The sequence below is a fragment of the Dendrobates tinctorius genome, unplaced genomic scaffold (assembly GCF_039654945.1).
Source record: "Dendrobates tinctorius isolate UK_male_01 unplaced genomic scaffold, ASM3965494v1 ptg000028l, whole genome shotgun sequence".
In the NCBI taxonomy this organism is placed as follows: Eukaryota; Metazoa; Chordata; class Amphibia; order Anura; family Dendrobatidae; genus Dendrobates; species Dendrobates tinctorius.
Window position 1 is genome coordinate 35296645 of NW_027361696.1, and position 72089 is coordinate 35368733.

A 72089-nucleotide genomic window follows, 5' to 3' on the forward strand; every position below is an offset into this window, starting at 1 on the left:
TCTTTTAGTTTTTGTTCCATGTTTTAGGACAGCTACGGGCCTGCTAGATAACTGCTGCTGCGATGTCACTGCCTGCTGCGGATCCTTCTCCTTATCTGAGCTATTGCCAGCGCCACCCTCCTCCCCCAATGGATGCCAATCCGGGTCCAGAACTGGGTCATCCATCACCTCCTCTTCAAAGTCATCTGTACCTTCCTCTTTACCTTCCTCTGTGTCACTGTGTAAGGTGGTATGGTACCTGGGTTTCATCAGTGTCGGACTCTCGCTCAATAGACTGCGAGAGCAATGTAGTGCTGTGGGTCAATGTACCAGCAGAATTATCTAGCAGTGGCTGTGCATCAGTGCACTCTATGTAAGATTCATCTTGGACTGGGGAATTCAGGATTTGACTGGATAACCCAGGCATGGTATGTGAAAAGAGCTCCATAGAGTAATCTGAAGTGTGGGCTGCCGCATCCGTAACTTTTGGTGGGGGTGAAGGATACAAGGAAAGGGGTTTTTTATGACCTGAACCCTGCACTGACGACTCCGTGCTTGCAGTTTTCGACTGTTCAGAAGAGGAGGCAATAGAGCTGCTGGCTGTTTTGGCAATGTACGCCAAAACCTGTTCCTGATGCTCCGGCTTTAAAAGCGGTTTTCCGACTCCAAGAAAAGGCAACCTTACAGGCCTTCTTGGCCCAGAGGAGGACGCAGGCTCAACACCTCCTGCCTTAGCTGCTATTGTGCTTTTGCCTGAACCAGCTGATGCTCCTCCACCATCAGTACCAGCTGCGCCCCCCTGCCCACGTCCGCGGACTCTTCCACCATACTTCCTCATGTTTGGGAAAAAGTACCAAAAATACCAGCAGAGAGATGGTACTGTATGAGGAGCATCCAGCTGTGTAAGGTGTATTAAACAAATTAAATCAACGTATATATTATGGTAGTCACAGACGCTCTCACAGTATGTATTGGACCATAATCCAACAAGCAGATATACGAAACTGTTTGAAAAACGGACATGACTCTAAGGTGTAGGTGTGGAAAAACGGACAAACTCCTCATTTTTTTTTCCAGAGTTACACACAGGTAGCTTCTATTTGTCCGTCATACCACCCGGAATACACGGTAGTGTGTGAGGAGCGTACACCGCTGTACGGTGTGTGTATGTAAAATTGTCAAGCTCCGTGTACAGTATTTGTATACGGACTGACACACGCTGTCTCTGTCTAGTTTTGACTGTAATCAAACAGCAGATATACGAAACTGTTTGAAAAACGGACTCGACTCTAAGGTGTAGGTGTGGAAAAACGGACAAACTCCTCCTTTTTTTTTTCCAGAGTCACACACAGGTAGCTTCTATTTGTCTGTGATACTAGCCGGAATACACGGTAGTGTGTGAGGAGCGTACACCGCTGTACGGTGTGTGTATGTAAAATTGTCAACCTCCGTGTATTTGTATACGGACTGACACATGCTGTCTCTGTCTAGTTTTGACTGTAATCAAACAGCAGATATACGAAACTGTTTGAAAAATGGACACAACTCTAAGGCGTAGGTCTGGATAAACGGACAAACCCCTCGGTTTTTTTTTCCAGAGTCACACACAGGTAACTTCTATTTGTCCGTGCTAGAAGGCGGTACACGGTAGTGTGTGAGGAGCGTACACCGCTGTACCGTGCGTGTATGTAAAATTGTCGAGCTATGTGCATTTGTATACGGACTGAGACACGCTGTCTCTGTCTAGTTTTGACTGTAATCAAACAGCAGATATACGAAACTGCTTGAAAAACGGACTCGACTCTAAGGAGTAGGTCTGGAAAAACAGACAAACTCCTCAGCTTTTTCTTCCAGAGTCACACCCAGATAGCTTCTATTTGTCCGTGATACCAGCCGGTAAACGGTAGAGTGTGAGGAGCGTACACCGCTAGACGATGTGTGAAAAAATGAACGCTCAGTAACTCAAAAGGATAAAATTTGGAGTGCTTTGAAAAAAGCAGTTTGAACAGCAGTGTGCACACAGCAATGCAGCTAACAGGTAGCCTTAAAAGGCAGCCTAATCACCACCAGCGCTGCTGCACACAACAAAAATCCTCCCCTTTCACTGCACACTAACTGTACAGTGAAATCCGCTATCAGCAGAAGCAGTTTTTTTTTCTTCTTCCCTGCCTAACACTCTCCCTGTTCAGAATCAGCAGCAGCAACCTCTCCCTATTGCAAGATCTGCAGAAGTAAGATGGCGGTCGGCGTTCACAGCCTTTTATACCCCCTGTGATGCCACACAAAGCCAGCCAATCACTTCAATGCCCTTCATTAAGATGGTGCTGGCCGCTGCCCATGTCATTGCGTTGTCCACAGTGTACGTCTTCTATCATTGTCTGAAAAAAGGCGCTGAAAGCATCATTTGAAACGTGACTTTGGCGCTCAGGTCGCCGACATCATGGCCGACCTCACGCTATGGTTTGGTTTCGTTTCATGAAATCCGACTTTGGCGAAAGTCAGCGATTTTTGAAATTGACCATCCTGTTTCGCTCAAAACTATTCAACACTCTCCTGTTCCTGTAAAACAGGGGTGGGGAACGTCCGGCCCGCAGGCCGTATACGGCCCGCCATATCATCTTGTGCGGCCCGCAGCCACTTTCTCCATTTTTTTGCCGCGGGCGCTTTAAGAGGTGCACGCGGTATTGTGCCACGTTTTTCCCATCAGTGCTCAGTGGTGAGACTCCAGCGGTGCGGATCCAGTTGAAGGACAAGTTATAATCCGGGTGGATACTGCGGCAATAGACATGGGGGCTGGAGTTTTGGCAGCATATTGTGAGGATGCATCTCCTGCTGCATTATCAGCGAGCTTGCACCAGGGAGACACCGTGTTATAATAATTGTAATAAAGTCCTTTCTTTTGTGTGCATGGGTGTATGTGTATATATATATATGTGTATATATATACCCATGCGTGTATGTATGTATGAGTGTGTGTATATGTATATATATATGTATGTATATATGTATCTATGCACATGACTGCATATATGCCATTTATTTTTGCTTAAGACTTTGAAACTCTTTTCAGCTGATGTAATACATGGGTGTTACTTTTGGGTGTTACTTTTTGTGAACGTTAGCAGGTTTCCTTGTCTTACATGACTTCTCTGGTAACTGTAGATAAGGATTTCTAACAAGCTCAGCATATTGTATGTACTCTTTTTTGCAAACGCAATGTTTCAACACCCTTTGGCTTTGCTATTTAAACTCTTGGGAATATGTATTGAGTTAGACAGAGGACTCCTCACCTCTTGTGTGGTCGTCATTCTCTCTCCATGCCGGCATGTCCAATAAAGAAGAATCTTACTTATTCAGGTCTGGACGATTTCTAATTGGAAGACTGAAACTCCCATGACATTTTGGTGCGTTGGCCGGGAATCCAACACCTTTCCCTCACCGGTGAGTACTGTAAACCGTGCACGGGGGAGTCTGGGACTCCTTAAGTAAGTCCTCCGCCTTGACATTAGGCGTCACCAGGGGCATTAATCAGTTATCCCGGTCTGAGGGAAAGTGACGGATTTCGTATAGTCAAAGGATCTCTGGGAATCGTCTGTATCTGAATACAGGTAAGAACATTTAATAATTTTCATTATATTATGAATGTTATTTTAGGAATTGAATAGGGAACTGGTAGACTTTTCCAATTGGGGTTTGTGAGAGGCTCTTGTAAATTGGAAGTTTACATGCAATTGGCGTTATAATAACTCCTGTAAGTTGCGAAGCTCCATAGATTTGGGGTTTGTTTGTTCTTTTAAGATATTCCGCTAAATAACAATAATCTCTATTTATTTTATTTTTTATTTTTTGAATGGGTACAAAGCCAGTGTGAGAAGGCTACTGTGGAATAAAAAACTCCGTGTGCATGTTAAATTGATCTAGATGGGAGAATCGAGGGAGATTCTCGTTAGATTAACCCCTTAATGACAGCCAATATATCTTTTTTCTGACCTGAGATATAAGAGAATATCATCCCCACACAGGTGACGATCCAGCAGCTGTCGGCTGTCTACTATAGCTGACAACTTGCTGTATCCTGCTATACCACTTTGCATTAATTCCTGTAAATCACCTGAAGGGTTAATAAACTATCTGACAGAAGTTTTCAATATGTCAGGGGGTGCTGTTTTTAAAAAGGGCTACTAAGTGGTTAAGGAATCCGGTATAAGATTAATTTTTGCCGGTTTTCTGTTTTGTCTTCTGTACTTTGTTGAATGTTGTTTCCTGTTAAGTGTGCTGTTTTGTCTGTCTTTTGAAACTACATAGAACTAAAACGCCATAAATATATGTTTTATGTTACACATGAGACTCCTTGAATGTTATCTTGAGTGAATGTATGAGGATTGAAATAAAATCCTGACTGTATAAGGGAGTCCAGTAGGCGTGGTCAACAGTCATCTGTGGACTGGAGACAAATCATAGGTTATTATAGTGGTATAAATCACCTAGGTACATGTCACCTGATCCCCATAGAGAATATTCTATGTTGTTTTGTTATATGTTTTTATTTTTAATAACACAGCGTGACTGAACCCTCCTCATTTCACTGAGGAGAGTCTGCACCTGTGGTGCTCTGAATACCTGATATTAAGAACGGGAACGTCTTTGTATATAAAGAGGCGGTGTCATTAGACTTTATCTCAGCACTTCAGGAATAGGAGTACGAGGGAACTTTACTCTCTTGTCTTATGTCTCTGTGCACGTGTGTCTGTCCATTCTCTAACTGTGGAAGCTGTTGTATGTTGTGTGTTTGTACTGTTACACTGGTCAGAAGTCCCTGTGAGCATATTTATCTTGTTCAGATCAGTGACCACATTTATCATCGTGACCCCATTCCTTGGGGACCGTTCACGTTTGTCACACTGTGTTGTCATACTAGGCCCTTACAGGCCTTCATTGGACGGAGGTGGCAAGATATAGAGATACAAGCAGGTAAATATCTGGGACATAGTGTAATCAGTGAGGATTATTTAGATCCTGGATATTAGGAGCAGTAATTGAATTGTTGTTGTTGGTTTTTTATCTTCTTGTTGACATATTAATTTCACTGATATTTGTCAAACTTCTTAAAAGTGGGTAGAAATCCATTGTGCTCCAGGGTTTATATTGTGTATAGTCCTTATCTTGTTGTTTGTCTTTTTCTTGTGTATAAGAATTTTACGTAACATCCTTACAGGACGTAGACCCACAGATATATTTTAATATCTTGTCCTCATTGTAAGGCAGAATTGTTATTGACCATTTCATCTGATGGCTGGAAAGTTATTAAGATTGTACCAAGAAGGTATCCCTGGAATGAGACTGGATATGGTCCTTTTTCATCAGGTACCCAGAGAGAACAGTCTTCAGATCAAATGTGTAATGTGTCCTTATTGGTAACTAAAGGCCCTTTTACATTTAGCGATGCACCAGCGATCCAACCAGCGATCCGACCCGGTCAGGATCGCTGGTGCATCGCTAAATGATCGCTAGTGAGCTTTCATACAGAAAGACCTCACAGCGATTCAGCAGCGACGCAGCGCACGATACTTACCATTCACACACAGCGATCCAGACGTCCTCCCGCCCGCGTCCAGCGTCGCTCGTCTCACACAGCAGGAAGCCCAGCAGGAAGCAGACGACGAGAAATGGAGCCGGACATTCTCGCGCGATCAGCGATGGACAGCGGGGGAGCCGGTCGGAGGTAAGTATCACACATAGCGATATCGCTAGCAATATCGCTATAACGTCACAAAACCAGTGACGTTTTAGCGATATTGCTAGCGATATTGCTTAGTGTAAAACCCCCTTTATAGGCCTAACTCTTATATATTGTAACAAATAGAGAGTAAACATTGTAGATCCCTGACAATGTCTTTTTAGTCTTGACAAACTAGGAGTAGGCACCACCCAGAGCACACAGTCCTGAGGTGGGAGATAAGCTGTTAACATGAGGATTGTTGTGGAATGTGTTTGTGGTTTGGAGATAAGAAGGGGCCACTAGGAGACCCTGAATGTGTCTCTTGACAGATGGGTTGCATTTGATGATAAACTTAGTTTAAAATTTGGTACAAGAAATGTGTAATGAGAGGAAATATTTAATTTGGCTGAAGTAGAAATTTATAAAAAAAAAACACTGTATTTCCAGAAGTAACGTCCTTGTGGGAAGCCATGAGGTCACATTTCTTGTTGATTCAGGAGCCACTAGAACCTTAGTCCATCCAGAAGAGATACCGACTATTGGACTGTCTGCTGCCTGCTTAGTGGTAAAAGGAGCAAGTGGTAAGACACAGAGAGCCATTGTCTACGCCTGTGGAGACACCGGTCTCTCGGCACAGGTAAAAGTGCAATTGCACAAATTATATTATCAGCTGTGTGGGAGGGATATGATGCAAGCCCTGAGCCTGGGAATAATTCCTATTGCTGCAGGACTATAGGTGAAATCCATGGCTGAGACAATGGTGCTCCAGAGGTATGGAGAATCTAGATATTATTACAGTCTAGATCTAATAACTGCAGGACCATCCCTTATTACTGAGTCCTTCATCAAGGAAGCAATAGATAAAGGTATACAAATGTAGATTTTCACACACCTGAAGAACTACACTGCTCCATGTACTACAGGTATTTCAGGGGTCCTGATGTAAAATATGAGAATTTCCATGCTCTAGATTGTTCTTTGCACACCATATACTGGAATTATAAAGGTAACTGTGCCATCAGGTGTAAACTGTCAGAACAAATTAAATTGTTGTTTTTGCTTTTTAGAGGTACTGTGCCACATATTTCCCTCTCCAGATGTAAAGGTAGATCATGGAAATTCCTTGGTGATTTTGTTGAAGAGTGTAAGGAAAGTAACAATGGGAGGATTTGGGTGATGGCTTATTTTACAATGCCAGACTGCAGGCATATTCACAAGTACTAAAGTGGAACACCATTTCTAAACCCAGTGTCCACCTGCAGCGAGGCAGGGGAATGAGTGAGAAATGCTGATCCTTTCCAAGAATTAGAGGAAGAATTGACCACATACCTAGAATCTTTGTGGTCCTCATGACCTGCAGATGTGGGATTGATAAAAGGGGTGATTATACCCTGTCCAGCTCACCTTGTAAAACAGCCTTGTTTCCAGTAGGGAGGGCGCCCCCATCTGTAAGCAAGGCGGTGATAACAAGAGTCCCCACAGTGCCGGACCCCCATACTCTGCTGAATGACTGGAGGCCGGAACATAAGGTATTTACAGTGATATCAGTAATGTCTTCTTCAGCATCCTGGTACATCCAGATAGCCAGGTTTGGTTTGTATTCACATATAAGGGGAGCAGGTATACATTCACCGGAATCCCACAAGGGTACTGTGAATCACCTACTATTGTTTTCCAGGTAAAATCGGCTAACCTAGCTCAATGTGAGTCACCAGAAGGTAGCCCGATACTCTTATATGTGGATAACATGCTATCGGCATTAAAAGAAAAAAAAAAAAAAATTGGTAACAAAAGGGGTTATTTCTTTATAGATGACCTATATGTATAAACTGCACAGTAACCTCCTCAGATATGTCACAGTATTGAGCCATGGCATAAGCTATGTCTCAACAGGGGGGATGGTAGAGGTCATATCTTACGTATTTATGATGTATGGCTTTACTAACTATTACATTTTTTGTTTAATCTGCATTACTTGTGCAAAAATAATTCCTACAGGAATCTGAGACCAGAGAGAAGACAATGTCCTCACCATGAAAACTTATTCCAGCACATTTGTATGGATTTTATTGAACAAGTGTGAGGGAAAAAGTCCGGCCTTGTTATTATGGATGCTTTCAGCAGGTGGATTGAAGCTGTCCACCCTGATGCATTAATGGTACCGAAGGCCCTTCTAAAGGAAGTCATACCCAGATTTGGGGTTCCAGAAAATATATAGTAAACTAAGTAATGTTATTATTACCAAAAACATTGTCAATTGAGTTGGGAAACCGCTGTGCCTGTCATCCTCAGTCAGCCGGACTGGTTGGGAGACACAGTGGGAGCTTGAAAAACAGGTTGACAAAGACCATGCAGGAAACAGGAAAGATTGGTTGCACTGTCTCCTATTGGTTGTACTAAATATGTATGTCACACGGACATCTGTAGTGCTGACAGCCTTTGAAATCATATACGGGAGATCTTTTCTGTTACCTCAGCTAAAATCCTTTAAAAGGATAGATGAGGAAGTTGGTTGTACATTAGCAGAATATATGGCTAAGATATTAACTCACAAAGAAGTTTCTACTCGTAGTTTTGTTCCAGGAAACCCACTAACAAAACCTGAGATCATGAAACCTGCAGACTGGGTCCTTGTGAAGATGATAAAGAAGAGACATCAGCACCATCCTAAGTGGGAAGGTCCTTACCAAGTCCTGTGGACTTCTACTGCGGTCAAGATTCTTGGGTCCATCGCTCACACTATAAACTTGTCAGACAGGTAGGGACAGACTAGGATCTGACTTGCTTGTCAAAGTCCAGCTACAAAGGGAGGTTTTCCACAAGGGAAAGCTTGTCTCAAACTGGTGAAGTCTCCCATTCATCCCCCTACCCGGACAAGACGGTCAGATCTAGGATGTGTACATCAGGGTTAGTCACAGGTATATTCTTTGTGACCATAGTGATGGGAGAGTGGAGAGTAATAGACCCAGCAGGAGAGGAAAGTCCAGGGTGGTAGAATGGTTTCAGATTTAAGACTTTCAATCTTACTTTTGAAATTGGGCAGGAGGCCGCCATATTAGTGGATTTCTGTCTGTTGTATAAATGATACAGAGACAGGGAACAAGCTGTGAAACTAGCAGTCTGATAAGTATGCTTGTGTTATGAGCTCTAATAGCAGAGGGGATGTATGTGTGTGACTGGAGTAAAGCAGCATGGACAATTGTAGCCCGAGACTATAGGTATAAGCCTTATGGCTACATAGATTTAAAGCCTGATTCCTCAGTAGGAAAAAGGAGATCCCCTTACACAAATAAGAATAATTGTAATCAGCTACTGAGAATTTTTAAAAAAACCCTAAGATGAGGGATCAAAGGTTAGAAGAGCTGATATGTCAGGATTAGAGCCAATAGGACATTTCTACATAGAAGTTCAGAATAATAGCATACATAGACCCAAGGAAGGTATGCCAGAGAGAATCCATAACAGAGTCCATAGGGTTCATAGTTAGATTGTCTAACCTAACTTATGAAGATAAACTAGCTTTAGAGAGAGGCTGTGAGGAGAAGAATGAATGGATAGAATGGCTTAACTACATTGCAAAAAGCTTAAAAAAAATTAAGTTGTATAGTAAAACTTATGTCTCCTCAGAAAGGGAAGGAAAATGTAAAATGTTATCATTTTTATATCCTCCACTTGAGAAACCGGATGTCCCACCACAGGTGATTGCTAATCCTGGTAACTATACTTGTTTTAGTCTTCCAGGGCATGGGCACGACTTCGGAGAGCTCCAAGGCGATTCTTGTAGAGAATGGATCATTGTCTCCCACAGGGCCAAGTACTCAGCCATATGGTCAGACCACACTACCCTGAGAGCGGATATATGGTGGTTATGCGGTGATAAAAGCATAAGAGCCAGACTACCACATGGTTCCCGAGGGGATTGTGCGGTGGTCCAGCCAATCATGCTGTTCCACCTGTTGTCAACAGGGATATGGCCAAAGGTACGTAGTGGAAGAGACAGAAGCGTGAAACTCTGCAAGGATCCTTCAATTCTAGTATCTACATAGATGACATTGGAGTTCCCAGGGGAGTGACCACCAAGTACAAGGCTAGGAACCAGGTAGCAGCCGGGTGGGAATCCATAATTTGGTGGGCGATTATAAAAATGAATGTAGATTGGATAAACTACTTATACTATAACCAGCAGAGATTTGTTAATTATACCTGAGATGCAGTTAAAGGGATAGCTGAGCAATTAGGACCATCTCCTCTCATGGCTTGGTAGAATAGGATGGCATTAGACAAGTTAGTAGCAGAAAAGGGAGGTGTATATAAAATGTTTGGAGGATTTTTGTTGCACCTTTTATCCCTAATTCAGATCCTGATGGAAGTATCTCCAAAGCTCTTGATGGACTGACTGCCCTGACTAATGAATTAGCAGACTCTGGATATGACGACATATTCCTGGACTGAAGGATGGTTTGGGAAATGGTCCGGATTATTCATTTCTGTGTTGACATCTCTTACCATCGTGGCCGGAGTGCTGACTGTTTGTGGATGCTGCGCTATTCTATGTATTAGAGGACTTGTTCAAAGACTGATTGACTCTGCCATAACAAAAACCTATGTATCAAGGAATGGAGACCTTGGAATCCAACGAAAGAATGAAAATTTTTGGACTTAATGATAAATATACTGAACGTATTACTCTCCCTCTAGATTATATGAAGATCTTCTGTGAAATCTGACAAAAAGATATCTGTCCCCAATGTGTACAGATAGATGATTTTATTACAAGATGAGGGAATGTTATAATAATTGTAATAAAGTCCTTTCTTTTGTGTGCATGGGTGTATGTGTATATATATATATATGTGTATATATATACCCATGCGTGTATGTATGTATGAGTGTGTGTATATGTATATATATATATGTATATATATATGTATCTATGCACATGACTGCATATATGCCATTTATTTTTGCTTAAGACTTTGAAACTCTTTTCAGCTGATGTAATACATGGGTGTTACTTTTGGGTGTTACTTTTTGTGAACGTTAGCAGGTTTCCTTGTCTTACATGACTTCTCTGGTAACTGTAGATAAGGATTTCTAACAAGCTCAGCATATTGTATGTACTCTTTTTTGCAAACGCAATGTTTCAACACCCTTTGGCTTTGCTATTTAAACTCTTGGGAATATGTATTGAGTTAGACAGAGGACTCCTCACATCTTGTGTGGTTGTCATTCTCTCTCCATGCCGGCATGTCCAATAATGAAGCATCTTACTTATTCAGGTCTGGACGATTTCTAATTGGAAGACTGAAACTCCCATGACACACCGGACTCCGTGCACAGGAACCACCTCCGACCGGAGTCACTGCCCTTTCACCCCTCCATCCACTGCTGAGCGAGATAGCAGAGCTGAAAGTGTCACGTGCTCCTTTGCGGCTGCAGTGTGCAGGGTAATCACGGTACCTGAGGCCCCATGTACCCCCCATGTGCTGTATACCTCAAGCCCCATGTACCCCCCATGTGCTGTATACCTCATACTCCATGTACCCCCCATGTGCTATATATACCTCAGACTCCATGTAACCCCCATGTGCTATATACCTCAGACTCCATGTACCCTCCATGTGCTGTATACCTCATACTCCATGTACCCCCATGTGCTATATACCTCAGACTCCATGTACCCCCATGTGCTGTATACCTCATACTCCATGTACCCCCATGTGCTTTATACCTCAGACTCCATGTACCCCCATGTGCTTTATACCTCAGACTCCATGTACCCCCATGTGCTTTATACTGTACCTCAGACTCCATGTACCCCTCATGTGCTGTATACCTCAGACTCCATGTACCCCCCATGTGCTTTATACCTCAGACTCCATGTACCCCCATGTGCTCTATACCTCAGACTCCATGTATCACCCATATGCTGTATACCTCAGACCATGTACCAGCCATGTGCTATATACCTCAGACTCCATATGCCAACCATGTGCTGTATACCTCAGACTCCATATGCCACCCATGTGCTGTATACCTCAGACTCCATGTACCCCCCATGTGCTGTATACCTCAGACTCCATGTACCCCCCATGTGCTGTATAACTCAGACTCCATATGCCACCCATGTTTTGCATACCTCAGACTCCATGCACCCCCATGTGCTTTATACCTCAGACTCCATATACCCCATGTGCTATATACATCAGACTCCATGTACCACACATGTGCTGTATACCTCAGACTCCATATACCACCCATGTGCTATATACTTCAGACACCATGTTCTATATCCTCATCCTGGATCTGCCCCATCCACCTTTCCAACAGCCCCTACCCAACATCCCTACAGTCCCTATCCGCATTCCCTTCTGTACACTTGCTTTGGCAAAACTAATGTGTATTTAGTCCTGCCGATAAAGCTTCTTTGAATCTTGAATCTTGAATCTACCCCCCATGTGCTGTATACCTCAGACTCCATATATCACCCATATGCTGCATAACTCAGTCTCCATGTACCACCCATGTGCTATATACCTCAGACTCCATGTATACCCATTTGCTGTATACCTCAGACTCCATGTACCCCCCATGTGCTGTATACCTCAGGCTCCATGTACCACCCATGTGCTATATACCTCAGACTCCATGTACCCCCCATGTGCTGTATACCTCATACTCCATGTACCCCCCATGTGCTATATACCTCAGATTCCATGTAACCCCCATGTGCTGTATACCTCAGACTCCATGTACCCCCCATGTGCTGTATACCTCCGACTCCATATACCACCCATGTGCTATATACCTCAGACTCCATGTACCCCCCATGTGCTGTATACCTCCGACTCCATATACCACCCATGAGCTATATACCTCAGACTCCATGTAACTCCCATGTGCTATATACCTCAGACTCCATGTACCCCCCATGTGCTGTATACCTCATACTCCATGTACCCCCATGTGCTATATACCTCAGACTCCATGTACCCCCATGTGCTGTATACCTCATACTCCATGTACCCCCCCATGTGCTATATACCTCAGACTCCATGTACCCCCATGTGCTTTATGCCTCAGACTCCATGTTCCCCCCATGTGCTATATACCTCAGACTCCATGTACCCCCTGTGTGCTGTATACCTCATACCCCATGTACCCCGTGTGCTATATACCTCAGACTCCATGTACCACCCTTGTGCTATATATCTCAGACTCCATGTACCAGCCATGTGCTGTATACCTCAGACTCCATGTACCAGCCATGTGCTATATACCTCAGACTCCATGTACCCCCCATGTGCTGTATACCTCAGACTCCATATGCCACCCATGTGCTGTATACCTCAGACTCCATATACCTCCCATGTGCTTTATACCTCAGACTCCATGTACCACCCATATGCTATATACCTCTGACTCCATGTACCACCCATGTGTTATATACCTCAGACTCCATGTACCAGCCATGTGCTGTATACCTCAGACTCCATGTACCACCCATGTGCTATATACCTCAGACTCCATGTACCCCCCATGTGCTGCATACCTCAGACTCCATATGCCACCCATGTGTTGTATACCTCAGACTCCATGTACTCCCCATGTGCTTTATACCTCAGACTCCATGTACCCCCATGTGCTTTATACCTCAGACTCCATGTACCCCCCATGTGCTTTATACCTCAGACTCCATGTACCCCTCATGTGCTGTATACCTCAGACTCCATGTACCCCCCATGTGCTTTATACCACAGACTCCATGTACCCCCATGTGCTCTATACCTCAGACTCCATGTACCACCCTTGTGCTGTATACCTCAGACTTCATGTACCAGCCATGTGCTATATACCTCAGACTCCATGTACCCCCCATGTGCTGTATACCTCAGACTCCATATGCCACCCATGTGTTGTATACCTCAGACTCCATGTACTCCCCATGTGCTTTATACCTCAGACTCCATGTACCCCCATGTGCTTTATACCTCAGACTCCATGTACCCCCCATGTGCTTTATACCTCAGACTCCATGTACCCCTCATGTGCTGTATACCTCAGACTCCATGTACCCCCCATGTGCTTTATACCTCAGACTCCATGTACCCCCATGTGCTCTATACCTCAGACTCCATGTACCACCCTTGTGCTGTATACCTCAGACTTCATGTACCAGCCATGTGCTATATACCTCAGACTCCATATGCCAACCATGTGCTGTATACCTCAGACTCCATATGCCACCCATGTGCTGTATACCTCAGACTCCATGTACCCCCCATGTGCTGTATACCTCAGACTCCATGTACCCCCCATGTGCTGTATAACTCAGACTCCATATGCCACCCATGTTTTGCATACCTCAGACTCCATGTACCCCCATGTGCTTTATACCTCAGACTTCATATACCCCATGTGCTATATACATCAGACTCCATGTACCACACATGTGCTGTATACCTCAGACTCCATATACCACCCATGTGCTATATACTTCAGACACCATGTTCTATAGCCTCATCCTGGATCTGCCCCATCCACCTTTCCTACAGCCCCTACCCAACATCCCTACAGTCCCTATCCGCATTCCCTTCTGTACACTTGCTTTGGCAAAACTAATGTGTATTTAGTCCTGCCGATAAAGCTTCTTTGAATCTTGAATCTTGAATCTACCCCCCATGTGATGTATACCTCAGACTCCATATATCACCCATATGCTGCATAACTCAGACTCCATGTACCACCCATGTGCTATATACCTCAGACTCCATGTATACCCATTTGCTGTATACCTCAGACTCCATGTACCCCCCATGTGCTGTATACCTCAGGCTCCATGTACCACCCATGTGCTATATACCTCAGACTCCATGTACCCCCCATGTGCTGTATACCTCCGACTCCATATACCACCCATGTGCTATATACCTCAGACTCCATGTACCCCCCATGTGCTGTATACCTCAGACTCCATGTACCACCCATGTGTTGTATACCTCAGGCCCCAGAAATGGGGTTAATCTGCAGGTTAGTGGCATTCTGAACCTGCCTGGCTCCTGCATATAAAACCCCACTGCCCTCCCGGAGGTGTTCAGTCACGGCTTTGTAAATCTAGAGCAGCTGCTGTAACTGCACCTCCCCCTTCATGGTTTCCAATGCAGAGCAGCTGTCTGTCAGTGCGGAAGGCTGAGGTTAAAGCTTCTGCACTCAATGCACAGAGCGGTGACTGAACCCACACTGGCGCCACCTCCATGACGGAAACCATAACGCTGCTGGGAGAATTAAAGTTCAGCAGGGCAGCGGGGTTCAATCTGCAGGCGCCAAGCAGGATTCAAACGCTATTAACCTATATCTATACCTATATATATATAAGTTCCCTTAAAATTATTTTGCTCAGTCATGCTTTTCATTTTTCAAATAGGTTCAGGCAGTTCTTTTCCAAACTTTCCACCGCAAAGTGTTGACTTTGCTCAAGATTGACTGATGCAAACTTAGAAAACCAGTTGCAAGTAGCAACATCATCAATACCTCCAAATATCAAACGCCTCACCAAAGAGAAGTCATTTCAGCCATCACATTAGGTAGGAGTTATTTAAGTGTTTGAATAAATATAGTTGGCTAATGTTTAAGTTATTAATTAGTGATGAGCGCGTATACGCGTTGCTCGGGTTTTCCTGAGCATGCTCAGGTGTCCTCCGAGTACTTTGGCGTGCTCGGACATTTAGTTTTCATCGCCTCAGCTGCATGATTTATGGCTGCAGGACAGCCTGAATACATGTGAGGAATGCCTGTTTGTTAAGGAATCCCCACATGTATTCAGGCTGTCCAGCAGCCGCAAATCATGCAAATGAGTCGACAGAAACTAAATCTCCAAGCACGCCAAAATACTCGGAGGACACTCGAGCATGCTCGGGAAAACCCTAGCAACGAGTATACTCGCTCATCATAGTTAATAATTTTATACGGCCCCCGAATGCTATTATAAAATTCCAAATGATTCTTTATCAGAAAAAAGGTTCCTCACCCATGCTGTAAAAGAAGATAAAAAAATGGAACCACGTGTTTGAGCAGAGAACATGCTGCACTTCTGCTCTTGCAGACAAATATATGCGCTGACAGCATGTTCAGCCTTAAACATAAACAGTTGAGCACAGAGGGTGCGGACTCCAGCTGATAAAGTGAAACAAAAGAAAATTTATAACATGTTTCAACTTTGCACTGATGAGGGGCAGTGCCCCAAAACACAGTGTCTGCATATTGAGAATTTGCTTTTGACTTTTATCCTAAATCATGTGGCAAGGCTCTTCAGAGGATCGATATTGACTTGCAGGATTGCTACTTCCAATAGGTAGCGCTAGAATTCTAGAATTATAGTCTTCTTCCTCTCTGAAGAGACAATTTGCATATTTCGCAGAGAAGCAGTGCAAGGCTTAAAAGTCTCCTCAAATCGTCAAGTCAGGCTTGACATGTCACTCTCCGCAAGGAGGAACTCTCTTTTTTCACTATTTTGAGTGCCAAGTTCATTATTATTCATACTTGGAAAATCACGTCGGACTTTCCAGCTTCAAAAGGATCTAAATAATGTATTCTCAATAATTCATAGTTTTTAGAATTTCCAACAATTTGTAGAATTTAGTCACTCCAAATTTTGGAAAATATTATTTGGGCAAATCTGGAAAATGGCAGCCAGCGTTAGCGTTTTGGATGATTCATGTTGTCAAGACATCAGAAGTTACATCAAGGTTTGGTCAACGCTGACAGAGAATGAAAAGGAGACCAATGGCAGAGTGGAGGCCTTACAAAGCTAGCGGGAGAACAGGTGAAGAACTATGTGATTATCATTTACTGTTATTTCACCCCTTTCCAGCCCCATCTAGTTTTTATACCACAGAGTTGGGAGATCTCAGAGCATAATAAATGACTGTTTTTGTTTTCTTTTTGTTTCTTTTTGTTTTTTTTTTTACAGCAATCGGGTTTCTTTCAAGTTTTCACAAAACCAGAGAAAATACCAGCACCAGATCTCCTATTTCTTGCTCCGACAATATACCTCATCAACCTGCATAAAAGATCGGGTCCTTCTGGACACCAGAAAAAGTTTTCAAACAATTATCCTCAAAGAGAAAATAGGTGGCACTCACCCTCCAAATAAAACTTTAATTTTTTCATCTTGTAAAAACGCTGCATCGGGAGAATAGTAGAATGCTTCTTAGGATGATGGCCGTTCCACGCTGTTTGCGCTTCAAAGGTTCCTATGCTTCTGTTGTCCTGCAGATAGCGTGAAACGGCCATAGTCCTAAGAAGTGTTCCATCATTCTCCCATTGCAACTTTTTTACAAGAGGAAAAATTGAACGTTTTGTTTGGTTGGTGAGTGCCACCTTTTTTCTCTTTTTGGACATTTTTCTCATTCTATTTTCCCTGAAGGTAATTTTATTGTGAATGGAATTCCCCTACCGATTATGAGCAAATCTTCGAAATTGAAATTTTGGCATATTCGCTCCAAATTCCTAAATCAGTTGTATAGTTTTTTGTGTTAGTGGTTGAGGTGCATTTCACAAAGTCATAAGTTATAATTAATGGAAACAGTTTTTTGCAAAACAAGAGTAATTTTTTTTTAATAAATGCAGTAGGCCAATTACTTCTATACCTGGATATTTTACAGGCAAGATTCAACAAGAAAAAAATAAAAGAATAATATAAATCAAATTCTACACTGTACGCAGTGGTCGTCCTTTTTGGCATATTGCATCCAAAGATCCCTGATAACTTTTAGAAGAAGAAGTTCAGCAGCAGGAGACACACGATGGCTGGAGTCAAGAGAACTTTATGGACAGTTATGCCACCACTAGTGCAGATGAACTTCACTTCGGCTGATACGCCTCCAGTATTTTCTGTCCATTTGCCAAGATCACAAATGGATTTTGTTGCACATCCCCTCATGGCTGCTTTAATTGATCCTAAAAAGATTAAAAAAAAATGTAACTCAATTTATTCCTTATCTAAGAACATGGTCTGACCTTTAACTTTTTCTCATTGGCAGTTGAGAGCATTTACAGATGAGTTTTCATTTTATACAGTGCCTTGCGAAAGTATTCGGCCCCCTGGAACTTTTCAACCTTTTCCCACATGTCATGCTTCAACCATAAAGATACAAAATGTAAATTTTTGGTGAAGAATCAACAAAAAGTGGGATACAATTGTGAAGTTGACTGAAATTTATTGGTTATTTTAAATTTTTGTGGAAATTCAAAAACTGAAAAGTGGGGCGTGCAATATTATTCGGCCCCTTTAACTTAATATTTTGTTGCACCACCTTTTGCTGCTATTGCAGCTGCAAGTCGCTTGGGGTATGTCTCTATCAGTTTTGTACATCGAGAGACTGAAATTCTTGCCCATTCTTCCTTAGCAAACAGCTCGAGCTCAGTGAGGGTTGATGGAGATCGTTTGTGAACAGCAGTTTTCAGCTCTTTCCACAGATTCTCGATTGGATTCAGGTCTGGACTTTGACTTGGCCATTCTAACACCTGGATATGTTTATTTGTGAACCATTCCATTGTAGATTTGGCTTCATATTCGGGATCATTGTCTTGTTGGAAGACAAATCTCCATCCCAGTCTTGTCTGGTTTTTGATCATTTTTACATTTTTAAGACTTTGCAGATTTGTATTAATTGTTGTTGTTAACAATTCTTGTTATGTTTCCTCTGTCCAGGAGTACTGAACTTAACTGGGGGGAATGTGACACCCCAGAGTCCGGTTGTCACAGTGACATCACCTCCATCTAAGAGGTGAAGTCATGCTTGGAGGCAGAAAGGGACCCCATGCCAGGCAGCATAGATTAAATCACAATTTCTTGCTGCAGATCAGAAAAGGGAGATGCCTTATAAATTCTGGCCAGCAGAGGGAGTTGGTGAGTCAGCTAGAAGTCAGCTAAGGGAGTTGTCATGGAAACGAAACAGCTGTGAGCTGTGAGGAGAAATGATGACAGTTAAACGTGAGGACGTGAAGTAAAGAGATCTTTCTGGAAGATCCTGTCAGATGAAGACAGGGAGCTGATCTGTGAAGAGGGAAAGGACAAGAGCAGAGACTGAGAGACTCTAGGGAAGCTAAAACACTGCATATAGCAGACCCCTGAGTGAAGCGCTAATAAAGAGAAAAGGAACATCAGAGTCCTAGGCTGACAGGTGCTGTACACCCTGATAGCTGAATCTGAAAGTACAGGGGATTGTAAATTCCTGTGCACATTGAACACCTGAGGGCATGTCAGCAGATAAGGAGCCCGGGGCTGATGGTGAAAAGGACGGTACCCTGGAATAGGCTCACGCTGACAACCATACAGGTTAGTGAAACCATCACGAATAGAGGGTCGCAGCATAGTTATATACAGCGGAGACCCACACACATAGCGCAGAAAGGAAGATCCTAAATCCCCACCTGGCAAGGTGGATCCCCTGAATGCCTCCAGGCGAGCCGGACTCATTCCATCACCTGTATGTGGTACTCCGGACTGCAACCTATTTCCAGTAAAAGGTAAAGAAACTGCACCTTTCTGTGTCTTTCTCTCATTTATCTGCACCCCAACGTTTACATCCACTTTTACTATTTATTTAACATCTTTGCCCTGGGACTACAGCCCTACTCGTGGAGGGCTACAACATCATAGCTGCGCCCAACACCCATCCCAGAGGAACAACACCGCAGCGCTGGTCACCTCTGACTAGAATACCACAGGTGGAGTCATGTATTTCACCATATAATAACTTTATTTTCATTTTTTACCACATAAATACCACACAATTTTCCCCTATTTTATTACTGGACGTATCTGGGCCACGGACCAGGTCGCCGCCGCCATGACACCGTCCCCCATGGAAGTCGACGGGCCCGGTACCGAGTACCCCAAGGCCCCACAGGGCGCTCCATATCTTTGAGAAATGGCTTTCTTCTTGCCACTCTTCCATAAAGGCCAGATTTGTGCAGTGTGCGACTGATTGTTGTCCTTTGGACAGACTGCCCCACCTCAGCTGTAGATCTGTGCAGTTCATCCAGAGTGATCATGGGCCTCTTGTCTACATATCTGATCAGTCTTCTCCTTGTTTGAGATGAAAGTTTAGAGGGATGGCTGGGTATTGGTAGATTTGCCGTGGTACGATACCCCTTCCATTTCAATATGATCCCTTGCACAGTGCTCCTTGGGATGTTTAACCCCTTCCTGACATCAGACGTACTATCCCGCCCATGGGCCCCGGGCCCCTATGCCCATGGACGGGATAGTACGTCTACCGCGATCAGCGGCGCCCAGGTGGTGAGCACCGCTGATCGCGGCCGGGTGTCAGCTGATTATCACAGCTGACACCCGGCACAATGTGTCAGGGGCGGTCACGGACCGCCCCCGACATGTTAACCCCTTGCACACCACGATCAAACATGATCGCGGTGTACCGGGGGTTAAAGGGAAGCATCGGCAGGGAGGGGGTTCCCTCCGTACTTCCCTGAGCCCCCCACGGCAGCGCAATGTGCAGCGCTGCTGCCGGGGGCTCCTTTCCTGCAGGCCCCCGAATCCAAGATGGCGACGGGGGCCTTCGGGGGCCTGCAGGAAGCTGGCTTCCTCAGTGCCTGCAAAGCGCAGGCATGAGGAAGCCTTGTGCACTGCCTGTGACAGATCGCTGATCTGTCACAGTGATCTGTGATGTGACAGATCAGCGATCTGTCACAGAACAGTGATGTCCCACCTGGGACTATTTAATAAAGTAAAAAAAAAATTAAAAAAAAGTGTTAAAATAATTTTAAAAAAATCGCCAAATAAATTACAAAAAAAAAAAAATATTCCCCCAAATAAATCCATTTTTTGAAAATAAAAAAAAAACAATAAAAGTACACATATTAGGTATCGCCGCGTCCGTAACGACCCGCCCTATAAAACAGTCCCATTAGTTAACCCCTTTAGCGAACCCCTTAAAAATAAAAATAAAAAACAAAGCAAAAAATAATGATTTATTATCATACCACCAGACAAAAAGTGTAATAACGCGCGATCAAAAAGACGCATATAAATATCCATGATACCGCTGAAAACGTCATCTTGTCCCGCAAAAAACGAGCTGCAACACAGCATCATCAGCGAAAAAATAAAAAAGTTATAGCTCGCAGAATAAAGCGATGCAAAAATAATTATTTTTTATATAAAATAGTTTTCATTGCATAAAACCGACAAAACATAAAAAAGACCTAAATGAGGTATCGCTGTAACCGTACTGACCCGAAGAATTAAACCGCTTTATCAATTTTACCGCACGCAGAACGGTGTAAACGCACCCCCCCAAAAGAAATTCATGAAACGCTGGTTTCTGTTCATTCTGCGTCCCAAAAATCGGAATAAAAAGCGATCAAAAAATGTCACGTGCCCGAAAATGGTACCAATAAAAATGTCAACTCGTCCCGCAAAAAATAAGACCTGACATGACTCAGTGGGTCAAAATACGGAAAAATTATAGCTCTCAATATGTGGTGATGCAAAACCTATTTTTACAATAAAAAGCGTCTTTTAGCGTATGACAGCTGGCAAACATAAAAACCGCCATAAATAGTAAATAAATCCCCCCGTTATCACCCCCTTAGTTAGGGAAAAATAATAAAATTAAAAAAATGTATTTATTTCCATTTTTCCATTAGGGCTAGGGCTAGGGTTAGGGTTAGGGCTAGGGATAGGGTTAGGGCTAGGGCTAGGGTTAGGGTTAGGGCTGAGATTAGGGTCAGGGGTGTGTTCGGGTTCGGGTTGGAGTTAGAATTGGGGGTTTCCACTGTTTGTGCACATCAGGGGCTCTCCAAATGCAACATGGCGTCTGATTTCAATTCCAGCCAATTCTGAGTTGAAAAAGTCAAATGGTGCTCCTTCCCTTCCAAGCTCTGACATGCGCCCAAACAGTGTTTTACCCCCACATGTAGGGTAGCAGCCTACTCAGGACAAATTGCAAAACAATTTTTGGGGTCCAATTTCTCCTGTTACCCTTAGGAAAATAAAAAATTGGGGTCAAAAATATCATTTTTGTGGAAAAAAATGATTTTTTTATTTTCACGTCCGAGCGTTATAAACTTCTGTGAAGCACTTGGGGGTTCAAAGTGCTCACCACACATCTAGATAAGTTCCGTGGGGGGTCTAGTGTCCAAAATGGGGTCACTTGTGGGGAGTTTCAATAGTTTAGGTACATCAGGGGCTCTCCAAACGCACATGACACCCGCAGACCATTCCATCAAAGTCTGCATTCCAAAACGTCACTGCTTCCCTTCCGAGCCCCGACGTGTGCCCATACAGTAGTTTTCTCCCACATATGGGGTATCAGCATACTCATGACAAATGGACAACAACTTTTGGGGTCCAATTTCTCCTGCTACCCTTGGGAAAATGAAAAAATTGGGAACTAATTGATCATGTTTGTGGAAAAAATACGATTTTTTTATTTTCATGCCCGGGCATTATAAACTTCTGTGAAGCCCTTGGGGGTTCAAAGTGCTCACCACACATCTAGATAAGTTCCTTAGGGGGTCTCGTTTCCAAAATGGGGTCATTTGTGGGGGGTTTCCACTGTTTAGGTACATTAGGGGCTCTCCAAAGGCAACATGACACCCGCAGACCATTCCATCAAAGTTTGCATTCCAAAACATCACTACTTCCCTTCCGAGCCCCGGCGTGTGCCCATACAGTAGTTTTCTCCCACATATGGGGTATCAGCATACTCAGGACAAATTGGACAACAACTTTTGGGGTCCAATTTCTCCTGGTACCCTTGGGAAAATAAAAAAATGGTGACTAAAAGATCATGTTTGTGGAAAAAATATGAATTTTTTATTTTTACGCCCGGGCGTTATAAACTTCTGTGAAGCACTGGGGGGTTCAAAGTGCTCACCACACATCTAGATAAGTTCCTTGGGGGGTCTAGTTTCCAAAATGGTGTCATTTGTGGGGGGTTTCCACTGTTTTGGTACATCAGGGGTTTTCCAATCGCGACATGATGTCCGATCTCAATTCCAGCCAAAAACGTGAAATGGCGCTGCTCCCCTTCCGAGCTCTGCCATGCGCCCAAATAGTGGTTTACCCCCACATGTGGGGTATCAGCGTACTCAGGACAAATTGCACAATAACTTTTAGGTTCTGGTACCCTTGGAAAAATTAGAATTGAGGGTGAAACGATCATTTTTGTGGAAAAAATATGATTTTTTAATTGCACGGCTTTATGTTATAAACTTCTGTGAAGCCCTTGGGGGTTCAAAGTTCTCACCACAAATCTAGATAAGTTCCTTAGGGGGTCTAGTTTCCAAAATGGTGTCATTTGTGGGGGGTTTCCACTGTTTTGGTACATCAGGGGTTTTCCAATCGCGACATGATGTCCGATCTCAATTCCAGCCAAAAACGTGAAATGGCGCTGCTTCCCTTCCGAGCTCTGCCATGCACCCAAATAGTGGTTTACCCCCACATGTGGGGTATCAGTGTACTCAGGACAAATTGCACAATAACTTTTAGGGTCCTGTTACCCTTGGGAAAATAAAAATTGGGGTGAAAAGATCATTTTTGTGGAAAAAATATGATTTTTTAATTGTACCGCTGTACGTTACAAACTTCTGTAAAGCCCTTGTGGGTTCAAAGTTCTCATCACATATCTAGATAAGTTCCTTGGGGAGTCTAGTTTCCAAAATGGGGTCACTTGTAGGGGGTTTCCACTGTTTAGGTACATCAGGGACTCTCCAAACGTGACATGGCGTCCGATCTGAATTCCAGACAATTTCGCATTGAAAAAGTCAAACGGCGCTCCTTCCATTCTGAGCTCTGCCATGCGCCGAAACAGTCGTTCCCCCCCACATATCAGGTATCAGCGTACTCAGGACAAATTGCACAATAACTTTTGCAGTCCAATTTCTCCTGTTCCCTTGGTAAAATAAAAAAAATTGAACCTGAAGTATTTTTTTTTGTGAAAAAAAGATAGATGTTCATTTTTTTTTAAATATTCAAAAAAATTCCTGTGACGCACCTAAAGGGTTAATAAACTTCTTGAATGTGGTTTTGAGCACCTTAAGGGGTGCAGTTTTTAGAATGGTGTCACTTTTGGGTATTTTCTATCATATAGACCCCTCAAAGTGGCTTCAAATGTGATGTGGTCCGTAAAAATAAAATGGTGTTGTAAAAATGAGAAATCGCTGGTCAACTTTTAACCCTTATAACTTCCTAACAAAAAAAAATTTTGGTTCCAAAATTGTGCTGATGTAAAGTAAACATGTGGGAAATGTTAGTTATCAAGTTTTTTGAGTGCCATATCTCTGTGATTTAAGGGCATAAAAATTCAAAGTTGGAAAATTGCAAAATTTTCAAAATTTTCGCCAAATTTCCATTTTTCTCACAAATAAACGCAAGCTATTTGAATGAAATTTTACCACTAACATGAAGTACAATATGTCACGAGAAAACAATGTCAGAATCACTGGGATCCATGGAAGCGTTCCAGAGTTATGACCTCATAAAGGTACAGTGGTCAGAATTGTAAAAATTGGCCCGGTCATGAACGTGCAAACCACCCTTGGGGGTGAAGGGGTTAAAGTTTTGGAAATCATTTTGTATCCAAATCTAGCTTTAAACTTCTCCATAACAGTATCACAGACCTGCCTGGTGTGTTTCTTGGTCTTCATGATGCTCTCTGTGCTTCAAACAGAACCCTGAGACTATCACAGAGCAGGTGCATTTATACAGAGACTTGATTACACACAGGTGGATTATATTTATCATCATTTAGGACAACATTGGATCATTCAAAGATCCACAATGAACTTCTGGAGTGAGTTTGCTGCACTGAAAGTAAAGGGGCCGAATAATATTGCACGCCCCACTTTTAAGTTTTTGAATTTCCCAAAAAATTTAAAATAACCAATAAATTTTGTTCAACTTCACAATTGTGTCCCACTTGTTGTTGATTCTTCACCAAAAATTTACATTTGGTATCTTTATGTTTGAAGCATGATACGTGGGAAAAGATTGAAAAGTTCCAGGGGGCCGAATACTTTCGCAAGACACTGTATATTTTCATGGAAAACTCCTTCATGAACGATCATTTTTTTTCAGTCCTACAGTGTTCAGAAATTAGGTTTTCGGCGTATAGTTTATATTAGTCGTTTACAGTGGGTATGGAAAGTATTCAGACCCCTTTAAATTTTTCACTCTTTGTATCATTGCAGCCATTTGGTAAATTCAAAAAAGTTCTTTTTTTCTCATTAATGTACACTCTGCACCCCATCTTGACTGAAAAAAAGCAGAAATGTAGAAATTTTTGCAAATTTATTAAAAAAGAAAAACTGAGATATCACATGGTCATAAGTATTCAGACCTTTTGCTCAGTATTGAGTAGAAACACCCTTTTGAGCTGGTACAGCCATGAGTCTTCTTGGGAATGATGCAACAAGTTTTTCACATCTGGATTTGGAGGAAAGGAAAAGAACAGAAAAGGGAATGGGCAGGAAAAGAAAAGAAAGATACAGGAAAGAAAAGGAAAGGAGAGTAAAGGAAGGAACAGTCAAAGAAGGCACATGAGACAAAAGAAAGGAAGGGAAGAACAAAGAAAGGAAAGAAAAGAAAACAAAGGCAAAGGAAAACAAAAGAAAAGAAAAGAAGGGAAAGGACACTAAGGGAAAAACAAAGGAAAAGTAAACAAAGTTAGGGAAAAGAAGAGAAATTAAATGAAAGGAAATGACAGAAAAGGGTGAGGGCAGGAAAGGAAAAGGAAGATAAAGGAAAGAAATGGAAAGAAAGATGAGGCAAGTAAGGGAAAAGCAAGGAAGGCAAATGAAACAAAGGAAAGGGAGGGAAGAAAAGATAAATGAAAGGAAAAGAAGGAAAGGGAAGCAAAAGAAAATGAAAGCAAGGGAAAGGAAAGCAAAAGGAGAGAAATGGGAAGGGAAGGGGGAAATGAAAGTCAAGTGTCTATGAGCATTTGCTGTAGAAATCTCTGCTGCTGTGACCAGGACTATATGACAGCTTATTTTCAGGTCACAGCATAAAGCTTCCTACAGTAAATAAAGGAATGTGTGGAGATTGCGACTGTACATGCTCACAAGCACCTGCCTGAATATTCAGGGTTCTGCCAGTGTAACAAGACTGCACCCATTACATTGTACTAAAATCATTATCTCCATAGACAAAACAAACATGATTTGCTAATTAAAGGCATTTAGAAATTATGTTATCTCAACATTGTCTATATTTAATTATTTTTTTAATAAATTATTTTTTTCTTTTCTTTTCAAATGCACAGTGCATCTCTTTTTCTTGCCTCAGAATGAAGAGCTCAATTCAAAAATCTTATTTAGAGGGCTCATCGGTCTTTGTCTTCGGTTCCCTTTTTAATGAAATATAAAAGGGAAATTATTTTTGGTACCTGCTTTTGTCCTTTGGAGCATACACATATGTTCAGCCCCTGTACACTTCATTGTATCTGAAGTGTAACACCAGTCGGACTTATCAGATATGCAGGAGCGGCAGACGAGTCCATTATTTGTTAAGTTCATTTTGGGCACTGAAATCAATGAGGAGAGAAATAGAAATTAAGTCAGATCTTGCTGCTATTACTTTAACACTATAATGTTTTTCATGTAGGAACCTATTAAGAATTTACATCATTCATTCATTCTTCTCTTTGCTAAAGGGGTTAATCTATAGTGGTTGCCTTCTCCATGGACTGAAGTAAAGTCTTCCATGCAACACACAGACACTAATGGTCCTCCAGCGTGAAATCTGACTTATGGTAACAGCCTTTTGCTCTAACTAATGTATTCTAGAAGTACCACACAAGATTTGCCATCTGGGCAAATATTGAGACAGAAATCCCGTTTACGCTCAAGCGTCATACATTTAAGTAGATGTCATTGAGCAGGAATAAAAATGTGAGTCCCAGCAAGATCACAATCTCCATTCTACTTTTAATTCTTAAAGATGTTGGATGGGGATGAATTCTGGGCTGTTCATGTTCATGTTCTTCCACCAAATTCCCCAACTATGTCTTCATGTTCTTTATGCACTGGCGCACAGTCATAGGGCCTTTCCCAAAATAATACTCAAAAAGTTGGCATCATTCAATTGTGCAATATGTATTGGTTTATTGAAGCATTATGATTTCCCTTTATTAAAACAATGGGCCAAAGTCGACTCCTGATTATGAAGCCACAATATTACCCATTCATAAACCAAACCATGCAGTGGGCACAATGAAGTCAGGCAGGTAATGTTCTCCTCGCATTCACTAAACTCAGACTCCTCCATCAGATACCGGATAGAGAAATGTGATTCGTCACTGCACAAAACAACTCTCCTCCAGAGTCCAGTGGTGGTGGCTTTATATCACTCCATCTGATGCTAGGCATTGTGCTTGGTGATGTACGGCTGCATGCAGCTGCTCAGCCATGAAGCTCCTGGTATTTGTGCTGATACCAGAGAATGTCTGGGTTCTGGAGTTGTAGGGTCAGTAAAGCGGTGGTGACTTTTCTACCCTCTGCTCCTCAGAACTCAGACCCCCACTCTGTGACCTTATGCGCCTGGGAAGAAGCAGTACAGTTCGTGCTGATCTCAGGTGCCAACTGCTGAAGGCAACTCTCATCATTGTCTCCTGCTCATGCTGAGATCAGCGTGACCAGGATACAATGATGGGAGTTGTACCCCCTGTGTCCCTCTTTTGTAAAATAACGAATTAGCTTAAAGAAAAAAACTTTGTGGGATAAATTCAAACCAGCAAAGGCTAAACGGACAGCTGAGGGTTGATATTTGTAGCCTGTGAAGGGTCAGAGATGTTGCCTCCTTCCAGGCTACCAACATTACCCCACTTGCCACCACCACAGAGCAAGTGGGAAGAGTGAGGTTAAGAGCCATATTTGGCGCATCTTATAGATGTGACATTTCTAGAGTGGCTGAGAGCTGATGTTGGTAGCCTGGAGGGGCTATATTTCTGAACCCTTGCCAAGCTATTAATATCAACCCACAGCTGTCTGTTTAGCCTTTGCTGTTGTGAATTTATAGGGGGACCCTATGTCATTTTTTTCTGGGGTCCCCTGTAAATTCACCAGTAATAGCTAAGCAAACAGCTGTCAGCTGTTATTAATAGACTGGCAACCTTATGGGGTATTGTCCCTTGTACCAGGTTATTAACAACAGCCCCCAGCTGTGGGCTTTCCCTGTGGTGGTTATGAAAATTGCACCAGACCACAAGACCTTTTTCAAATGTAATTATTTATTTGCTACAGAAGTTACACACTGTAACGCTGGTATGTTTCTACCTTGTTTCCCCAGCGTTACTCTGCATGTCTCTGTTTAACCCTTTGCTCCATTCCTCCTAACCAGCTGAGATACTGTTGTCTGTTACTTGTGTGGATGCTAATCAGTTCCTTGCTCTGCTGTGTAGCCATACATGTGTTGTAATGTCTTTCCTCCGCTGCACGACCATCTGCATGTGTGGTCCCTGGCTGCCGCTGTCGAAGCTATCTGCGGATTGTGAGGTCCTCTGCAGCTGGTGCATGACTTTCCAAGTGTGTCCAGGCTTACAGCCGTTGCCAGGTGCCTTGAGCCTCAGTTCTTGTGCTGACTGTGCTCTAATGGTTTCTGTTTGTGCTTAGGGTGCGCGTGGCCACTAGTGTTGAGCGATACCATCCGATATTCAGAAATATCGGATCGGATTGGATCGGCCCGATACACAAAAAGTATCGGGTATCGCCGATTCCGATCCCGGAAGTCCCATTCAAGTCAATGGGACAGAAATATCGGAATTAAAAAAAACCCTTTCTTGCCTTGTACATCCTGTTTGGGATTGGGGAAGAGTGCGGGCGGGGTCTGTGCCGACTGTCGGGGGCCTGTGCTGGCTGTCGGTGGTCTGTACGGGCCTCTCGGGGGTCTGTGCCGACTGTCGGGGGCCTGTGCCGGCTGCCGGTGGTCTCTACGGGGCTCTCGGGGGTCTGTACAGGCCTGTCGGGGGTCTGTGCCAGCTGCCGATGGTCTGTACGGGCCTCTCGGGGGTTTGTACAGGCCTGTCGGGGGCCTGTGACGGCTGCCGTTGGTCTGTACGGGCCTCTAGGGGGCCTGTGCCGGCTGTCGGTGGTCTGTGCCGGCTGCCGGGGGCCTGTGCCGGCTGCCTGTGGTCTGTACGGGCCTCTCGGGGGCCTGTGCCGGCTGTCATTGGTCTGTGCGGGCCTGCCAGGGGTCTTGTGTGTGTGCAGGCATCGTCCGACGGGACTACAAGTCCACTCGGGCGATGCCTGCTACAATGACAGTGATTGACACATTAGCCAATGATGGGACAGTAGTAGTCCCATCATCCAGCTAATGTGTTGAATGTAAAAAAAAAAAAACATACTACATACATATTACATATATACTACATTCATACAACATACATACATACTACATACATACTACATATATACTACATTCATACAACATGCATACATACTACATACATACTACATATATACTACATTCATACAACATACATACTACATACATACTACATATATACAACATTCATACAACATACATACATACTACATACATGCTACATATATACTACATTCATGCAACATACATACTACATACTACATACATGCTACATATATACTACATTCATACAACATACATACATACTACATACTACATACATGCTACATATATACTACATTCATACAACATACATACATACTACATACATGCTTCATATATACTACATTCATACAACATACATACATACTACATACATACATACAACATGCTACAGACATACAACATACATACATACACACTACATACATACTACATACATACAACATGCTACAGACATACAACATACATACTACATACATACTACATACAATACATACATATAGACATACAGTACATATAACATAGAGTACATACTCACCATCACTTGTCACTTTGATCCCCGAAGCCAGTGTCATCTGTGGAAAAATATGAAAATAACAAACAAACAATATACTCCCTGATCCGCAGAAATCCACGCGTGTCCCACGCCGAGCTCCCGTGAACAGCAGCATCAGCTGATGTGACCGTTCTCTGGAGGCTGCAGGAATCCAGTGACGAGAGGTAGGTATCCTTCCACACTGTATTCCTCCGCCACTGTAAAAAATAGTCCCTGGTCTCACTTTATGGCAAAAGCTGTGTGGGAACTTTCTTACACAGCAATGCCAAAAGTGAGACTAGTGACTATTTTTTTACAGTGGCGGAGGAATACAGTGCGGAAGGATACCTACCTCCTGTCACTGGATTCCTGGAGCCCCGTAGAGAGCGGTCGCATCAGCTGATGCTGCTGTTCTCCACGAGAGATCGGCGTGGGACCCTCGTGAATTTCTGCGGATCAGGGAGTATATGGCTCGTTTGTTATTTTCATATTTTTTCATAGATGACACTGGCTTCGGGGATCAAAGTGACAAGTGATGGTGAGTATGTACTCTATGTTGTATGTACTGTATGTCTATATGTATGTATTGTATGTAGTATGTACTATGTATGTATGTTGCATGAATGTATTATATATGAAGCATGTATGTAGTATGTATGTTGTATGAATGTAGTATATATGTAGCATGTATGTAGTATGTATGTATGTTGTATGAATGTAGTATATATGTAGCATGTATGTAGTATGTAGTATGTATGTATGTTGTATGAATGTAGTATATATGTAGCATGTATGTAGTATGTATGTTGTATGAATGTAGCATATATGTAGCATGTATGTAGTATGTAGTATGTATGTATGTTGTATGAATGTAGTATACATGTAGTATGTATGTTGTATGAATGTAGTATATATGTAGCATGTATGTAGTATGTATGTATGTTGTATGAATGTAGTATACTTGTAGCATGTATGTAGTATGTAGTATGAATGTATGTTGTATGAATGTAGCATATATGTAGCATGTATGTAGTATGTAGTATGTATGTATGCTGTATGAATGTAGTATATGTGTAGTATGTATGTTGTATGTATGTAATGTTGTATGAATGTAGTATATATGTAGCATGTATGTAGCATGTAGTATATATGTATGTTGTATGAATGTAGTATATATGAAGCATGTATGTAGTATGCATGTATGTTGTATGAATGTAGTATATATGTAGTATGTTTTTTTTTTTTTTTTTTTTTTTTTTACATTCAGCACATTAGCCGGATGATGGGACTACTACTGTCCCATCATTGGCTAATGTGTCAATCACTGTCATTGTAGCAGGCATCGCCCGATGGGACTTGTAGTCCCATCGGACGATGCCTGCACACACACACAAGACCCCCGGCAGGCCCGCACAGACCACCGACAGCCTGCACAGGCACCCGACAGGCCTGTACAGACCCCCGAGAGGCCCGTACAGACCACCGGCAGCCGGCACAGGCCCCTGAGAGTCCCATACAGACCACCGGCAGCCGGCACAGACCCCCCGCAGTCGGCACAGACCGCGCATCATGATGACATCATTTCAGCAGTCAATAACAGCCACAACAGTGGCTCATTGCATTATAGGGACTTCCGATTCCGGTGTCCGATATTGAAAAAATATCGGTACTCGGTATCGGAATTCCGATACAGCGAATATCGGCCGATACCCGATATTTGCAGTATCGGAATGCTCAATACTAGTGGCCACACCTTCCCTGCATTTATTAGGGCAGTGTGTGCGCTTGAATTGCTGTCCCCAACCTATTGCTGAGGGGCAGCTCCTATATAAAGTTCATATTTCCTGTTGGGCATTGCCAGAAATTCGCATTAAGTTCCTGAGCCTGCCATGTGTGTTTTGTGTTCAGTTCCTGTTCTGCCTGTCTCATAAGTTCTAGGAAAGCTAATGTCTTTTGTCCCGGAACCTGTCCTGTCTACATGTTGGTACCAAAGTCTTTGTCCTGATTCCTGTTGTTTTATGTTACTGAAGTCCCTTTGTATCTGGAACCATGTACCCAGTGACTGTGAGTTTCCTGTAACTGGTGTCCTGTGAACAAACCTGGGTTCATCTTCTGAAGATGGAGTCCGGTGTTTTTGCTGAGCGTCTACTACGCTATGCTTAGCTTGTTATGCGGTGCTAGCTCTGTCTGGCTCTCGTCCAATCCGGTGGTGTCTGCACCATCCCTCTTGAGTTCCTTCCTAGGTCCCATGTGCAGAACCTGATGACTGCAGCCTAGAGTCTGACGTCCGCTGCCTGGTGCCTGGAGCCTGATGATCGCTACGTTGTGCCTGGAGAAGGTGTCCGATGTCTGGGTCCAGAGACCGCTGTCTGGTGCCCGGAGCCTGACTACCGCTGCCTGGTGCCTGGAGATCATGTCCGATGTCCAGAGTCTGGCGTCCTATGTCTGGTGCCAGGAACCTGATGATCGATGATTGGTGCCTGAAGGTCGTGTCTCATGTCTGGAACCTGATGACCGCATCCCTATGTCCTGCTGGTGTCCCGATGACCTGTCTGTGTCCTGATGTCCAGCTTGTGTCCATATGTCCGGTCCATGGTCCTGGTAGTCCAGCCTATGTTCAAGAGTCGGTCCTGCCTGTGTTCTTGGATGGACTCCTCCTCTGTGTTCCTGGGGAATCTCCAGCCTTGTTTCTCAGTGATTGCTCTGCCTGGATTTGACCAGCCGATGACCTGTGCTGCCATGCCGTGTTCCTGGTCCTGTGCTGTCCGTGTCTCAGCCAATGACCTGAGCTGCCATGCCGGTGTTCCTAGTCCTGTGCCATTTGTGTCTCAGCCAAAGACCTGAGCTGCCACGCTGGTGTCCCTGGACCTGTGCTGTTCGTGTCTCTGTTAATGACCTGAGCTGCCACGCTGGTGTTTCTGGTCCTGTGCCAACCGTGTCTCAGCTGAAGCCCAGATCTGCCACCCTGGTGTTCTTGGATTTGTGCTGCCCGATGTCCTGCCTGTGTTCCAATGTCCCGCCTGTGTTCCGATGTCCTGCCTGTGTCCTGATGTCCAGCCTGTTGTCCTGGTTGTCCAGCCTGTGTCCAGGCATTTGGTTCGTGGTCCTGGTGGTCCAGTCTGTGTTCCAGAGTCAGTCCCGCCTGTGTTCCTGGATGGACTCCTCTTCCGTGTTCAAGCCTTGTTCCCCGGTGAAGGCTCTGCCTGGATCTGACCAGTCGATGACCTGAGTTGCCACGTCAGTGTTCCTGATCCTGTGCTGTCCATGCCCTGTCTGAGTCTACCCTGTGATGACGTCTGTCCGAGGTCGGTGTCTGATGTCCTCCTGCTGTGCCTGTGCTACGCCTGAGGTCCGAGAGAGAAGTCCTCCTAGTATGCCCATGCCAGATGATCCTGGACTGCATCATCCCGTTATGACATCCTGCCTTCATCTGTTAACCTGAGACTTGTACCCTTCCTTGATGTGCGGAATCGGGAGCCTGGCCTTGTTATGTTCTGTTTATGTACTTAGTCTCTGTTTAAGTAAACTGTGTGTTTCTTCATACCTGAAGTTGTGAGGTGTCGTTTAGTCCTGCATGTCGCCATCTTGTCCACATGCCCAGCTGCCACAGACCCTGGTCGCTACCCTTCCCTAGTCTGGGTAGGTCCAAGTCTCCCTCTGTGGTTAAGTGGGTCCACATTCCGTTACCATCTGGGACACACGCCCCATGCCGTCGTGGTCTGGCGACGTGGAAACGTTGGCTGGGCTGCCTCCGTGGCCGCAACCCTAACACACAGCTGTTTAATATAACGCCCACAATTGTCTCCTGGTCACATTGATCTCAGCACAAGCCAGAGACACTAATGAGAGCTGCCTACAGCAGCTGGCCTGCGCCTGGGAACAGCACAAACTGTACCGCTTCTTCCCAGACACCAGGATGTATCACGCTGATAACACGTAGATATCATCTGTGTGTCATCAATGTGTACATGTGCAGCAAGCATTGATCCAATGTTGTGCAAAAAAACCTGACATGTCTGCAGGTTTTTCCACACGTTCCGAGTGAAAAACCTGTCCTGTGCACCTCCACTGAATACAATGGGTGTGCATATGTCTGTATTTGCTGTCCTTAAAAATCAGACCATATACAGAGATAAAAAACGGATGTGAGAAAGAGTCCTAAATCAGTACTGTGCACACCCAACCAAGGCATCTGTAATAATGTGGAATTTTAATTTGGCTATGCTATTACCCATGGACCATAGAGTCAATGCATTATTTTTTTTCCCAAATTACAGTTGCAAGTAGGAAAAAAAGCAGAAATTAATGACTTACATGAAGGAACTTTAGGAACACAGTTGTCAGTGCTGCAACATGAAATGGCCATCCTCATATATACATACTGTACGGTCATGCTGCCTGTGAAGTCACATTGAGATGACGGTATGCATGACCTGACAAAATTCGTAGCTGACACTACTCCTACAAAAAAACATAGCAAATATTTTTGTTATTACTGATTAAAAAAACACAGACCATTCAAATCATTGGGTTGTAATTTTACTACAGGACAAGACAGGTCCTCTAGAAAGAAAGAAAACCTCTAAAATCAGGGCAAGAGATTCAGATCCAGAATAGAGGACCTTCCTTCTAATAATTACAAATTCTCCAACATGGTTTATGGGAGTGGATTTTCAGTAGCCAGCAATCTCTTCAATGCTTTGTATGGTGATAAGAGATGCGGGGTTTACATTTTTTAAGTCCCTTTAATTTTGGACAAAGTGTAAGGAGATAGACAGGCAAGAAGATGCAGACAGTTAATGGGTACCTGTCACCAGAAAAAAGACTATTAACCTGCAGATATGGGCTTAATCTGTCAGATAATAGTGTTAGTAACCTGTCCGGCACCAGCCCTTAGCCAAACGCTGTGGGAAGAAAATTACCTTCATTCCCCCGGCAGCTTCTGTAATGGGGTTGGTGCTGGTTCTTTTTCATTTACTGCTCAGAGTCACCGTTGAGTACACTGAGCGATGGCTGTAACTGCACCCCCAGCCTGGACTGACATTTGCTGGGACTGGCTGTCAGTAAAGGTTGTGAGAGCGGTTACAGCTGCCTCTCTGTATACTCAGTGGTATACAAGTGCTTACCCAAATGCCCAACACGTGTTTCACTTGTTGCTTTCTCATGGCACCTACTAAGTCTCACCTTTCAGTCCATTGACTAGCCTCACAGGTGAAAATGAGTGAATAAATCCAAGTGGGATTGAAGTCTGATCGAAGATTACAAAAATCCACAATTGCCAATATGTAGATTTTTGGGGGGAATTTTCTTCCATGTGGATTCGGCTTGTGGCCCACCATTTTACTGATGGTGGCCCACAAGCCACATGTCTGTCTACCACCCTACCCGTGCCCTTTGTTCTGCAACTGATCTATGACTAACATTCTCCATAATCCAAAACCCTCACCTTCGTGTCCAAGACTTCTCTTCTGCTGCACCAGTTTTCTGGAATTAAATACCCTGGGCAGTTTGTCTAATACCTAGGCCCATATTGGATATAGAATCCAATGAAGGCAGTTCATATGAAGTTCACACGGGGAGTAATTCCTTTTCAGATCAATCAAATGTTTCATATTACCATCAACCAAAGAAAAAGCGTTTTCAAAAAAACACAAAAGATGGAGGGTCCATAAACACTCAAATAAACACAAGAATGGCCACTTGCAACAAGAAACATTCTTAAAGAATTACTCTAATGTTTTGAATATCTCTGCACGCTATCTGAGGAACAGATGCAGGTTCTTTCTTTGGGATTAAATTTTACTCCTGATAAAAAATGTTTTTCATTTCATACATTACTCGATGTCAACAAGTTTCAAAGAATCGTCATGCTACGGATTTCAATGCGCAGCTAGTCCGCGTGGAAAAATCCACAGCATGTGCACAGCGGTTTTAATTTTTCATTGATTTTAATGGTACTGTACAATGCAGCAGAATCTTCTGCAGATTCGCAGGGCCAAATCCGCTGCAGATCCACAGCAGAATGCGCAACGTGTGCAGAGATCCTGAGTACTGTGGCCTGTGAGGCATTGGCTGCATATCTCCTCTTGCATTCCAATGCGTGGGGTATAAACAACTGAAGGCTGGGCTGGGACAAGGATGTGGATGGGCTTGATGATGGTGCTGGTTGACTGTGGGCAGCAACAGGTGCAGGGTCCAAGGCATCTTCACAGGAAGGGTGAACTCGGGATTGGCTTGTGCGCAAAACAGTGGAAGAAGCAGTGCTGTCGCCTGCAGACAGTGTTCCTGGAGTCTGGGGTTCGGCCCACAAAGTCGGGTGCTTTGCTACCATGTGCCTAATCATGCTTGTGGTGGTCAGGCTGGTAGTTTTGCTACCCCTGCTCATGAGGGCATGGCAAGTGCTGCGGCCAACTCTTTAAAAAATAACCAGTCTCGGGAAGATCTAACAGTTGGAATGGCAACTTCCGTCATGTTGGTGTTATGGGGAACAGAAGCATGCCTTCTGGCTGCCACCACATTGCTTCTTCCTGCCTGTTTGGGTGATATGCCGCCTTCCCATTGAGTGCTGCTGTTCTCGCTCTGCATGTCCTCCTGCCAGGTTGGGTCAGTCACAATGTCATCCACCACCTCGTCTTCCATATCTGCACCCTGCTCCTCCTCCTGACTTTCTGGCAATTGTGTCTCATCATCGTCCACCTCTTGTGACTGTGGCTGCTCAAATATTTGTGCATCGCTACATGGAATATCATCTTGTCCCGCTTCAAGTGGAGCGAGCGAGAGGCACGAATTTCCAAATGGGAAACTGAACACCTCTTCAGAGTATCCGAGTGGGGAATCAGTTATCTCAGGGCACTCGGCATGGTGGGAGGATCAGGGTGAGTAATATCCAGTCAACACTCATGGCTACTCAAACTTGACCGTGTGGAAGACATGGTGGTGGTGGCTAAGTGACGGGAAGCATTATCCGCTATCCAACCAACAACCGTTTCACACTGCTCTGGCTTCAAAAGTGGTGTGATACAGTCCCCTAGAAACCAGGACAGGAAACTCTAGCGCGAAGATGTTGGTCTTTGCTGTGGCCCAGTTTCAGCTTGGCCTCATCCTCTGCATGCACCATCAGCATCACGTCCACTTCCCCGTCCCTTGCACCTTGCCTTGCCCAATTTAAATGGACTACTGAAATATTTTAAAAGCTCAATACAAATAGATTTACTTGGAGAAAAATTATATGTTATAAGTATGCCTGCAAAGCCAAGATTTTTCCACCACAGATACACCAGGCCTCAGCCTGAGATAACAGACTGTATTATTTTTTTTTACTTTTTGCATACAAAAGACCGCTGGATATAATGTCAGTGACAGCCAGCCCAAAAAAAGAAATATGCCATAAACTGCCCAAAATGTAAGCACACACAGATATGAGCTGGCACCGAGATACCATAGCAAAAACTGTGCGGCCTGTATGTTATTTTTTTGGCCTAAATAATGGTGCATTTAACCAAAACTGACAGCCAGGCAAAAAAGAGAAAAAAGTCGTAAACTGGCAAAGCTTTTAGCATGCACAGATATGAGCTGACACCGAGATAACACAGCAAAAATTATCTGGCCTGTATTTTCTTTTATTGCCTAAATACTGGTGTATTTAACCAAAACTAACAGCCAGGCAAAAAAGACAAAAAAGCTGTAAACTGGCCAAACTTTTTGCATGCACAGATATGAACTGGCACCGAAATACCATAGCAAAAAATGTGTGGCCTGTATGTTTTTTTTGCCTAAATACTAGTGTATTTAACCAAAACTAACAGCCAGCTGTAACCAAGATACCACAGCAAAAAAAGTCTGGCCTGTATTCCAATTACACCTGGGGCTAGCTATATACGGCTAATATATCTCACAGGTAGCAGCAGCAGCACCACCAGAACACAGGAAGGGAATGGACCCTCTTGATATATGCAATGCTCTATATACACACATACAGTGCCTGCAGGCCTTGCACTGATGTGTATACAGCGACATACACTACCCTGCCTGCCTAACTCTGGAACCTTTATACTCCAGAATTAGTCCTTACAAGGACTGTTGGTTTAGCTGCATGTGAGTATTTAGGATGGTAGACCCTACACTACCTAATAAATTGCCAATTCTGACCCTATCAATGCAGCCTCTCTCCCTACTCTCTCTCAATCGGGAGCTGAATGTGCCGAGCAGGGCGGTCTTTTATACCCATGATGATACTGTGCGGTCAGCCAATCACTGCACGACAACCGCAAAGATGGCGGCGGTGTTTCAGATCCTGGCAGACAATCCCTGCAGCATGATTGGGTCTCTAAAGTTCGCCAAAAATGCTAAGTGGAGACCTGAGTTCCCACCGAGTAATCCCGGAAATGTTCGCTCATCATCAGTTGTAGCAAAAAAAGCTGTTACTGTGGGCAACATTATTTCTCCCAGTTTTTTAACCCCCATAAAAAACAATACACTTGGCTTCATTATCCTGTTTTTTATAAGTGTGGTTCTCCCAGATGCAGGACATGTGCACATTGTGTTCCAACAAAGATTTTTTCTGACAGTACTAACATCAATATGAGATTCAACATTACATCACTTGTAACACCAGTAATGTGGTTTACATGATCACTTCTATGGAATGCAATTTAAATTATGTAGGTTCTACTACTCGCAAACTGAAAGTGAGAATTTCAGGGCATATTACCGACATTGTTTCTTCTACTAGCTCCAGCTGCACAATATCTTTTGCTTCAAAGCACTTCATTACTCATCAGAAGTACTGCTGCTCTCAGGATCACTGGCACTGAGAGGTTAACTGTTTCTCTGCATGGAGGAGATCACAGGAGATCACTGATGACTAGTTTTCCGATACTGCAAATATCGGGTATCGGCCGATATTAGCTGTATCGGAATTCCTATACTGACTTCCGATACTTTTTTCATATCGGATACCGGAATCGGAAGTTCCCATAATGCTATCAGCCCGCTCGCTTTGATTCAACCAATGGGAATCCTCAGAAGTGTGGGCACATCCTGTTAGGCATGGTAACTATTGGCATGGCTGTGATTGGCTGCTGAAATGATGTCATGATGCACTATAAAAGCCACCGCCGCCGCCATTTCTGGTCACTCTGCTGTGAATTCAGTTAGGGACAGGCTGCTATTGAAGACTGTGAGGGACAGCTAGAAATAGCGACTCTCAAAACAATATTGTGCTTTACCCAGGCTACATAAACCACCACTGTAGCTTTCTTTTCCCTAGCAGCAGTGTTCACAGCTGTCTGTAAGGGCTGTGTGAGTGCAGCTCACGCTGTGGAGTGGGTCCTGCAGCCATGTCTGGTTGTAGGCCGCCCAGCGTGCCTCACTGCTGCCTCATACATATTTTTCTTTTTGAGCTGCTTGTTTTTAAAAAATTCTATCTAGTGTGCTTCCATCCATAGCCATATACGTTAGTTGCAAACACTAGTAGTAGACAGCGGAGCCTTTCTGCAGCCTTTCAGTGCTAGTGCCCACTTAGCTGCACTGTTCACGGCTGTCTGAGAGGTCTCTGACTGTGTGTGAGTGCAGCTCATGCTGAGTAGTGTGTCCTGCAGCTACGTCTGGTTGTAGGCCACTCAGCGTGTCACTGCCTCACACATTTTTCTTTTATTGCAGCTCATTTTTTCTCCTATTAGTGTGCATCGATCCGTATCAATATACGGTGGTTGCAAACACTCTAGGAGTACACAGCAGAGCCTTTCTGCAGCCTGTCAGTGCTAGTGCCCACTTAGCTGCACTGTTCACAGCCGTCTGAGAGGTCTCTGACTGTGTGTGAGTGCAGCTCACACTGAGTAGTGTGTCCTGCAGCTGCGTCTGGTTGTAGGCCGCTCAGCGTGCGTCACTGCCTCACACATATTTTTCTTTAATTGCAGCTCATTTTTTCTTCTCCTATTAGTGTGCATCCATCCATATCCATCTACTTTGGTTGGTTGCAGACACTATATAGGAGTAGATAGAGGAGCCTTTTTTTCTGGCTTGTGCCCTTCAGCTGCAGCCAGATTAGTATTACCAAATTTTTTTTGGAGCCTCATCTTTTGCATTGTAGGTTACCTGCCTGCATTGTAATAGCTCCAGAAAGTTGGTGATACTCTGACTTTCAAATCTTTCGTCACATCCTTTTAGTTTTTTTTCCCCCCCAAAAAAACAGTTCACCAAACACTACATTTGAAAGTTGTGTAGGCCACATTAGCTCCCATTAAAGGGTAGTCGACACACACACTGCATAAAATTAGTGTTTCTTAAACCTGTAACCAGCTGTTCAGGAATAAGCACACTAAGGGCAACCTTTGTACTTTTCTGCCTATCTTTCTCAGTCTAGCAAGATGAAGAAGGCAGGGAGTAAGGCACGTGGGCGTGGGCATGGAGTTTCAGCAGGGAGAGGACGTGGGGATTCTGCAGGGAGAGGACGTGGGGATTCTGTGCATGCTGTTGGCACCAGTGAGTCAGCATCCCCCAGTTTTAGCAGGCAACAGTCCTTTATGCGCAGCTTTGTAGGACCTCACCGTACCCCACTGCTGCGGGAGGAACAAATTGAAGCCGTTGTGGGATGGATGGCAGCTAACGCATCGACTTCAATTACTTCCACATACTCTCAGGGCCAGAGCACCGAAGAGCACTCATCTGTCTCTTCACCACCTGCCAAAGTGCCCAGGCAGTCAGAGAGCCCTGGACAGGAGCCATCACAGTCTCTACTTCTGTTCTCAGAATCTGTTGGTTTGGAAAGAGGGGGCCAGCCAAGCAGCATTCCAGAATGTGAAGAAGAGGGAGTATGCAGTGATTCGCAACTTCATTGTCCCTCTCAATCTGAAGAGGTGGGTGGGCCAGTGCCTATGGTCAGCACACCTCAGTACGCATCAGATGATGACGAGACACAGTTGCCACTTTCTGTTGCGTACAGTGCTGGCGAGACAACCCAGGAGAAGCAGGTGTTTGAAGAGGAGAGTGTAGATGATGAGGTCCTTGACCCATCATGGCGTGAGGAACAGGAAGGTGGTGGGAGCAGCTCTGAGGAAGAGATTCCCCGAACTGCCAAAACCGGAGGGAGAGGGAGGGGGCAGACTTGGTTGCCTGTAGCCTCCACTTCGGCACCCGTTAGAAGCATTCCACTTTCAAAAGGCAAAATGGGCGCTCCCAAGCCTTGCAGTGCGTGGTCCTTTTTTGACACAGTTGCAGATGACATTTGCTTTGTCAAATGCAAGCTGTGTCATCAGAAAGTCAAAAGAGGGAAAAATGTCAGCAACCTCAATACCACTAATATGTGGAAACATGTGCGGACCAAGCACGAGGTGGAGTTACACAGACACACTGAAGACGTAGGCCAACGTACAGCACCACCTACCACCTCTTCAGCTCGTGTTGGGGCCTCTTCCTCCAGCTCACACACAGCTGGTTCGGCTTCCTCACAGGATCGCCAAGGAAGAACCTCTGGCACTGTTGTCCGGAGACCCTGTGACATTCCACCCACAGCACCACGTTCCAAGTCATCCTCACACTCCCTGGCCATTCGACAGCCATCAGTAGCACAGGCATGGGAGAAAAGGCGGCCATACTCGGCAAACCATCCCCGAGCACAGGCTCTGAATGCTTGCATTGCTAAACTACTGGCACTTGAAATGCTGTCATTCAGTCTGGTGGAGACAGACACCTTCCGGGACTTCATGGCATTGGCAGTCCCACAATACACTGTGCCCAGCCGCTTTTATTTCAGCAGGTGAGCCGTCCCTGCCCTGCAGAAACATGTGGAGGCAAACATAAAACATGCGCTACTAAACGCCGTCAGTAGCAAGGTCCACCTGACCACCGATGCGTGGACCAGGGACGACACCTTTCCCTCATTTCCCATTGGGTCAATGTTGTGGAGCCGGGTACAGATCTTGAGAGTGGCGCTCTACGTGTTCTGCCAACTCCACGGATTGCAGGAATCCAGTCTGTGCACATTGACTCCTCCTCCTACTAAAGTTCCTCTGAAACAGTGCAGCAGGAGCCTGTTACGACTGATATGAGCACAGCCGTGGCAAAACGTCAACAGACCATACTGAATTTAATTTCTTTGGGGAATCGAAGTCACACAGCGCAGGAGCTCTGGAATGCCATCAAGCAGGAAAGCGACGTTTGGTTTCTGCCAGCGAATCTCCAGCCGCGCTTGGTAGTGTGTGACAGTGGCCGAAATCTGGTGGCAGCTCTTGGCCTTGGCAACCTCACTCACATCCCATGTCTGGCACATGTGCTCAACTTGGTCGTGCAGAGCTTTCTGAGGGACTATCCGGATCTTGATGCACTGCTGCACAAGGTCCGCATAGAGTTCGCTCTCTTGCGGCGTTCCAGCACGGCAAGGTCGCGCCTTGCTGCTCTGCAGTGCCGATTACGCCATCCGGAATATCGCATCATATGTGACCTACCCACCAGGTGGAATTCAACGTTACATATGTTGGAGCGGTTGTGTGAGCAGCAGGCAGCAGTCATGGATTACCAGCTGCATCAGGCGCAAACAAGTCGCACTGTGCGCCGGTCACACTTCAGCACCACTGAGTGGGCCTCTATGAAGGACATCTGCCTCGTTTTGCGTGCCTTCGATGATTCCACGCGGATGGCGAGTGCAGATCATGCACTAGTCAGCATGACTGTCCCCCTTATCTGCCTGCTTCAAAAAACACTGCAAGCACTAAGTGATGGGGTTTTGGAAGAGGTGGAGGATGATGAGTCCCAAATGCCATCTGCTTCTGGACAGTCTGCGCTACGTGCTTCCTCACTAAGGCCTAGGCAGGGGACACTTTGTGAGGAGGATGAGGAGGAGTCAATGGAGGAGGAAGACATCTCTCCAGAGGAGGGAGGTACACAAAGCTCTAGTCAGTATGTACAGCGAGGGTGGGGTGATGCAGAGCAGGCAGAGATCACGCCTCAAGCAGGGGACAGCGGTTCTTTGGCAGTTGGGAGTCTGCAGCACATGGTTGACTTCATGCTGCAGTGCCTGAGAAACGACCGCCGCATCGCCCACATTCTCTACACGGCTGATTATTGGGTGTACACCCTCTTAGATCCTCGCTACCAGGACAACTTGCAAACCCTCATACCAACGTTGAACCGGGAGCGTAAACTGCGGGAGTACCAAGACACACTGGTGCAGTCCATCATGTTTTCCATTCCACCCGACAGCAGTGGTGCTAGTGCTTTACAAAGCACCTCTGTGCGTCGAGCCAGTGGAGAAAACTCGGCACAAAGAGGGAGCAGAGGCAGCGCCTCAGCACAAGGCAAGACCACTATGGCCCAAATGTGGCAAAGTTTTGTGTGTCCGCCACAACTGTCTACACCATCACTGATGGCTCCAGTCAGCAGGAGGCAACATTTCCGTCAGATGGTGACAGACTACATGTCTTACCCTGTGAGTGTACTCCCAGATGGCTCTTCCCCCTTCAAGTTTTGGGTCTCTAAGCTGGATAAATGGCCAGAGCTTAGCCAGTATGCATTGGAGGTGCTGGCTTGCCCTGCTGCCAGTGTATTATCGGAACGTGTCTTTCGTGCCGCAGGTGGTGTACTAACAGACTGTCGCACGCGACTTTCTTCCAATAACGTCGACCGGCTAACTTTTCTGAAAATGAACAAGGCCTGGATCTCCCCAGAATTTGCCAGTCCTCTTCCCGACTAAATAATTGGTTGGCAACAGTATCCAGGTCTCCTGTTGTGTTCATGTTTCTACCACCTGAACTATAATCCCTGGGCTTCAACACAGCCAGTTGTCGCTCAGATGTGTCATCTGCACAGAGAAAAACACTAGCTCCTGTGTTATTGGGGTTCAGACGGCAAAGTCTCCTGCTCCATCCACATTCAAACTACTACTGATTTTTAACTGTGCTCCACTTAGGCCTCTGGCTCCACTGTCTCTAGTATTTCCCCTGGCCTCCAACCCCACCAGTTGCTGCTCTGAAGTGGCGTCTGCACAATCCACACTTGTTCCTGAGTTACTGGGGCTCAGTCACGTCAGTTGATCCCCTGATGTGTGTCCGGCAAGGTCTCCTGGTCTGTCCACATTCCCATTACTAGTAGTGTGAATGAGGACAGAGCAGGAGACCTTGCCGGACACACATCAGGGGATCAACTGACAGGACTGAGCCCAAGTGACACAGGAACAAGTGTGGATTGTGCTGACGCCACTTCAGAGCAGTCACTGATGGGGTTGGAGGCCAGGGGAAATACTAGAGACAGTGGAGCCTGAGGCCTAAGTGGAGCACGGTTACAATCAGTAGTAGTCTACAACCTCTATAAAACGTGCTGCAAGTTGGCCTCACCCTGCTCCATGCCTCATCCTGGGCTCCAACAACGCCAGTTGGTGTTCAGAAGTGCCGTCTTCACAGAGAAAAACACGCTCGCTACTGTGTCAGTGGGGTTCAGTAATGCCAGCTGTTCCCCTGCTGTGTAGACGGCAATGTCTCCTGCTCCATCCACATGCCAACAACATCAGACCTCTGCCTGCTCCATGCCTCAACCTGGACTCCAACAATGCCAGTTGGTGTTCAGAAGTGCCGTCTTCACAGAGACAAACACACTAGCTCCTGTGTTAGTGGGCTTCAGTAATGCCAGCTGTTCCCCTGCTGTGTAGATGGCAAAGTCTCCTGCTCCATCCACATGCCAACAACATCAGACCTCTGCCTGCTCCATGCCTCAACCTGGACTCCAACAACGCTAGTTGGTGTTCAGAAGTGCCGTCTTCACAGAGCAACGCACACTAGCTCCTGTGTTAGTGGGGTTCAGTAATGCCAGCTGTTCCCCTGCTGTGTAGACGGCAATGTCTCCTGCTGCCTCCACATGCCAAAACAATCATGCCTCAGCCTGCTCCATGCTTCATCCTGGGCTTCAACAATGCCAGTTGGTGTTCAGAAGTGCCGTCTTCACATAGACAAACACACACTAGCTCCTGTGTTAGTGGGGTTCAGTAATCCCAGCTGTTCCCCTGCTGTGTAGACGGCAAAGTCTCCTGCTCCATCCACATGCCAACAACATCAGACCTCTGCCTGCTCCATGCCTCAAACCTGGACTCCAACAACGCTAGTTGGTGTTCAGAAGTGCCGTCTTCACAGAGCAAAACACACTAGCTCCTGTGTTAGTGGGGTTCAGTAAGGCCAGCTGTTCCCCTGCTGTGTAGACGGCAATGTCTCCTGCTGCCTCCACATGCCAAAACAATCAGCCTGCTCCATGCTTCATCCTGGGCTCCAACAACGCCAGTTGGTGTTCAGAAGTGCCGTCTTCACAGAGCAAAACACACTAGCTCCTGTGTTAGTGGGGTTCAGTAATGCCAGCTGTTCCCCTGCTGTGTAGACGGCAAAGTCTCCTGCTCCATCCACATGCCAACAACATCGGACCTCTGCCTGCTCCATGCCTCAACCTGGGCTCCAACAATGCTAGTTGGTGTTCAGAAGTGCCGTTTTCAAAGAGCAAAACACACTAGCTCCTGTATTAGTGGGGTTCAGTAATGCCAGCTATTCCCCTGCTGTGTAGACGGCAAAGTCTCCTGCTCCATCCACATGCCAACAACATCAGACCTCAGCCTGCTCCATGCCTCAACCTGGGCTTCAACAACGCTAGTTGGTGTTCAGAAGTGCCGTCTTCGCAGAGACAAACACACTAGCTCCAGTCTTAGTGGGGTTCAGTAATGCCAGCTGTTCCCCTGCTGTGTAGACGTCAAAGTCTCCTGCTCCATCCACATGCCAACAACATCAGACCTCAGCCTGCTCCATGCCTCAACCTGGGCTCCAACAACGCTAGTTGGTGTTCAGAAGAGCCGTCTTCACAGAGACAAACACACAAGCTCCTGTGTTATTGGGGTTCAGTAATGCCAGCTGTTCCCCTGCTGTGTAGACGGCAATGTCTCCTGCTGCCTCCACATGCCAAAACAATCTGGCCTCAGCCTGCTTCATGCTTCATCCTGGGATCCAACAACGCCAGTTGGTGTTCAGAAGTGCTGTCTTCACAAAGCAAAACACACTAGCTCCTGTGTTAGTGGGGTTCAGTAATGCCAGCTGATCCCCTGCTGTGTAGACGGCAAAGTATCCTGCTCCATCCACATGCCAACACCATCAGGCCTCAGCCTGCTCCATGCTTCATCCTGGGCTCCAACAACGCCAGTTGGTGTTCAGAAGTGCAGTCTTCACAGAGCAAAACACACTAGCTCCTGTGTTAGTGGGGTTCAGTAATGCCAGCTGTACCCCTGCTGTGTAGACGGCAAAGTCTCCTGCTCCATCCACATGCAAACTACTACTGATTTTTAACCGTGCTCCACTTAGGCCTCCGGCTCCACTGTCTCTAGTTTATCCCCTGGCCTCCAACCTCGCCAGTTTCTGCTCTGTAGTGGCGTCTGCACAATCCACACTTGTTCCTGAGTTACTGGAGCTCAGTCACGTCAGTTGATCCCCTGATGTGTGTCCGGCAAGGTCTCCTGCTCTGTCCACATTCCCATTAGACCTTGCCAGACACACATCAGGGGATCAACTGACATGACTGAGCCACAGTTACACAGGAACAAGTGTGGATTGGACAGACGCCACTTCAGAGCCGCAACTGGCGGGGTTGTATGCCAGGGGAAATACTAGAGAAGGTGGAGCCGGAGGCCATAGTGGAGCACGGTTACAATCAGTAGTAGTCTACAACCTCTATAAAACCAGCTGCAAGTTGGCCTCTGCCTGCTGTATGCTTCATCCTGGGCTACAACACAGCCAGTTGTAGCCTGGAAGTGCCGTTCGCACAGATTGAAACACTCGCTCCGGTGTCTGTGGGGTTCAGTAACGCCAGCTGTTCCCCTGCTGTGTGGATGGCAAAGTCTCCTGCTGCCTCCAAACTCACACTACATCGCATTTTCTCCTCACTTCAAGTAAGTCTCAGCCTGCTCGGAGCATTGATTCTGGGCTACAACACAGCCAGTTGTAGCCTGGAAGTGCCGTCCGCACAGTTTAAACACTCGCTCCGGTGTCTGTAGGGTTCAGTAACGCCAGCTGTTCCCCAGCTGTGTGGATGGCAAAGTCTCCTGCTGCCTCCAAACTCACACTACATCGTATTTTCTCCTCACTCCAAGTAGGCCTCAGCCTGCTCGGAGCATTGATCCTGTGCTACAACACAGCCAGTTGTAGCCTGGAAGTGCCGTCCGCACAGATTGAAACACTCGCTCCGGTGTCTGTGGGGTTCAGTAATGCCAGCTGTTCCCCTGCTGTGTGGATGGCAAAGTCTCCTGCTGCCTCCAAACTCACACTACTACTGATTTTTAACCGTGCTCCACTTAGTCCTCTTGCTCCACTGTCTCTAGTTTTTCCCCTGGCCTCCAACCCCGCCAGTCGCTGCTCTGAAGTGGCCTCTGCACAATCCACACTTGTTCCTGAGTTACTGTGGCTCAGTCGCGTCAGTTGATCCCCTGATGTGTGTCCGGCAATGTGTCCCGCTCTGTCCCCATTCCCATTACTAGTAGTGGGAATGTGGACAGAGCAGGAGACCTTGCCAGACACACATCAGTGGATCAACTGACGTAAATGAGCCCCAGTCACACAGGAACAAGTGTGGATTGTGCACACGCCACTTCAGAGCAGCGACTGGTGGGGTTGGAGGCCAGGGGAAATACTAGAAACAGTAGAGCCAGAGGCTTAAGTGGAGCCCGGTTAAAATCAGTAGTTGTGTACAACCAATATAAAACTCGCTCCAAGTAGGCCTCAGCCTGCTGCATGATTGACCCCTGGGCTCCAACATCGCCAGTTGCAGCTCAGAAGTGTCTTTGGCACGGGCACTCTCTCCTGCCCAGCCTGGTTCCAGCACGCCTGCTGTTTCCGGGTAGTGTCAACGTCACTTTGCCACCGATACGTTGTCCTGTCGTGTTGCGGTCGGGTTAGCCGAGTCTATGGTGCCTGCAGTTTTGGTGCTTCCTATGTGGGCCTGTGGGTTCTGGTAAAAAAGGCTGGTTCCATAGTGCCTATAGGACAACCACCCCCTGTAGGACTGTGGGTTTCGGTAACTGCGGCAGGCTCACGGCCTTGCAACTTTGTTTTTATCCTGGGTACCTTGTGCTACCCATCCGGGTTCCAGCACCGTCAGCTGGCTCTCGGCAGAGCCTTTGGGCTAGGTTCCTCCTTCTCGGTATCCGAGTTCCAGCAACGTCTGCTGGTCCTTGGTAGTGCTTTTTAGCACAGGTACCTCCTGCTTAGAAACCGTGTTCCAGCACCGTCAGCAGGTCCACGGTTGTCTCATTGGCTCTTGTTCCTTCTGCTGCCCCTCCGGGTTCCAGCACCGTCAGCTGGTCCTCGCTAGTGTCGTTTGCTCTTGCAGCTTCTGCTACCCATCCAGGTTCCAGCACCGTCAGCTGGCTCTCGGCAGTGCCTTTGGCCTAGGTGCCTCCTTCTTGTTATCCGAGTTCCAGCAACGTCTGCTGGTCCTTGTTAGTGCTTTGGAGCACAGGTACCTCCTGCTTAGTAACCGTGTTCCAGCAACGTCAGCTGGTCCACGGTTGTGCCATTGGCTCTTGTTCATTCTGCTGCCCCTCCGGGTTCCAGCACCGTCAGCTGGTCCACGTTTGTGCCATTGGCTCTTGTTCCTTCTGCTGTCCCTCCGGGTTCCAGTACCGTCAGCTGGTTCTCGGCAGTGCCTTTGGCCTAGGTGCCTCCTTCTTGGTATCCGAGTTCCAGCAACGTCTGCTGGTCCTTGGTAGTGCTTTGGAGCACAGGTACCTCCTGCTTAGTAACCGTGTTCCAGCAACGTCAGCTGGTCCACGGTTATGCCATTGGCTCTTGTTCATTCTCCTGCCCCTCCGGGTTCCAGTACCATCAGCTGGTTCTCGGCTGTTCCTCAGCCTTCTTGTACCTTCTGCTACTTTTCCAAGTTCAAGCTTGTGGAAATGGTTTTTGATTCTCACTCTGGATCTACCTGACAATGACCCTGAAGACGACGACTCTGAAGACCACACAGAAGAATACCTAAAAGATGACCCTGAAGAAGATGACCCAGAGGACAAAGAACAGGAAGACAACCACCAAGATGCAGAACAACAAGAGACGGAAGACCAAGAAGCATAAAAACCAAAAGCAGAAGAACATTAAGCATAAGACTAAAAATCAGAGCAAATGATATTATCTAATTTCTAAGCAGAAGAAGACTAAGCAGTGTATGGGGGTGAGTTCGTTCCTCCTCGTGGTGCCCCTGGAAAATGCCTGCTGCTGCAGGCCAAACTGAACGCGGACAAATCCTGTTGTAAATCTGTTGCCACAGGCTGATCGGAAGGTGTAATCTTCAAACTTTTATAGATTACAACTACAGGAATGCCTGACACAAATAAGAATATGATGAAGAAGAAGAATAGGAAGAAGATGAAGAAGTAGAATATGAAGAAGAATAATAGTTGAATAAGAAGAATATGAAGAATGTAAAAAAAAAAAAAAATAGAAAGAAGGTGAAGAAGAAGAAGAAGAAGAAGAAGAAGAAGAAGAAGAAGAAGAAGAAGAAGAAGAAGAAGAAGGTGAAGAAGAAGTTGATGAAAAAGATGCTGCTGAGGATGATGAAGGAGAAAGTGTGAGAGAAGTAAAAAAGAAGGTGAAGAGCATTGAAGTAGTGAAACATACATATCTGACAAAATATAAAAGAGGTTAACATAGTAAATATCTTTGTAACTCCAAACGTCTTAAAAAAAAAATTTAATTCCTGCTATTCCATTTGATTGGGCTAAACCTCTATGGCTTTAATGTCTCCTACACCTCCCACAATACATTCTACATTATTATTAGTTGTGTTTCTTCATGTAGAATTAACCTACAGGGAAAGAAAGGGTTTTTTTTAATTCTGATATTTCTGTTCCATTGACTTCCGGGATTGGAATCGGCGATACCCGATACTTTTTTTTAGATCGGCCGATCCATTCCGATACGATATTTTTCAGTATCGCTCAACACTACTGATGACACGTGAGGCTGTCTGGATTCTTTGTCTGGGAACTTGTTATCCAAGAGGTCTCAATGCCCGCAAAGAAATTATGTTCCACTATTAACATCAATGTTATTGGTGCAACCAGTTTCAAACGTTTTTGAATTGTGTTAGCTTTATTAACTACTAGCTGAAGAGACCGGTGTTGCCAGGGCATAGTAACTAACTATGGTTAGCTATAACAAATTATAATGATTGTATCTATATATATAAAGCTGAGTGTATAGCCCTGCCCACTCCGCATAGCCACATTCCATATAATATCCCACATCATCCCGTCAGCCAGAGCCACCGGACCGGACTACTACCCCAAATATCCCACATCATCCCGTCAGCCAGAGCCACAGGACTGGACTACTACTCCAAATATCACACATCATCCCGTCAGCCAGAGCCACCGGATTACTTCCCCAAATATCCCACATCATCCCATCAGCCAGAGCCACCTGACTACTACCCCTAATATCCCACATCATCCCATCAGAGCCACCGGACCACTACCCCTAATATTCCACATCATCCAATCAGAGCCACCAGACTACTACCCCTAATATCCCACATCATCCTGTCAAAGCAACAGGACTACTACCCCTAATATCCCACATCATTCTGTCAGAGCCACCGGACTACTACCCCTAATATCCCACATCATCCCGTCAGCCAGAGCCACCGGACTGGACTACTACCCCAAATATCCCACATCATCCCGTCAGCCAGAGCCACTGGATTACTACCCCAAATATCCCACATCAGCCAGAGCCACCTTACTACTACCCCTAATATCCCACATCATCCCATCATCGCCACCGGACTACTACCACTAATATCCCACATCATCCCGTCAAAGCCACCAGACTACTACCCCTAATATCCCAAATCATTCTGTTAGAGCCACCGGACTACTACCCCTAATATCCCACATCATCCCTTCAGCCAGATCAGCACCTCCCAGTGAACAGGGAACACCTGATGAAAGATCAGCACCTCTCATAAAAAAATCTTATTTATGAAACACGTTCAATATAGACTTAGATGTGTGTTGAAACTTGGCTATTTTTTAGAATGTTCGATGAATGAAAAAGTTGAAGATAATCTTGTTCAAGGATTTATGGGCACTCACACATGGAGTTTCGAAGTAAGCACATCAGCCTCCTCATGTCTGCGAAATTTAATCATTAATGTATGCTGTTTATATTGAGAAATATAACAGTATAACTCACCAGCACGACTGTCAGAGTAAACGGATCCACACGATTGTCCGGGAGAACAAGACACACTGCTGCCTGTGCATGAAGTCGTCGTGTCAGACGAACACAGCGTGCACGAGAGAGCATAACCTAAATTACAAATAGTACATCAGTCAGCAGATTGCTCTACTACAATGTTATAGCATTTGCCAACACTTTTTGGAACTACTGCAAATTCATTTTTAGTATTTATTATTGTATAACTTTTATTAATATTATTATTATTCAGATAATGAGAAAGTGTTAAATATTTCTGGTGCTTGCTTCTGGACTTTAAGCCAGTGTACATTTACACAGCAGGGTTAAAGCTCCTGCTCTTGCAATCTACTGGGAACACTTCCGGTCACGACTGTCACGGCTGTGAGCAATGGGAGATGGCAGCAGCTGTTTATCACCTCTTCGGTCTTCTCCTTTGGGTACATAGCACTTAATAAGTAACAGATTTATTCCATTAATGTAGCCAAAAAAACAAAATATCTACTTATAGTAGGAATTCACATGACCACAATAACATTGGAGAATTCATTCAACAGGTTATTGGGTGTGAAATATAATGAGTAAAAAATATAAAAAAAAGGAAAAAAGCATTAATTGTTGAAAAATGTAACAATTTGTCTCACATAAAATAAAACCTCAAGCACCCATGTGAAAAGGGTTATAGTAGAAGAAACATAGGTCTGCACTCCGTGTTGCAAGTAGTGGTGATGGTAGAGTAAAGGACGCCCGGCACTCACATGTGGGATAATTGATTTTCTATGTCAATGCACAAATTCAATTAAACGTTTCAGGATTTTTTCAATAGTGCAGTAAGAAGAAAAAGACTTTACTTATGTAGGGTCACATTCAAAGAAATTACACTATATGCTTCAGGTATGAAGATACTAATATACTGGATACAATTTACATATAGTTTTTTATAAGATCAATACAAAAATTTCATAGAACAGGAAAAAATAGGACGAACAAGTAAATACGGTATATTATTTTTATATTTGCAAACAAACAATTTTAAAAAATCCTCAAATATTGGTGTTATTGGTGTCTCGAGTAAATGCATCTATTACTGCAATGTAAATGGATCAGATATACTGTGGATCGATTAACTAATTACATAGGTTAACCCCGTAACGACCAAGCCACTTCATAGGGTATTGACCAGGCCTTGATTTTTAAATCTGACCACTGTCACTTTATGGGCTCATACTCACATGCGAGAAACTTGGCCGAGTCTCGCACGTCAATACCCGGCACTGCCTCAGGTCGAGTTACTCGCATGTGAGTATGAGCCCTATGTTGTTATAACTCTGGAACGCTTCAACGGAACCCACTGATTCTGAGAACGTTTTTTCGTGACATATTGTACTTCATGTTAGTTGTAAAATTTCTTGGATATAACTTGTGTTTATTTATGAAAAATAAATGGAAATATGGCGAAAACTTTTAATAATTTTTAATTTTCAAACTTTTCATTTTTATGCCGTTAAAAATCAGAGAGATATGTCACATAAAATACTTAATAAATAACATTTTCCACATGTCTACTTTACATCAGAACAATTTTGGAACCAATTTTTTTTTTTTGTTAGGAAGTTATAAAAGTTAAAATTTGACCAGCGATTTCTAATTTTTTTCAACAAAATTTTTAGAAAACCATTTTTTTAGGGACCACATCACATTTGAAGTCACTTTCAGGAGTCAATGTGACAGAAAATACCCAAAAGTGGCACCATTCTAAAAACTTCACCCCTCAAGGTGCTCAAAACCACATTCAAAAAGTTTATTAACCATTCAGGTGCTTCACAAGAATAGAAGCAATGTGGAAGGAAAAAATGAACCTTTAACTTTTTTTCACAAAAATTTTACTTCGGACACAATATTTTTAATTTTGTCAATTGTGTGCAATTTCTCCTGAGTACACCGATACCACATGTGTGGAGGAAGACCACTCTTTAGGTGCACGGAAGGGCTCAGATGGGAAGGAGCGCCGTTTGAGGTTTTGAACGAAAATTGGATGGAATCGAGAGCAGACGCCATGTCGCGCTTGGAGAGCCCCAGATTTATTTATTTATTTTACATCAAAATGTGCATTTATTAGTGGATTTTTTAAAATTATTTTTATTATTTTTATTATTTTTAGTTTTTTTTTACATATTTTAAATTTTTTGTTTCCTTTTTTACCTAGTCCCTTTATGGGACTATCACTTTTTTAACATTGATGGCTGTCGTAGACAGCTGTCAGCACTGAACTATCACTGCGTGTTTACATGCAGTGGTAGTTTAAATGCATGATGGACTGGGTCTGTCAATTGACGTTAAGGGGTTAAAAAGGCTTTTTTTATAAATATTATGATTGACGAATACTTTATGAATTATTAATTTTTGTTCTTAAACATTTATTATTATTTTGCGAGTAGTGTTTCATATATCATAAATATAATAGTAATAGGGTGTAAATACGTAATCAATATATTAATATAAAATTGATCTGAATCCACTTGCTCCTATACGCAGATACCCCATATGTGGCAGGGCTCAGAATGGAAGGAGTGACGCTTTGGAATGCAGACTTCGATGGAATTGTCTGCGGGCGTCATGTCGCGTTTGCAGAGCCCCTGATGTGCCTAAACAGGGGAAACTCCCCACATGTGACCTCATTTTAGAAACTACACCCCTTATGGATTTTATCCGGTGGCATAGTGGCATGATTTTGAACCCTCAGTTACTACATATAACATGATAACATTAGGCCGTCATATGGAATATTTTGATTTTTTTTAACAAAAATTTTCTTTTAGCCACAAATTTGTAATTTTCACACTAAGGGTATGTGCACATGCTTCGGATTCCGCTGCGTTTCCGCAGCGGTTTTGGCCGCTGCGGACCCGCAGCAGTTTTAGCTGCGGTGTACAGTACCATTCAAATGAATGGTACAAAAAAAACGCTGTGTAGACGTTGCGGAAAAATCCGCGCGGATTTGCTGCGGTTTTGAAACCGCAGAAAGAATTGACATGTCAATTCTTTCTGCGGAATCCGCAGCGGGTTCCTATCTCCACCATTGTGGAGACGGTGAATCCGCAGGACCAAACCGCAGGCAAAACCGCAGATAATCCGCAGGTCTTTTGACCTGCGGATTATCTGCGGTTTTTGCAAAATCCGTGCGGATTAATCCGCAGCGGATTCCGCAGCGTCTGCACACACCCTAAATAAGGTGAAAACAGACACCATCATTTGTTACGCAATTTCTCCCGAACACGATGGTACCCCATATATGGCCATAAACGTTTGTTTGGGCACATGGCACGGCAAGGAGTCGAAAAAGCTCTATTTGTCTGGAATAGATTGTGAATGCTATGTCGCATTTGGAGAGCCCCTGAAATGCGAAACACAGTTTACCCCATTTTAGAAACTAGACTCCTCAAGTAATTCATCTAGGGATGTACTGAGCATTTATCCTACAGACGATTCAAAAAACTATAACATTTAGATGTGAGAGCAAAAAATTAAACATTTATCCACTAAAATACTGTTTTAACACCAAATTTATAACTGACAATTGGGGCAATGAGAAAAATTGGACCCCACATTTTTTTGTCCAATTTCTCTTGAATGTGGCAGCACCCCAAGTGTGGTTGAACACTACTATTTGAGCACATGGAAAGGATCGGATGGGAAGGAAAGCTACATGGCTTTTAGAATGCAGACTCCGTTTGAATAGATTGTGGACTCCATTAACTGAGCCCTGAGGTGCCAGAAATCCCACCAAGGTGACCTAATATTGGAAACTTTGCTGCCAACTGAATTTATCTAGTGATGTAGTGAGTATTTTGAACCCATAGGAGCCTCAGAATTTTATAACATTGAGATGTGAAAATGACATTTTAGAGGTAAAAATGTATTTTTTGTATTTCTTGCAACTCTGCCAGGCACAAGGGTTCATATGTGAAACTGGACCCCATATTTTATTGTGCAAATTCTCCAGAATACCGTGATTACGCATATGTTGTCAGAAATTACTGTTAGGCAACATGCCAGGGCTGAGAAGTAAAGAGCGCTATTTGGCTTTTGGAGCCCAAATTTTGCTATAATAGTTTGTGGGTGACATTTGCGAAGCCCCACAGGTGCCAGAACAGCAGAAAACCCTTAAAAGTGACCCCATTGTAGATACTGCAACTCTCAATGAATTAATCTATGGCTGCAGTCACTATTTTGTAACATCCATGCTGTGCTTTAATACGGAGAATTGAAAACATGCCAGTTTAGTGCCTATACATTATGCCCCTATAAAGTGTAGATCTCCCCATATATTTTACCGCCCTCATACATTTTCTGCTATCACACAGTAAAATGCTTTTTATAAATTTATATATTTTCATGTATAATTTTTATCACTGGTCTCATACACCGCAGTACTGCAGTGCGTGAGACCAGTCAGTGAGTCACTGTGAGAGCCACTGGATCTCACAGGCCACCGTACCTTGGGGTCATCACATGCCCTTAGGGTTCCATGATAACCATCGGGACCCGCATCTTTCATCGAGGGGGTCCGATGGTTTCTAAAGGGGTCTTGTGACCACCTTGTAACCTTTTAAATACCACTGTCACCATTGACAGCTGTATTTAAGGGACTATTCGGGCCCCGATCGGCTTCAAAACTGGCCGAGGCCGATACTGCAGGGTGTCATCTGTCATGTACAGCTGATACCCGTGGGAGTTGCTGCCACTGGGCATTGCTGAGGAATAAGGCACCTTAACAACCACCGTTAAATGGCGTATAGGTGGTCGTTAAAGGGTCAATAATAAGAAATATAGTTTAAAAAAAAAGAAAAATTTCAAAAAATAACACATATTTGAAATCCCCATATTTGTAATGAACGGCGGCATATACCACCTGTATACTGATGCATTGTACCGCCCCATGTAATGAAAATATTATAGCAATAATATCAAATGGTGAAGAAGACTCTAATGAAAAGTGATCAAAAATTTGTATGTACTGTAAAATAGTACCAAAAATAAAAGCTTCAGTTTGTCGTTTGAAACAAAAGCCATCATACAGCGGATGGAAAATTACAATATGGCCACCCATAAATAAATGATTGTTTTTTCAAGTGTGTAGTAATAGTACAAAACAATAAAATATTCAAAATTTGGTGTCACCTTATTGGTACTGACGCACAGAAAAAGGTCAACACTTTTTGGGCTCTTAAGGTGCTAACACTAGAAATCTGGTGTACCAATGCAATAAGTCACAATATTTTTGCGCAACTCAGAAATTTCAATTTTTAACTCACAGGTTAATAATAATAATAATAATGCAAAAATAATAAAATGGCAATAATAATGCAAAAAAAAGAATAAAAAGAATAATAATACAAAAATAAAAAAAATACAAAAATGAAAAAAAAAAATAAAAACTAAATAAAAATTCAAGTTTTAAGATTTTTGAAAAATCTTACTTGTTGCTGCGAGAGCAAAGAGGAGACTCAGAATTCCAATCAGCGAGCTCATCGTTCTTCATCTGAGGACGGGTCTTATTGTGAGATGGAAGCTTTGGGTGAAGTAAGATATTTATCACATGGGTTTTTTAGGAGTGGAGGTAGGATGGGGCCTCAGTAATTCCAAACAAATAAAAATCTGCTCATTACTACATAAAGTCCCAGGTTGACCTCTGATATTGCAAAGGTTACTTATTTATTGTGGCGCACCCAAGATTACAGAAGCAGATATGTAATGAGTGGCGCCGAACTTTATCCTTGTACTTGTCTGCGTTAGCTTGACTAAAGGGATACTGCAGTCATAAAATGACTGATACAACTTATTGTATTACATGTAATTTTTTATTAGGAATGTTTTATAATTATATCATGATAATTAGTGATGAGCAAGCAGGCTCGCCACTACTCGGTGCTCGCCCGAGTATCACTCTACTCGGTGTACTCAGCGAGCACTGAGTATTTCCAGGATTACTCGGCGGGAGCTCGGGTCTCCACCCAGCATTTTTGAAGGACTTCCAAGACCCAATCATGGTGCAGGGATTGTCTGCCAGGCCATGAAACACCACAGCCATCTTTGATGTGGTCGTGCAGTGACTGGCTGGCCGCACAGCATCATCAGGGGTATAAGAGACAGTGCGCCGCCATGCTCGGCGCATGGTTTCTTTTGTCACTTGAAAAATCGGACAGCTACGGATCCGTCGTTGTCTGATTTTTTTCTAGAATGGAAGCCTATGGGTGCAGGATCCGTCGCTGTCCGACGAATGATGGAATCTGTTGCCGGATTCCGTCATTTGTCGGACAGCGACGGATTCTGCGCCCATAGCGGGGGTCTGTTTGGGGGTCTGTGTGGGTCTGTGCGGGGTCTGTGCAGGGCTGTGCTGGGATCTGTCGGGGTTCTGTGCGGGGGTCTTACGGGGGTGTGCGGGGGTATGCAGGGGTCTGTGTGGGGCTGTGAGTGGTCATGTGGGGCCATGCGGGAGTCTGTGCAGGGTCTTTGGGGCTGAGCTGGGGTCTGTGCGGGTCTGGTGGGGCTGTGCGGGGGTCTGTGTGGGGGCATGCAGGAGTCTGTGCGGGGATGTGCGGGGGTCTTGTGGGGGCGTGCCGGGGTCTGTATGGGTCTGTGCAGAGGTGTTCAGGGGTGTGCGGGACTGTGCGGGGGTTTGTGGGTCTATGCGTGGCTGTGCGGGGGTTTGTGTGGGAGTATGTGGGGCTGTGCGGGGGTATGCAGGGCTGCGTGGGGGTCTGTGCAGGGGTGTGTGGGGGTATACGGTTCTGTGCGGGGCTGTGTGGGGGTATGCGGGGCTGTGCAGGGGTCTGTGCGGGGTCTGCGGGGCTGTGCTGGGGCTGTGCGAGGGTCTTGCGGGGATGTGTGAGGGTCTGTGCGTGGGTGTGTGGGGGTGTGCGGGGGTGTGTGTGGGGGTCTGTGTGGGCATGTGCGGGGGTATGCGGGGCTGTGCGGGGGGGTCTGTGTGAGGGTATGCGGGGCTGTTCGGGGGTCTGTGTGGTGGTGTGCGGGGCTGTGCAGGGCTGTGTGGGGGAGTGTGCGGCGCTGTATGCAGGGCTGTGTGGGGGTCTGTGCTGGTCTGTGCGGGTGCTGTGCTGGGGTCTCTGCGGGGGTATGCAGGTCTGTGCCGGTCTGCCTGGGCTGTACTGGGGTCTTGAGAGGTCTGTACAGGGGTGTGAGGTGATATGCGGGTCTGTGCGGGGGGGTCTGTGTGGGGGTGTGTTGGAGTATGCAGGTCTGTGCAGGGGTCTGTGCTGGGGCCTGTTCGGTGGTATGCAGGTCTGTGCGGGTCTGCCGGGGCTGTGCGAGGGTCTTGCGGGGCTGTGCGAGGTCTGTGCGGGGGTGTGCGGGGGTATGCGGGGCTGTGCAGGTGTCTGTGCGGGCTGGTAATTGGGGGGGGCAATATCCATGGCCCCTTCCTAGGCTATGAATATTAGCACGCAGCTATCTGCGTAGCCTTTCTGGCTATAAAATATAGGGGGGCCCAACATCATTTTTTGGGGGTTCCCTCTATTTTAATAGTAAGAAGTAAATGTCACCTTGCTCTTGTAAGGTGACATTAAGCCCGGTTAATAATGGAGGGGCGTCAATAAGACACCTATACATTATTAATCTTATATTAATTAAGGGTTAAAAAAACACACACATAAGAATGAAGTATTTTAATGAAATAAAACACTGCACATTTTTTCAAAATTTTTATTGTACTATCCATTCGAAGCTATCGATCACCTACAAAAAAACAAAAAAACAAAAACCAACAATATACTCCCTGACCGATATAATCCCATTAATAACGATTGTCCCACGACGATCGCCCCTATAGAGCGGTCACATCAGCATATGTGACCACTCTATAGGCCTCCATTGACACACTGTCTGGAGATAACCCTCCAGCAGTGTGTCATTGGAGATAAGCCTCTCATTTCATGGCACTACTGCGTGAGAAAATTCTCACACTGTATTGTCGCAAACTGACAGGTGAACTCCGGTGACCTGTAGGCGGTGGAGTGATAAAATGCGGAGAATTATCTCCATCATTGTATCACTGGAGCCCCTGGAGAGCAGTCGCATCGTGGGACAATCATATTATTTGGAGTACGTCGGACACAGGGAGTATACTGTTTGTTTATTATTTTATTTTTTTTTACAGGTGATCGATGGCTTTGGGGATAAGCTGTGTATGGTGAGTATGAACTATATGTGTGTATGTGTGTTTTTTTACATTTAAAACATTAGCCGGATGATGGGACTACTACTGTCCCATTATTGGCTAATGTGTCAATCACTATCAGTGTAGCAGGCATAGCCCAATTGTACTTGTAGTCCTATCGGACGATGCCTGCCTACACACACACAAATACACACATGCATACCCCCGCACAGACCCCTGCATACCCCCCGCACAGTCCAGCAAACCCCCTCACAGACCCACACAGACGCCTCCACAGTCCGGCACAGACCCCAAAACAGCCCCGCATACCACCGCACGGACCCGCATACCCCGCACGGACCCTCGCAAACCCCCGCACAGACCCGCAAACCCCCGCACAAACCCCTACACAGAACCCCACACAGCCTCACATACCCCGGCACAGCCCCGCATACTCCTACCCAGACCCAAGCACAGACCTGCATACCCCCACAGAAACCCCCACATAGCCCCACATACCCCCGCACAGACCTGCATACCTCACACAGACCTCTGCAAACCCCCGCACAGACCCGCACAGTCCCCCGCATACCCCCGCACAGACCCGCATTCCCCCGCATACAGCCCCTCTTACCCACGACACAGACCCGCACTGACCCCCGCATACCCCTGCACAGATGCTCAAACCCCTGCACAGCCCCGCACAAGCTCCCGAAACGGCCCCCAACCCTCCGCACAGCCCTGAAAACCCTCACACAGACCATCGCACAGACCCGCACACCCTCGCACAGATCCGCAAAGAACCCCGCACAGACCCCTGCACAGCCCCACATACACCCACACAGACCCCCGAACAGTCCCGCACAGCCCCGCATACCCTTGCACAGCCTCGCACAACCCCGCATACCCCCGCACAGACCCCCTCACAGACCCCCACACAGCACCGCATACCTCTGCACAGCTGCACAGAGACTCCCGCACAGCCCCACATACCCCCCACAGACCCACACAGACCCCCGCACAGTCCCGCACACCCCTACATACACCCACACAGACCACCAAAGTGATCTCAATAGCGTGGAAAAGTTTAGGAACTTTTTCTCACGCTGTCTGATCACCTTAGGTCAGTCGGGGACTCCGGATAGCCCCACTCAGCCCCCCGCACAGACCCTCGTACAGCGCCTCATACCTCCGCACAGACTCCCGCACAGACCCGCTTTCTCCTGCACAGACCCGCATACCCCCGCACAGATCCGCATACCCCCACACAGATCCTCGCAATCCCCCTCACAGACCCACACAGACCCCCGCACAGTCCCACATACCCCCACATAGTCCCGCATACCCCCGCATACACACACACAGACCACCGCACAGCCTCGCATAAACCAACATACATCCGTACAGCCCTTCAGAGACCCGCACAGCCCCGCACAGACCCCCGCACAGCCCCGCATACCCCCGCAAAGACCCCCGCACTGACCCGCATACCCTGCATATGTCACTGAGGCTGCTCGGCATCCCAGGCTGACCTGTAGTGAACTCGATAGCGTGGGAATGTTTCTGAACTTTTTCCCACGCTGTCGGATCACCTCAGGTCAGCTGGGGACTCCGCACAGTCCCGCATACCCTCGAAAAGGCTCCCGCATGGCCCGGCATACCCCCGCACAGCCCCCTGCACAGCCCCGCATACCCCCACACAGACTCCCGCACAGACTGCCGCAAAGCCCCATATACCCCCGCACAGACTATAGCACAGCCCCACATGCCCTCGCACAGACTCCCCAACAGCCCCGCATACCCCCACACAGCCCCCCGAAATGCCCCGCATACCCCCGCACAGACTCCCGTGCAGGATGTACCTTAACATATTTCCCAGCAAAATCCGTTTTGGTTTTGTTTTGGTATGTTTTTTGGTGCAGCGGTAAAAATGGCATGAAACTCTGAAAAAAATGTTTAAAGCTGTGAACTAGGACTTAGGAATGCTTCCAGGGGCGATCCCCATGATATCCCCCTGTCAGTGTTTTCATCATTTTCAGACGTTTTTACACCTTAAAAGGATCCCCGGGGGATCACGGTAAAAATGCTCAGCAACGAGGACCCAAGCATTTTAGTGCTTGCTCATCACTAATGATAACTACAAAAAAAATAGTAATCTTGCTTAATTTAAGCTCATACTTTCTGTCTATTCAGGCAAAATTTTCAGTAATTTCTTTATAATCAGAGGCAGAATTGCAAAGACTGATAACACCACTATATACAGCAGATAACACAGTATCCATCATTCACAATAGGTGATGTCTCAGCTCACTTCCCCCTCCTCCTGCTAAATGATTATAACTCCTCTATATACAGTAGATAACACAGGATCCACCATTCAGAGTAGGTGATGTCACAGATCACCTCCCCCTACTCCTGCTCAATGACTGATAACTCCTCTATATACAGTAGATAACACAGAATCCACCATTCACAATAGGTGATGTCACAGCTCACCTACCTATGTACAATGACAGAAAACACCTCTATATACAGCAGATAACACAGAATTCACTACTACTGTATATAGAAGTGTTATCAGTCATTGCACAGGAGGAGGTGAGCTGTGACATCACCAATTGTGAATGGTGAATTCTGTGTTATCTGCTGTATATAGAGGTTTTATCAGTCTTTCTACAGGAGGAGAAGATGAGCTGTGACAACACCTATTGCTACTGGTGGATCCTGTAATATCTACTATATAGAGAGTTGTTATCAGTCATTGTTGTTATGATTGAGTCACCGAGGAGGAAAAATCAAAACACAAGCTCAGCCCAGAATAACAGAGAGGTTGGAAACTAGCGGATTGCAGACCCCTAATCCTATCACACAACTAGCAGTAGCCGTGGAGTGTTCCTACGGTGATCCTAGACACCTCGTCACAGCCGGAGATCTACATAAGCCTAAAGAGAGAAAAGGGAAAAACTGACTGCCCCAGAGCAGACCCCAAAGCAATAGGCAGCCCCCAACATATAATGACGGTGAAGCAAGGTGAAAACACTAACACAGATAGAAAGATAGGATGAGCAAACGATGGGGCCCAAGCTAACTAAAAAGGACAGGACAGAAAAGCTGCTGTCTGCAATCCGAGAAAACCCTGCTAAAAAATATTACCAACACAACTGATAAGCAAAAAGGACCCTGAAGTCACTAGACTTCAAACCCTATATCATCACTCAGAATATTCTGAAAGCAGAGCAAAAGAGAACACTGATCAAGGAAAAAGAATCCAGCACACCCCCGGCCGGGGATGGCTGAACTAAAAATACAAGGTAAACAAAACCAAAACTAATAAGTTCAATAGCAGAGCAAAAACTCATCTTTGGGAAGCAGGAATCAGGCTGGTCTCCAAGAATCCAGCAGAGAAATCACCAGCGACTCAGAAGGGTGTCGGCTGCCTCATATCCAGTCAGAAGTTCCCGTTACCCAGTCACCATCCACCTGATCAGGTGTTTGGTAATCAGCCTCACTACCTTCCTTCACCAGAAGAGGGAGATCCTCGGACACAAAAGATGAACGAACAGATGAGCTCACAACACATTGTACAGGAGGAAGAGGTGAGCTGTGACATCACCTATTGCTAATGGTGGATCCTGTATTATCTGCTGTATACAGAGGTGTTATCAGTCATTCTATAGGAGGAGGAGGTGAGCTGTGAGAACACCTATTGTTAATGGTAGATCCTGTAATATCTACTATAAAGAGATGTTATCAGACATTGTACAGGAGATGGAGGTGAGCTGTAACATCACCTATTGCTAATGGTGGATTCTGTATTATCTGCTGTACATAGTGGTGTTATCAGTCATTGTAGATGAGAGGAGATGATAGAGCTGTGACATCACCTATTGTAAATGGTGCATCCTGTGTTGTCTACTGTATAGAAAAGTGTAATCAGTCATTGTACAGGAGGAGGAGGTGAGATGTGACATCACGTATTGTGAATGGTGAATGGTGGATCCTGTGTTAATTACTGTATAGAGAGGTGTTATCTGTCAATGTACATGACGGGGAGGAGGTGAGCTGTGACATTGCCTATTATAAATGATGGATTCTGTATTATTTACTTAATACAGAGGTGTTATCAGTCATTGTACAGGGGGGAGGTCAACTGTGACATTATCTATTGTGAATGATGGATCCTGTGTTATTTGCTATATAGATTTGTTTTCAAATATTGCACAGGAGGAGGAGGTGAGCTGTGACATCCTTTATTGTGAATGGTGGATCCTGTGTTAATTACTGATTATTTGCTGAATATAAAGGAGTTATAAATCATTGTACAGGAGGAGGAAGTGAGTTGTGACATCACCTATTGGCAATGGTGGATCCTCTGATGTCTGTATATTATGTTATCAACATCTTTTAATCCTACTTGTTATAATATTGAGATGATTTCTTAAAAAAAGTTCTGTCTAAAGATCTAGACAATTCATACTTTTAAAATTGCAAAATGTGTTTCTTTTTTTTCCTCATGAATTTTTATATGAAAAATAGTAAAATAATATGTATTTTTTTTTAATACGACATGCTTAATGAAAAAGCCCAGCATGTAAACAGATCTTTTAACATCACTGTACCAATAATGATGCTAAAATCCATAAGTACAGATAAAGTCACTAAACTAATCAGGGACTGCTGTAGAATTTTAAATTAATTAATTATAATCTATATGTAACAGACTCAGGGCTGCTGGACATGTTTTTATTTCATACATAGTTCGTTTTTATTTCGTACATAGTTCATTTTATTAAAAGAGATCATATGTAAGTAATAGTAAAGTTTCATGACATTATTGATCAGCTGTCTCTAATGATTAGCTCATAATATATGAGAGTGTGCAGAAACTCATATTAATTACAGATGATTCATAATAAATATAGATAACACTATTCCGTATGAAACTTTCAAAAATGAAAACTAAGCAAGATTGGATAATCAAGGCTTGGTTATTTGGAAGAGTTTTTTTCCATTGGCTATGATTAGTGATGAGGACTGAAATGCTAGAATGCTCCGTACTCAAATCGAGCAGGTTCGGACAATCTGACGAGCTCAACTAAAGTTCATTAGGAAGTCAATGGGAATCTTGAGCATTTTTCCGGCAGACCCTAAAAGGAGGGCAGGGGATTTTTTCAGGAAAATCCCTGAAATGAATGGAATCAGAGCTCAAATGGCATGGGCACAGCATGGGGAGGAGGCATGGACGCATCTTTGACTCCCAGGTCACCGCTGGGAACAATGTTGTCATAGTATTACTCCACTTTTATGGAGTGATAATAAAACATAGAAAACCAAAGATAATTAAGACAAAATTAAAACTAGAAAAAAAAAATATCACCTCCTCGACCCTTTAACAGCCGGTTTATCTCTCACTGTATTTCCCAATCACCTATGACTTAAGCAGATGACATAGTAGAGGGAGAAATAAAATTATACTGTACCTAACGGCAGTCACCGGTAAGTGTAATTTTAACATTTTACTGCCTTATGTGGTGTGTGTGACATGGTCAGACACATCCTGTTTAATTTTTGAAGAATGGACTGTGAAACTCTTAAAGCCTATGGGGACAATGCAAAAACTGTCAAAAATTAGAAAGAAGAGGGACTGCGATGCACCCTGTGTTACACATCAAGGAGGGATCATACACATTGTGTTAAAATTGATAAATAGTGGGATTCCTAGACTCAAAGCCTATGAAGTGCAAGTGTAAGGGGGTGGAATGATACTATTTCCTTGCTCTGCCTCCTTTAGTGTTCTTAATGTTGTTATAATAATTCGGTGGTATTGCTACATGTCGTCATGTATTACCACCCAGAATTAATGGTATTGCCACACTGTTATATGATAGAGATGGCGGAACGCACTAAATATAAATAATAGGAAGTGCGTTCGCCGCCCGGGGTCCACCGTGCAGTAGGTGTAACAACCGCTGCTGAGTAATGGCAGACTCGCTATATGGTGTTACACTGTGTTCGGGTTAAACGTCACCTGAGGTGCACAGAGCGGACTCTGTTAAACTCACAGAGGCACTTAAGTATAAGTAAAGCATAAACGCCGAGCCTGTTAGCTTCACAGGTCTCAGCTGGCTTGCACACGCGGTATATGGTCACAGGACACGGCCCAAGGCAGAAGTCGGTGTCCGTCTTGACCTACCGTGCGTGCGGCGTCGCTACCGCGGACGCCGGTAAGTGCTGCTAACTGCAGCGCGGCAGTAACTACTGCCGCTGTACGACAGTGCCGTGAGGCATAACACTATCGGATGCTAGTGTAGTGGTGCGGTATGCACTGTGGCGTATGGCTTGCCACTGACTGGGGCTTTCTATAACACTAATTCCCTAACCACATGCGTAATATCAGAGGGAAGGGGTTTCAAATGAGTCAGTCACCAGAATCATACATCCGTCACCATTCACACATAGCAAGTATAGTCTATACTAGCGCATTGGCGATCGGCCATTCGGGCCTTTTATAGCCATGCGCTTCCGGGACCTTCCAGACCTCTGAGATGGGCCAATCAGATCAGGACAAGGACCTGAGCACGTGACCCCCGATCTCCACCGACGAAATCCTGGAAGACAGCAGGCCCATTACAAAGGCCGAAGGGTATGACCAGATATTCGTAGTGGCCATCCCTTTTATTAAAGGCTGTCTTCCACTCGTCTCCTTCGCGAATGCGGATCAGGTTGTATGCCCCCCGTAGATTTAATTTCGTAAATATCCGGGCCCCTCGCAACCTGTCAAATAGCTCAGAGATCAACGGGAGAGGCATTGAGACCTCTGTAGTCAATGCAGGGACGTAACTCTCCGCTCTTCTTCTGCACGAAGAAGAACCCTGCACCAGCCGGCGACACCGACTTTCTGATAAAACCTCTAGCCAGGTTCTCCCGGATATATTGAGACATAGCCTCGGTCTCAGGGAGTGACAGCGGATACACACAGCCTCTAGGAGTTTCCATGCCTGGCTGAAGATCTATCGGCAATCGTAAGGATGGTGCGGTGGGAGCGTCTCCGCAGATTTTTTAAAGAAGATGTCCGCGTACTGGGGGTAAGGTTTAGGAAGTGTGGAGAGATCCGCGGGCACTTCAGTGGAAGCTACCTGAACACTGCCCCTCAGGCACCTTCCCTCACAGTCCTTGCTCCAACCCAGTATATTCCCCGAAGCCCAATCAATGTAAGGGGAGTGACAACGGAGCCAGGGAACTCCGAGAAGCACCTGGTCGATGCCATCTGGCAAAATGAACAAGGACAGAATCTCACAATGAGAGGGTGAGATTGAGAGCCCGAGTGGGGCTGTCTGGTGGGTCACCAGAGATGCTAAAGGTGCACCATTAACCACCCTGATGGTCAGAGGCTGGGGCAGTAACACCAGTGGAACAGCGTGTTTCTGGGCGAAGGTCGAGGACATAAAGTTCCCCTCAGTCCCGGAATCCATGGTAACCTCTACCTCCCAGGTGGAGGCCCCGCTTTCTAATGTTCCTCGGAATACCAGTTTGGGAGAAAAGGGTTTCATATTTGCCTGACCATCACCTACGACCACTGGACGTGATCATTTTTCTGACCGCAGAGGACACGTGCTAGCCGAGTGACCAAACTGCTGGCACTGGAAATAATGTGCGGAGCTTCGCACCGGACGTGGCTTGGGGCCAGCGCGAGACACCTCCATAGGTTCGGAGGATGTTAGCTCCTGAGCGGGAGATCTTAGCGGCTCGGTGAAGGTGGGAGCCAAATTAACCCTTCATCTGGATTGCGCACGTTCCAGCCCGCGCTCCGTAAAACGGAGATCAATGCGGATGGAGATGGCAATCACTTCCTCCAGACTTGTGGGGACCTCTCTGGTCGCTAGAGCATCTTTGACATGCTCTGCTAACCTTCTCCAAAACACAGGGATGAGTGCTTTATCGGGCCACTCTAGTTCGGAAGCCAATATCCAGAATTGGACGGCATAATGGCTGACTGAGAGAGACCCCTGTGTTAGGGCCAATAATTGGAGAGAGGTGTCGTGCGTGATCCGTGGTCCCAAAAATACCTGCTTCAGAGCTGCGAGGAACTGAGCAGCCCCCTGAACCACGGGATTATCACGCTCCCACAATGGTGTAGCCCACTCTAATGCCCTGCCAGATAAAAGAGAAACAATAAACCCCACCTTAGTCCGCTCTGTAGGGAACTGTGCAGCCAGTAACTCAAGCTGGATAGAGCACTGACTCACGAATCCCCTACAGGTGGCGTTGTCACCCGAAAACTTGTCGGGAAGCAGGAGGCGAGATATTGTCGGCATAGGCGTGAGTGTGGGCACGCGTGAGACAGCCTCTGCAACTGCCTGAGCAGCGGCTAACATAGCATTCACAGCTGAGGTGGAGCTCTCGATAGCTGCCAACCTGCTCTCCAGCTGCCGAATGTACCGCTGCAGCTGCTGCAGGTCCGCCTTTACTAGCCAGACCCTGGCGCTAGTATAATGTTAGGGACGGCGGAACGCACTAAATATAAATAATAAAAAGTGCGTTCGCCGCCTGGGGACCACAGTGCAGTAGGGGTAACAACCGCTGCTGAGTAATGGCAGACTTGCTATATGGCGGTACACTGCGCTCGGGTTAAACGTCACCCGAGGTGCACAGAGCGGACTCTGTTAAACTCACAGAGGCACTTAAGTATAAGTAAAGCATAAACGCCGAGCCTGTTAGCTTCACAGGTCTCAGCTGGCTTGCACACACGGTATACGGTCACAGGACACGGCCCACGGCAGAGGTCGGTGTCCGTCTTGACCTACCGTACGTGCGGTGTCGCTACCGCGACTGCCGGTAAGTGCTGCTAACTGCAGCGTGTACGACAGTGCCGTGAGGCACAACACTATCGGACGCTAGTGCAGTATGCACTGTGGCGTATGGCTTGCCACTGACTGGCGCTGACTATACCACTAATTCCCTAACTACATGCGTAATATCAGAGGGAAGGGGTTTCAAATAAGTCAGTCACCAGAATCACACATCCATCACCATTCACACATAGCAAGTATAGTCTATACTAGCGCATTGGCGAGCGGTCATTCGGGCTTTTTATAGCCATGCGCTTCCGAGACCTTGCAGACCTCTGAGATGGGCCAATCAGATCAGGACAAGGACCTGAGCACGTGACCCCCGATCTCCACTGGGAGATCGTCTCGTGGGCATGCCAAGTAGCGCGGCGAGAGGACTTAGGCACTGGAGTGGTTTCCTGCAAAGCAGGTTGCACTACCATTGCTGGTCCAGAGGTAGCAGCAACATCCAGACCCAGAGAGCTGGTATGAGCAGGGCACCTGGATTGCTGAGATTGCTGTGTAGGTCCCTGAGTGGTTGGAAAGGAATGGGAGACCACTGGATGTTTGGCTCTGGATTCCCGCTGTGCAGCTGCGGGAATCCAATGCCTAACAGTTATATGTGTTACTGTTTGCTGTAAATATGTTATGTTTCATTGTACACACGTGGTCAAAATTGTTGGTACCTCTTATTTAATGACAGAAAAATCCACAATGGTCACAGAAATAGCATGAATCTGCCAAAAGTAATCAAAAATCAATGCAAATGAAAGTCAGAGATTGCTTTTCAACCGTGCTTCCACAGATTTAGAAAAAAAAAAGAAAACTCATGAAAGACAGTTAGGTCCATATATATTTGGACAGAGACAACATTTTTCTAATTTTGGTTCTAGACATTACCACAATAATAATAATAAATTTTATTTTTATAGCGCCGACATATTCCGCAGCACTTTACATTTCAGAGGGGATTTGTACAGACAATAGACATTACAGCATAACAATAATCACATACAGTAGATTATAACAAATAACAAGAGGAGTGAGGGCCCTGCTCGCAAGCTTACAGTCTATGAGGAAAGAGGTAGACACGAAAGGTGGGTGGTAACAGTTGCTCTGATTGTATGGACCAGCCATAATGTTAAGTGTGTAACAGTACAGACACAGAGGGCTAATGGATGCATAAAGCATGTGGGAACATGATGCTGGGAACCTGGTTATGGCAAAACTTTTGGCTCTGCCACACAGGGATAGGTTAGGTTAATGTGTTGAGGCGATAGGCCAGTCTGAATAAATGCGTTTTCAGGACACGCTTAAAATTGTGGGGATTGGGGACTAATCATATTGACCTGGGAAGTGCATTCCAAAGAATTGGCGCGGCACGTGTAAAGTCTTGGAGACGGGAGTGGGAGGTTCTGACTATTGAGGATACCAACCTCAGGTCATCAGCAGAACGGAGGGCGCGGGTAGGGTGGTATACTGAAACAAGGGAGGAGATGTAGGGTGGTGCTGAGCCATGGAGGGCTTTGTGGGTGAGGGTAATAAGTTTATACTGAATTCTGGAGTGGATGGGTAGCCAGTGTAATGACTGGCACAAGGTAGAGGCATCGGTGTAACGATTGGTGAGGAATATGATCCTGGCTGCAGCATTCAAGACAGATTGGAGAGGGGAGAGTTTGGTAAGAGGGAGACCGATTAGAAGAGAGTTACAATAGTCGAGACGAGAATGAATAAGAGAAACAGTAAGAGTTTTTGCAGAGTCAAAAGTAAGAAAAGGTCGAATTCTAGAAATGTTTTTGAGGTGCAGATGACAAGAGCGAGCCAGTGATCGAATGTGGGGGGCAAAGGAAAGCTCGGAATCAAGTATGACCCCAAGACAGCGGGCATGTTGCTGGGGAGTAATAGTGGATCCACACACAGAAATAGCAATGTCGGGTATAGGTACATTAGTAGCGGGAGGAAACACCAGGAGTTCAGTCTTTGACAGGTTCAGTTTCAGATATAGTGAGGACATGATATTAGACACAGCGTTTAGACAATCGCCAGTGTTTTCTAGAAAGGCTGGCGTGATGTCAGGAGAAGAAGCATATAATTGGGTGTCATCAGCATAGAGATGGTACTGGAAACCAAATCTACTGATTGTTTGACCAATAGGGGCAGTGTACAAGGAGAAGAGGAGGGGGCCTAGAACCGATCCTTGAGAAACCCCAACAGTAAGGGGAAGGTGAGAGGAGGAGGAACCGGCAAAAGAAACAGTAAAGGAGCGGTCGGAGAGATAGGAAGAGAACTAGGAGAGAACGGTGTCCTTGAGGCCAATGGAATGGAGCATAGTGAGGAGGAGCTGATGATCCACAGTGTCGAATGCTGCAGAGAGATCCAAGAGAATTAGCATGGAGTAATGACCATTTGATTTAGCTGTTAGCAGATCATTAGAGACTTTAGTGAGGGCAGTTTCAGTGGAGTGTAAAGAGCGGAAACCGGATTGGAGAGGGTCGAGAACAGAGTTTTCTGAGAGATAGCGGATAAGACGGGAGTGGACCAGGCGTTCCAGGAGTTTAGAGATGAAGGGAAGATTAGAGACAGGTCTATAGTTAGCGGCACAGTTTTGGTCGAGGGATGGTTTTTTAAGTAGTGGATGTATGATGGCATGCTTAAATGAGGAGGGAAAAATACCAGAAGAGAGAGAGAGGTTAAATATTTTAGTTAGGTGAGGGGTGACAGCAGGGGAAAGGGACTGGAGGAGATGTGACGGAAATGGGTCACTGGTGCAAGTAGTTGGGCGAGAAGATGCAAGGAGCCTGCTTACTTCTTCTTCTGTGACTGGTTCAAAATCAGAGAGTGAGTTAGATGCAGTGGGGGAGGGAGGACAGTGCATGGTATGAGGGGATTTGGAGATAATTTCCTGTCGGATCTGGTCAATTTTTTCTTTGAAGTAATTGGCCAGATCGTCAGCTCGGAGCTCCGTGGTTGGGACCTGTACTCTTGGATTGAGTAGAGAATGAAAAGTGTCAAAGAGACGTTTCGGGTTATTGGACAGTGAGGTGATGAGGGTGTTGAAATAGGTTTGTTTGGAGAGGTGAAGGGCAGTGTTGTATGTTCTAAGCATAAACTTAAAATGGATGAAATGTTCGTGTAGATTGGATTTTCTCCACAGACGTTCGGCGCACCTGGAGCACCGCTGCAGGAAACGTGTTTGCACCGTGTGCCAGGGTTGTCGCCGTCTGTGTTGTGGTGTTCTATTTATAGGGGGTGCAAATTCATCCAGGGCACTTTGAAGTGTTTCATTGTAATGCTTCAATGCAGAATCAGGACATGAGAGGGAGGAGATAGGGGCCAATGAAGACTGCAAGTTCTTCAGAAGTTTCTGGGTGTTAATGGCCTGTATATTTCTATAAGTCTGGACAGTGGGGGTGACCTGAGCAGCCTGGCAGTTCTTTATAGAGAATGAAAGAAGATTGTGGTCAGAGAGCGGGAGAGGGGAGTTTGCAAAATCATCCACTGCACAAAGCCGAGAGAAGACCAAGTCGAGGGAGTTTCCGTCTTCATGCGTTGGAGAATTAGTAAGCTGCGAAAGGCCAAAAGAGGAGGTTAGAGATAAAAGGTGAGTAGCAGATGGTGAGAGGGGAAGAGCAATGGGGATGTTGAAATCTCCCATGATGAGAGTAGGGATGTCACAGGAGAGAAAATGTGGAAGCCAAGTGGCAAAATGATCCAGGAACTGAAGGGAGGGGCCGGGAGGACGATACACCACCGCCACTTGCATGGAGAAGGGGGTGTAGAGTCTGACGGCATGGACCTCAAAAGAAGGGAAGACAAGTGAGGGTACTTGAGGGATAACCTGAAAGGTACATTTTGGTGATAGGAGCAGACCAACGCCTCCACCAGCTCTATTGTCTGATCTTGGGGTATGAGAGAAGTGTAGCCCCCCGTATGAAAGAGCAGCAGCAGCGGTAGTATCTGACTGCTGGATCCAGGTTTCAGTAAGAGTCAGGAGGTTAAGAGAATTAGAAAGGAAGAAGTCATGAATGAAGGAGAGTTTGTTACACACTGAGCGAGAATTCCAAAGTGCACAATTAAGAGAGACAGATGGCATGCAGGGAATATTAATAAGATTAGAGGGGTTTCTGAGTGTAGCAGTGGGGGGGTTTGACTTTCTATAACATGGGGGACCAGGGTTGGGAGCAATGTCTCCTGCGACTAGGAGAAGGAGGATAGAAAGAGTGAGCAGATGGTTAAGTGATTTGTGAGAGC

At 45.3% G+C, this 72089-nt stretch overlaps 1 protein-coding gene across 1 annotated transcript; it reads right to left on the bottom strand.

Annotated features, from left to right (window-relative positions):
* Positions 1-17285: 17285 nt before the first annotated feature.
* On the bottom strand, positions 17286-56471 carry LOC141085286 (phospholipase A2 inhibitor and Ly6/PLAUR domain-containing protein-like). The gene is made up of 5 exons (XM_073570564.1): positions 56315-56471; positions 50832-50948; positions 33943-34089; positions 26113-26250; positions 17286-17656 (listed from the first exon to the last, which is right to left on the bottom strand). The coding sequence occupies exons 1-5, from the start codon at positions 56364-56366 to the stop codon at positions 17469-17471; spliced, it is 642 nt and encodes a 213-aa protein (XP_073426665.1). The 5' UTR covers positions 56367-56471; the 3' UTR covers positions 17286-17468.
* Positions 56472-72089: the final 15618 nt, after the last annotated feature.

Bases quoted from the DNA above. Each gene is read 5' to 3' on its own strand.
- LOC141085286 (XM_073570564.1), bottom strand. From the start codon at position 56,366: ATGAGCTCGCTGATTGGAATTCTGAGTCTCCTCTTTGCTCTCGCAGCA. The intron at 50,949-56,314 runs GTAAGATTTTTC...TTTGTAATTTAG, and splicing joins CTTTGCTCTCGCAGCAACAA to GTTATGCTCTCTCGTGCACG. The intron at 34,090-50,831 runs GTGAGTTATACT...GTTTTTTTGTAG, and splicing joins TTACTCTGACAGTCGTGCTG to GAGTAGTGTCAGCTACGAAT.